Source organism: Cornus florida, unplaced genomic scaffold, assembly GCF_030987335.1.
Source record: "Cornus florida cultivar Cherokee Brave unplaced genomic scaffold, ASM3098733v1 CherokeeBrave_3.0.0_Hap2_Chr01, whole genome shotgun sequence".
NCBI classification, from domain to species: Eukaryota; Viridiplantae; Streptophyta; class Magnoliopsida; order Cornales; family Cornaceae; genus Cornus; species Cornus florida.
Window position 1 is genome coordinate 2,881,617 of NW_026775571.1, and position 72,089 is coordinate 2,953,705.

The following is a 72,089-nucleotide window of genomic DNA, read 5'->3' on the forward strand; positions in this document are numbered from 1 at the left end:
TTTTATCATCTTAATGTAAATAGGTGTAGACTCAACATCTCATTTATGTAGTTTCACATTTATAAGGAATTCGCTAGTATCTCAGCATGTAATGTTATTTTATTTGTTGGTAGAGCCCACCAAATTATTTTGCTTGCACTCTATATATCCCTTCTCTAAGCACATGAAAATAATATGGAAATCTTTGTTGTTTGCTACGGTATTTTCTCATAAATTATATTATTAAGTATATGACTTTCGTACGTTTAAATTATTCAAATTAGTTATCAGATATTAATATTTTTATTGAGATAAGATTATTGTTTCGGATATCTATTTAATAACACATATATATAAATTCGATTATAAATAATTTGTCAACTTATCGAATTAAATTGAATAAAAAATATATTTGTATCAAATTTGAAACCAGCATGATAAATTATACAGTAATTAATAGTGAATCACTCTATTCTAATTCGATCAAAGGTTGCCATCATCCAAAAGTTATGCATTTATATATTTATCATAAGGCATTTGTTGGGGGGAGAAAATGAAAATAATTAAAAAAAGTGATGCAAAGATATGATGAAACCGACTTTTCTCAATTAAATAACCAGCATTGGTTAAAATAATAATAATAATAATTCATAACCAGCACATGCTTGCAAGTAAAACTAGTCATTACATAAACTAATTGGATAAAATGAAAACCAAACTTGACTAGCAAATAAAACTAGTCATGTGATAAAGTCGGTGGCTTAACGTTTTATTTTTCATTTTGTCGGTCCAATATTGGTTTTCTTTTACGGTATAAGACAATCCAGTATATATTTTTTTTTTTTAATTTTTTTTTTTCCGTTGTAGAAGGTGGTCCAATATTTTGGTGCCAACTACATACTAATAAATTTTTTAAAACAATGATAAAATATTATTTGAGAAAGCCAATGGTGCACTGCACTTGTTGGTGGAGAAGAGCAGGGGTGCACACAAATCCAATCAAATCAAAAATTCAAATCGAATCAGATTGAATCGGACAATTTGGTTCGGTTTGTTAACGGTTTAATTTGATCACGGTTTCAAGTTTGTAAAATTGTAAATATACGATTTAGTCACGATTTGACATTATTTAGGATGGATCTAGACCGAACCGTTTAGTTATATATATATAATATAATATAATATAATCATACAATCTAAATCAAATAAAAGTTTGTAACAAATATCAATCTTATAGTTCACTTTTAATTTTCTTAGATCTTATCAATATATTAGATAATTCTTATTTTTTATTGATTTACAATGCCTAAATTTTGTTGATTTTCTTAATTGTGGCTGAACGATTTTGTTGAATTAGTAATTCTAAATGTTTTACTACCTATGTCCCATTTTAATTATCCTGTTTTGGGAACCGTGACTTACAAAGTCAGTGGGACAGAGGGAGTATGTTGTTAGCAACTCTGAATTTATTCGCTTTAGTTCTAGAAGTAACAGAGAAGACTGAATTAAAAGTTCAGAATATATTAGCAGTTCTAAATGTGTTGGTTACCTTGGTTTATTGTTATGCATTTGGATTTTGAAATATAAATACTTTTGTAGTAGGGAAAAAAGAAGGAAAAAACAGAAGAAAAAAAAAAAAAAAAAAAGAAAAGGAAAAAACAGGGAAAAAAAAAACCGTGGAACAGAACCGAACTAAACCAATTTCTCACGGTTTGGTTTAGTTCCTTTGGTCAAATGGTTCAATTTGATTATAAATTTTTCTGGAACTGTTAGGATCGATTTGGTTCCAAAACACTCTCAAACTGGTCCAAATCAAACTGTGTGCACCCTTAGAGAAGAGATATTTATGGAATTTATTTTATTTATGTGTTAATATGGTGAGTAATTGGTGATAGTTTTCTTAAATCGTTGTCCTTAATTAGTATCACTGATTTTCCTTAATTGAGAAATTTTCTTAATTGGAACAATATTGTAACTATTTATGGTGCTGTTGTGATCTATATTGAAACAAACTGAACAAGAAGAATTCTCCTCTCTTTTCTTGTGGACCTAAGCCTTTAGTGACTAAACCTGTTTGTTCTTTTATTTTCTATTTTGTCTTGTATTATTCTTCATCGTATCAGCAGGTTTTGTCTGTAACTAGGAATCGCGCAAGGTCGGCGCGGTTGGAACCGTATTGTTTGTGGCTAGCTAACTATCTTACGAGCTATATTCGAGACTGTTTGAGGAGTCAAAATCGACTTTGAAGTCAGTGGTTTGGTTTTTTTTGTCTAGTTAATATCGGAGTAAGTTTTTATGTTATTTTCTGATTGATTTCTTTTGTGTTCTGATTGTTTATTCACCCTTAATCAATGGGAGAATTAGACGCTAATCGTGGTTGGAGGCTTTCATTAGTCCTCTTAAATGGTATTAATTATGTATCTTAATCGAGGGCTGTAACCTTGAAGAAAAAATTAGGTTTCATCAGTGGAATGAAAATTTGTCCTAAAAGTACTAATGAAGGATATGAAGATTGGATCTCCAATCAACTTGTTAGATCTTGAATACTTAATTCGATTGAACCCATATTGTTGGAATATTTACTTTTTCAGACTCAACAAAGGACTTATGGAGTTCGATGGCATATTTATACTACAATCAATATTTTGCCGCTCGCAATTTTGAACTAAAACTTGAGATTAGACAAGCTCCACAAGGTGAAAGTATATTCAGTGAACATTCGGGAGTCCGAAAAGAATGTGGGATGAATTAAAAATGTATCGCCCACATACTGCATAGGAGAAAACTGTCTTATTTTAGATGTTAATGTTTGAAAGTCAAATTTTGTAAGAGATTGATTTTTTATATTTTTTTATTAAATTGTTGTAAGGAATGAATTTTAAAATTTATCTTTTGTTTTGAATTGATGAGGTCCATAATGATGTTTATTTTTTTTCAAGATAATTATGAGTAAATTAGAAATATAACAAAATATAAGTACCTTATGATTTGAAATGGGACAACTAAAAATAAAATAAAAATTAACAACTAGGAGGAAATACATAAGTAACATAAATAACCCTAAAATAAAATTATTTGTTTTATATATAATTATATTAATATTCATAACAGTGCAGCCCAACAAGCATCCTGGTGACGTGGAGAAGCCATCCATGTTGACGAAGAAAAATATGAAAAATGGTTTCGTCACTAATGAAGGCGTGGAGGTTAAATGCTTTTTAGGTCAAAACATTGACGTATCAACACGTCTTCATGGAAATTTCCAATAAGAAGTGATTATTTTTTATAGGAGGATATGTTATTCAATATCTTGAAATATTTAATAATAATTTTTTTTCAAAGTAATATTTAATAATCTTTTTATAAAAAAAAAAAAATTAAAAATGCATAAAACTCTTTTTCAATTTTATTAAACAATTTATTGGATGCCCTAAAAATATATTTAAAAAACAAAAACAAATTTATTGAAAGTTTTTGAGTTGGATATAGTGATTGTTCTTTATACTCAAAAAGAAGGAGGACTTGTTTTGAAGGTTTTAGAAATATAAAGGGAAATTACATTGACTTTTCCTTGAATTTGGACAAATTACATACGAGTTGATCGTTGAAACTTGTTTATAGGCCGAAAAGTGATTTGTAATGTGAAAAATTAATAATAATCTTATATTATAGTAATATTGTATATTCCAATTTATTGGATGCCCTAAAAATATATTAAAAAATAAAAAAAATAAAAAAAAAAAATTTATTGAAAGTTTTTGAGTTGGATAAAATGATTGTTCTTTGTACTAAAAAAGGAGGACTTGTTTTGAAGGTTTTAGAAATATAAAGGTAAATTATATTAATTTTTTTTAAAATTTAAATAAGTTACGCACAAATTAATCGTTGAAGCATTCTAGACTAAGATAAATGAATAGGTGGATTGATAAATTGGTGTAAAGATAAGTAAGATGGATTGAAATCACGTTGGTCGTAACCCTTGTCGTGTGCCGTGTGGGCAACCATCTGGCAGAGTACCCCATAAGCGAATTACTAAAATAATTTTCTTCAAATTGAGTTTGAGTGGGTCATACATATACAAAAGGTTATATATATATATATATGTAAGTATATTATGTCTGGCCTCTGCTTCCTCTTCTTCTTCTTCTTCTGTTATATTAGGCGATAGTTTTAATAACTATCGTGTCGACAGTTTGAAGGATAATACGCTAGAGAGAGAAATTGAAACGAACTAGAGTGAGGGAGGGAGGGAGTTTTAGAGAGAGAAAGTGGTGGTTTCTGGTTTGTTTGGTTTTTTGATTGAGAGTAGCAGGAGGTTGTTTGCTTGCTCGGAAGAGGAAGAGGAAGAGGAAGGAAAGAAGGGAATGCAACTGGGAAAGTACGAGATAGGAAGGACTCTGGGCGAAGGAAATTTCGGCAAGGTCAAGTACGCTAAGAACCTCGATTCTGGACAATCATTCGCTGTTAAAATCTTGGAAAAGAACAGAATTCTCAACATCGCCGATCAGGTCACCAGTCTCACCACCTCTCTCTCTCTCTCTCTCTCTCTCTATATATATATATCTATGTAGGTAGGTTTATATATTGATCGGCATTAATCTTCATCTGCATCGAAATTTCCTTCTCAGATCTTCTAATTCTTACCATTAAATTTACCCATAGTAAGTATATGTTTACGTAATTATCGATTTAATTATGGGTTTTCTCTAGGGTTTTTTTTGAGACTTGTTGAAGGTGAATTTGGTAATATATTATTTACCTTTGTTTTTTTTTATTATATTGATTATTTTTGTAGTGCTCCCACCATTTCCTTCTTTTCAGATTAATATGTGTGTGTGTATATATATATATGTAATTTGTATGTTATAGTCCTACCTTGAACTCAGTGAATGTGCAGATTAAGAGAGAGATTGGCACATTGAAGCTCCTCAAACATCCAAACGTCGTCAGATTACATGAGGTACGCAATCCCATTCCCAATTTCAATTTTGAATCCTCTCTCTCTCTCTCTCTCTTCATTTCTACCTCGAATTTCCGTGTATATGGGTCTCCGCTTATCTGGTTTAATTAATTTTTGTTTTGTTTTTCCTCGCAATTTGTGGGGTTATCATTTTTCAATCAGGAAGTCATAATTTTAAAATGAATAATTTATATATATATATATATAACATAAGATGATAAAAAGTGATAGCAACGGATTATATATACACTTTTTATCATCTTATGTGATTCATATCATCATTATATGTATCGTATAAGTTTAAAAATATTTTCCTTCCATATTACTCATCCGGATTTCTTGCCTATAACTTTTAACAATCATTGCCAGTATGTGTTGGCATTAATTTTTTTTCTTTATAAAAAAATGTTAATATTATACATATTTAAATACATATACGAGGTAGAAAACATTAGAATAAGATTAACCCAAAAATTATTCATGAGTTTTTAGAACATAATTTTTTGATATATATTAGGACATGCATCTGATATTCTTTTATCAACTTGAGCAAATCAAATCATGGGTGTGAATTGACCAACAATTTTTTTTTTCTTTCTGTTTTTTTTTTTTTTTTTGGGTTAAAATGCTTTTATAAGTTAATTAATTTTATACTCAGAAACAAGACAAATAGGAGGACCTTACGATAAAACTTTAAAACAATGCCCTATTTTATCACCTAACGTAGACTTGCTAATGACAGCATTCTTAGCTTTGAATTACACCGACTAGAATATATATATTCAAGAGGTGACTGGCCAGTCATGGTGAAATTACATATTAACCCCACTCTATGGGATTGGCCTAGAACCAATAAGAAATTAAAAAGGCCTAGGCCTGACCCAACTACTACAGCTCTGGGCTTGAGCTATATGCTACTAGTATAATTTATGAACCAAAATGCAAAAATGTTTGCATTATGGAAATCCCTCGGATAGGCTCCCCGGTTAGATTATCAGGTCGTGAGTTTGTTGCTTTCCGTTAGGATTACAAAAATAATATTAAATATTTATCCACTCAAATTACTCGAGAATATGCTTTCTTGATGTTTTTCTAGTATAAACACATTAACAACCTTTATGGCTTATGTGAATAGGGGTGAGGGAACCAATAGGATCTGCAATATTAATTATATTGACCCATGGTGTTAAAATGAAGTTGTAATGAAATTCTTCTACAAGGCCCCATCTGCTCATGCAAAATACACTCCATTTCCTAAACACGAAAGCCACTATAGTTTTTTTCTTCGTTGCATTGGTGCGGTAGTTTTATGCAAAAATGAAAATATGTATAAGTTGAATATTGTTAGTATGTGTTGACACTGTTCTGATTATGCTTTCCTTTGTTAATGTTGAATAAGCAGGTATTGGCAAGCAAAACCAAGATTTACATGGTCCTAGAATATGTAACTGGCGGTGAACTGTTTGACCGAATTGTAAGGAGTTCTTCCAATTGTATAAAAATACTTCCAATGATAAATCTTGGATATGACATTTTTATTCTGCTCATGTTTTATAGGCATCCAAAGGAAAACTCTCTGAGGCTCGATGCAGGAAGCTCTTCCAACAGTTAATTGATGGACTTAGTTACTGCCACAACAAAGGCGTTTATCACCGGGATCTTAAGGTTTGCTTCTGGCCTGACCTTAAGAGCATAATATGATAATCCAAGAGTTAAAAACAACCAATTTATTTTGTTTTTTTTTTTTTAATTCTAATTCTTCTGTGTATTTCTAATGCAGCTGGAGAACATACTTGTTGATGCAAAAGGAAACATAAAGATTTCTGATTTTGGCCTCAGTGCATTACCCCAGCATTTTAGGGTATGATTCCAATAAATCAACCACTTCATGATGGCAACTTATTCTTCTGATTTTGGCCTCAGTGCATTACCTTGATTTCTTAAAATTAGGATGATGGGTTACTGCATACCACCTGTGGAAGTCCAAATTATGTTGCTCCTGAGATTCTTAATAATAGGGGATATGATGGTGCCACCTCAGATACCTGGTCGTGTGGTGTCATCTTATATGTAACTCTCACAGGATATCTACCATTTGATGATAGAAATCTTGCAGTTCTCTATCAAAAGGTACATTAATAAAGCTCTTATATATATATATATATATATATATATATATATATATGTGCGTCTGTGTGTTTTTTCTACTTATATATACGACGCATTTTTATGACTTGGAATTTCATGAACTTTCAGTCTCTAACCCTCTCGAGGCATTTCAGATTTTCAAGGGGGATGTTCTGATACCAAAATGGCTAACCCCAGGAGCACAAAACTTAATAAGGAGAATTCTTGATCCCAACCCTGTTACAAGGATAACAATGGCAGAGATCAAAGTAGATGAATGGTTCAAGCAAGACTATACTTATGCGGACCCTGATGACGAAGAAGATATATTCATAGATGATGAAGTTTTATCAATACATGATATGGTATGAACTTGGATAGCTTAGTTGTTTTTGTCCCTTGCTGGTTAATGATTTCGTGCCAAAGCTGATGCAATTTAATTCTCTGTTGTAGACATCAGAAGCAGAAAAAAATTCAAAATCACCTACGCTCATCAATGCCTTCCAGCTGATTGGAATGTCTTCATTCCTAGATCTGTCTGGTTTCTTTGAGAAAGAGGTAAAAACCAAAGTAAAAAAATAAATATATTTCTAATATTTTATTTTTTCTGCATAATTTTTGTTGTTCAATAGTGAAGTTTACAAATTCTATAAGCAGTTTGATTGTGAAGTTTGCGCATTTGTGTGTTATTTTAGGATATTTCGGAGAGGAAGATCAGATTTACATCCAACCATTCTCCAAAAGAATTGCTTAAGAGGATTGAGGATACTGTTACTCAGATGGGATTTCAAGTTCAGAGGAAAAATGGAAGGGTTAGTTCAATGAAAGCTTTGAGCTTGCACAGATCAAGGCATTTATTTATTTATTTTATATACAGAAGAACACTGGTTAAGAAATTGGTCATTCCCTCCACAAGCCAGTGTTTTGATCACAAAATCTGCTCTTCACAAACCCATTTTATAAAAAATAAAATAAATTGAAATGAAATGATTTACGGGTTTTATCAATGAGCTTTTTCCATCAAGAAAATGATGCCAATAATTAAGGCCATGGTACTAAAAATATGACATTTGTGTCGATCTTTTCAGCTTAAGGTGATGAAAGAGCACAAAGGTCAGAAAAGCCAGGGGACTCTTTCTGTTGCAGCAGAAGTAAGCAATTTCTAAAATTGGGACAATTTTTTTTTTGAAAGTTAAAATTGGGACAAGGTGTTATAGAAGAACTATATATACGCACACGACACACACGCATAATATATACTTCATTGCATACCGATCGCCAATCATCTAAACCTTCTAAATTGTATTTCTAATTGTTATATGGTTAATTGTGGTAGGTGTTTGAGATAAGCAAATCCTTGTATGTAGTTGAATTAAGAAAATCCTATGGAGATTCTACGGTGTATAGACAGGTTCTCTCTTTCTTCCATTCTCTCTCTTCCTCTCTCTCGGCGCAGAGCCCCAACATATATTACTAACATATATATACAACTATATTGTATCTGCAGTTGTGTACAAAGCTAGCAAATGACCTGGGTGTCTCAACAAGTCAAGAACAGCTGCTGACCATGAAAGCTTGAGTATCCAAAGACAGTTAGATTAGAAACAGCAACATCAATATGCCTAGTATAGAATCTATATAAAGATCCATAGGAAGAAATTTATTTGCTTTTGTTCGCGCGTTTTTTGGCTTCACACCAGTCAATGGAGTTTGTGGGCGTGCCATAGTATGTATATACTCAAAAATATGATTGAACACCAACTATCCCTTTTGGTTAGTGGTCGACTTCAGGCGAATGTGTGGGAAAGAGAATATCACAGCGAGATTCTTTTTCTGCCTTGTTTGCAAGGACTTTTATAATAGTGTTAAAAGAATAAAAATGCAATTTAAAATAAAGTAATTTAAATGAACTGACTGAATTTAAATTGATTTTAAAGGAAGACGGTTGGATGGAAATAGACTTTAAAAGAATTGGCCGAATTGAAATTGCATGGAAAGTAAAGATGTAGTGAAGTAAATTGGCTGAATTTAAATGACAAAAATCTAATCAAAGATTGTCATTGAATTCAATTGAATAAAACAATTATTGATAATGTAAATAGCATAATTAAAGCATTGCAAAAAGAAGAATATGTTAAGAAATTTGTCATTTGGACGAATGAATTTTGATTCATGTTTTGTGGGTGGTGTTGTACGAATTGGAATGAAATTACAATACTTCTATTTATAGAAATCCTATCTAACTAATTTATCTTTATTCCTTACTAAAAAATCTCTACTGCCTTGATTCTTTCTCTTCCTAATTTAAATAGGTCAAAACCCATGAATATTCTGCTGCCTTTTATCTCTTGCTTCAGTAGGAAACCTTTGATGAAGAAACCTTTCTTGATTTAGTCAGCTCTAGTTGCTAATTTTTAGCAACTTCTTTCCTTTAAGCATGACAGCTGTATCTTTCTTTAAATGGCCGAACAACCACTTATCAATGTTGAATTTATCCATGTCATTACGGCTCCCTTTTGAATATTTCCTTCTAAACTAAATCCCTATTTCATAAGGATTTAGTTGCCTTACCTTAGCCGAATCTCATAGTCTTTCTCTCCCAGTATACAACCCATTTGAATTAAGTCAAACATCAGTTGCTATATTTCAACAACAAACTTATTGATGAGGTGGCTGAGTATCTCCTCCTAAATTATCTCCTAGTGTTTCTCAATTGGCTGATTTTTGTTGAACAACATATATATAACACTTGTCTGCTCTTCACTGGTCCAGGTCATTACTGAGGTGGCTGCCAAGTTTTGGTGCCAACAAATGCCCTATAAATTTCAAAAGCCTTTATCACTTATGACAAGAGGGTTTTTGGAATTCAAATCGACCAAAACTTGAATTTCAAATCTTCGGTAATAACTTTTTTCACCTAACCACCTGCCTTAATGGTTATCATTACCCATTTAAAGCAGCTATTAAACTTATCCAGAAAGAGTATTAAATTTGAAGCTAATATCTAGCTTCGTCTTATCTCTCAAACCTTTAAACCTCTCTTTCTTTCTTCTTTAGTCATTACAAATAGAGATTTTCTTTCCTTCTTATGTTCTTATCAGGCTCATAAGAAAACCAAATCAACCGATTCAACTCATTCCTCAATCATCTGACCCTTCGTCCCATGGCAGTATCATTGAAAAATCCCTAAAAACTTTCTCAGCCTACAAATATTGCCTCAATACTCTCATCGATCTTCCCACTGATTTCAAAGGTTTGGGTCCTACTTTCCTTGATGAAGCTCCAACATTTATCTTACCCTTCTACCCTCAGCCATGTTCTCCCATATCTACAAAACTTCCCTTCTAATGAAATTGGCAGGGGTTGCTCTAGATTGGTTGTGGCTAATTGGGAATGAAAATTTTTAAAGAGCTTAGTTCTTGATCTTGGTTAAAGAAAGTCAATTCACCACAGAAATATGGAGGTCATTAAATAATAAAGGTTAATTTGTAGGTTGACAACTCACCATGTTAAAGAAGCGAATGGGGGAACATATGGACATGAAAAAGAATGATCATGAAACAACTTTAAATAAAAACATGGAGGGTATGAGAGAGAAACTGGAAAAGATAGGGGAAATCAATAAATAGATGATGATCCTGGTGAAGATGGAATCTTTGAAAGATAATGAGAGTTTTGAGATTAACTTATTCAAGTTTCTTTTATGTCCCGAAACATAATTATAATTGTTTAAGACTCAAAAGGGTAAAACGGTCATTTACCAAGGTCATCCAATAATCATGATGAAGTCTGGGGGTAATAGGGTCATTCCCGTGGTTTAAAAAGAATATTTTGATATTTTGGAATAAGAGCTTAAAGGGCATTTTGTACCTTAACAATAGTTTTTGATGCATTCGTATCTTAGTTTTCCTTAACATATTTCTTGCAAAAATTCTCATAACCGCCTCATCAATTGCTTGATGATGATGTCTAGATCAGTAATACAAGAAATGGTAGTCTGAACGAGAAATTGATGGTCGATGAGGATCTTGAGGATGTTTTTTAGTGCCACAAAAAACATGTGTCCTTTTTCCTTCACAATATCATCAAATTAAACCACCAAAAATCAACTTTCTTCTAACTCCTACCAAAAGCACATCTCAAAACACTAGTCCAACTTTTGTTGTATGCAATAGTCACCTGACAAATGAGAAAATCAAGTTAAATAAGCATATGTCCATTGTTGACCCCTCATATATTAATCAGTTAGCCAAATTTTCATTTTAGGACATGGCATATTCTCAATGATGCTTTGATCAATTTGGTAGATCGAGTTGGAGCTGTGAAAGGACAAACGTGAAAAACTTATGGTATTTATGATGCCATCCACTGAGCAAAACAAATATTGCTTACGACAAAGCCCTAATTATAGTGGCCGTATTCAATTGGTTGACCATAACCAACTCCTTGCATTTGAAATGTGGCATGATGGCTCCCACCATTCAAGACATATGTTTTTTAATCGGCCTCAAGCCTTTTGAGACTGATGTGAGCAGCTTGTTAGTGAATGAGGATTCTCCTTTCATCTTTCCTTCTAAATAGACTAGAACTAAGTCTTTCGAATCTTCTTATGGTAAGTTTTTAACTTCTACCAAGGACCCTCTTCTTCTTGTTAGTGATGTCGAACACATTGCCTTTTTATTGGCCCGGCTAAATAAATTTCTTTTGTGTGTACTACCCTTTCAAGTTATCAAGGACTTTATTCATGCCGTTGTTGCTCTCTCTAGGGGTAAATTGGTTGCTTTAGCCCTTTGGTCCCTTTTCATTTATATAGGGGTATTTATGACCTGCTCAATTCTAATTTTGGACGCTATGGTGGCCCCATGGTTATTCCAAATATAGCTGCAAGTATATTTTCACGAGCTAGGACCTATGGTGAGACGTTTGGCCAATGACCTTACTTATTTATGTGAGTTATGCATCAGCCCTACCCAAGTCTCACTCATTTGGAGACTATTTTAAGCTTTTCCACACACGTGAATTGAGTTTTTATAGAGTTGGTGTGAGATAATAAGATTGGATTGTAATTGTCCTGGAGTGTTTGAATGGTATGTGGATATTGCCTCGTTGGTCGTACTCTGCCGTGTGGGTAACCATCCGGCAGAGTACTCCATAAGCGAATACTAATAATTTTCATCCTTTTTTGGGTTTGAGTGGGTCATACATAAGTGTGTCACTTCTATACATATACATATATGTACATATATTATATATATACAGATTTATATAACTCGCCTGTGCTTCTTCTTCTTCTTCTGTTATCTCAGGCGATAGTTTCAATACATATATACAGATTTATATGTCTGGCCTCTGCTTCTTCTTCTTCTTCTGTTATCTTAGGCGATAGTTTTAATAACTATCGTGTCAGCAGTTTGAGTTTAAAAGGATAATACACTAATCGTTTTGTTAATTAACTTCCAGCAACACAGACCAAAAGGAGGTGAGAATTTTACACAGAGAAAGTGGCGAATTTTGGTTTGTTTGGTTGTTTGATTGGAGAGGAAGAGGAAGAGAAAGGAAAGAAGAAGAAGACGAAGGAGAAGGGAATGCAACTGGGGAAGTACGTGATCGGAAGGACACTGGGAGAAGGAAATTTCGGAAAGGTCAAGTACGCTAAGAACCTCGATTCTGGACAATCATTCGCTGTTAAAATCTTGGAAAAGAACAGAATTCTTGAACTCAACATCACCGATCAGGTCACCAGTCTCACCATCTCTCTATATATCTATCTATGTATGTGTACGTTTATATATCTTGATCGACATTAATCTTCATCTTCATCTTCATCTTCATCGAAATTTCCTTCTTAGATCTTCTAATTCTTACAAGGGTCATGTGCTGTATAACCCCTCATGTTTGTTAACCACCTCTCTGTAAAAAATAGGTGTGAATTAGCCCCTTGGTTCCTTTACTGGAACCGGAGATGCAAATTACTTTAATACCCCTCTCTCTCTCTCTCTCTCTCCAAAATAGACCCATTTCATATACCCAACTCCGGCGACCCATAATTCCTTTTATCGGAAAAAAAAAAAAAAATGGCACAAACATGTGAGTATTATATCTGTGTATATACACATGAAATGAAATCAATTAATATGTGCGGCGGTAAGTTCATTGCTCGCCGGGAAAGCCAGACCCATTTCACTGCCGGTTAGAAAAATCCCGTACCGTCGTTTCAGTCCACTTCATCTCTGGTTCATAACGCCGTCTTCGCCAAGCACATCCTCTTCTCGCCGGCAGTACAATCCTTGTTCTATCCTTAGCTCGCCGGCAGTACAATACTTGCTTGCTGCTGATCAGAGTCCATTGATATCAATTCAGATGATAAATCAAGACCACTGACCAACGAATAAAAAATTAATAATTTATCAATGTTTTGTTGATGAAAATTTGCAAACCTGCCGGAATTCATGGACCATATATATATAATATGGTGAGGGGCATTTAAGGAAAAAAAAAAGGATAATCTTAGATTTTAAGGTTTTAACGACCATTCTTTAACGGAATTTTGACCGAAGGTGGTTAGGCACAAGTACACCAATATAATATTTATTGAGAATTTATATGCACAAAATCATAAGTTTTGTAGACTTTAACCTTCTTACAATTAAATTTACTTTTTCCTTTTCCACATGTAGTTATTTTTTGGGACTTCTTTGAAGGCGAATTTGCTAATGATTTCCAACTTTAAATAAAGCTGATTGGTAGTAATTTTTTTTGTGCGTATATGTATATGTATATAAGTGTATCTCTTAGTCTTACCTTGAACTCAGTGCATATATTTTGAATGGAGATTGCAGATTACGAGGGAGATTGGCACATTGAGACTCCTCAAACATCCAAACGTCGTCAGATTACATGAGGTACACAATTCCATTCCCAATTTCAACTTTGACCCCCCGGAGTACATTTTATCAATAAAATCAGGAATTCCAATTTCCGTGTATATAGACAGGCCTCCGCTTATCTAGATTAAATTTGTAAGTTTTTGTTTTTGTTTTTGTTGTGGGGTTTTCTATTTTCAATCAGGAAGTCATAATTTTAAAATGAGTAATTGATATATAATTTTAAAATGAGTAATTGATAAATATAATTCCACTTGTATCACTTTTAATCATCCTATCTTGTCTAATTCATACATAATCATTGTATGTATGAAAGTTTTGTAGTATAATTTTTGCTTATTCCGATTTCTTTCCTTCCATTATAACTTTTTGATAAGATGTGCATGTGACAGCATTCTTAGCTTGAATTACACCAACTAGAGTATATTCCAGACGTGATTGGCCAGTCCAGCGACCTAATAGGTGGTGAAATTACATGTTACCCCCACTCCACGTCACACACTCACATGCACGTGTAGGTGGGACCTAGTGGTTGGCCTATAACCAGCAATAAAAAATGGTTCTATCAAATACCCATTCTGTATCTCTCTTTTAATATCTTAGATGTTAGTATATACTTACAGGAAAATTCTTGCGTCCAACGCAGGTTGAATGAAATTTAGTTAATTTAATCATGTGGCCCAATTAAATTATGACACGTGTTTAAAATTAATATAAAATTAAATTGGATGTTGCCCATTAATTTTTTGGTATAACCCGCTCTTAGTTCATTCTCTTGCCTCGCATCTCTCCTCCCCAATTCCGGTGATGGCTTGATGCCATTCTTGTCATCGCTGCTCGTGGCCGGCCGCTGTTTTCATTTACAGCCGTCGTTGAGAACAATCGTCGCTGTCCCGTAGGTTCAGCCTTACTTGCCGATGGCGACCACCCAACATACATGCTAAGGTTTCACGAGCAACTGATTGTTCCTGGGTAGCGAGACGAACTCGAACGTCTTTGAGCTCCGCCGCCAAAGACACTATGTTCCGACGAAAGCTTTGTTTTTTCTCACTCAGATCCTTCGACAACGGATCAATCTCTCTCGCTAAAGATGACGATGACGGCCTCTCTGAACTCGACATCACATCTAATCAAAGTAACCTAAACGCCAATCATTGTGACTCTGTCTTCAATCTTAGTCCGGCGATCTGATTCCGCGTGGATACAGTGTATACAATTTGTTCTGAGTCCTTGCACTCAAAAGGCTATCCACATATCTGCAAGTGAGAAAACGGTAGTAATTTTTTCGTTTTACAGTTGAATTCAAACTTACATAAGCCGATTTGATGTAAATCTCTGTACTTAATAAGCTTAGTTTCTATATTGTCCATGAGAGAGATTTTTTTTTTTTATTTCTTCTGGCACATTGGAGACCATATCTCAACCTCAACATAGAGAGAAACAGAGTTTTAGAGAGAGAAAGGAGTTGAGAGATAACTGAGAAATTCAGTACACAATCAAAGAATGAGATTTAGCACATAACCACAGGAATTCAGTACACAACCACAACCACAGGAATGAGATTCAGTACACAGATAGAGGGGAAATTGGGGATGGTGAGATGCGAGGCAGACAGAGAGAATGAACCAGGGGTGGGTTATACGGGCAATGCTCAATTTAATTTTATATTAATTTTAAACACGTGTCACAATTTAATTGGGTCACGTAGCCAAGTTGAAGTTAATGGGCTTCTAAGAATGCCAAAGAGCACTTGTAGGTGCAAAATTTTAATCAACTAAAATAGTTATAGGAAATAATACAACTCACGCAAAGAAAATAATAAACAGCAATAATTATTCAGAGAAAAGTGTATAATAATAGATGATCTCTATTGGAGGATTAAGTCTCTATTTATATATAAAAAGGTGATGGAATTATAGTAGGACTCGCCTTACTTATCCTTTAATACATTCCATATACAATGCTCTTTCCTATAATATTGTTTCCTTCTATATTTCTTTCCATGCTAGATTTCTCCTTTTGTAGAACTTCCTTATATGAAGGGTCCTTTGTTTAGTAGGACTGGTCCTGTCTTAAAATGAATTTGGGCTGAACGCAACTTGGTCTGGCTGACTTTGTCAATAGGCTGGAAGTTCAATATAGGCGATCTTGGGCTGTTGGTGACTTTATTTGGGCTTGAACCGGGCTGGGCCTTTTATAACCCATAAAGAGGAAATTAAATGCCTACATGGATGACTTTCATTGGAGGGAGAATTTTCCCTCCACACTTTGCCCCCAATCCCTCTTTAATTGGACTACGGCTCCTAATTAAAAGGAAATTGAAGTTGCACGGTTGCCAATTTTACAAAAAAGCAGTTCAAGGAGTGTCTATTGCGATTTTGACCAAAGAGCTTCCTCAAACTTTGATTTCACCTTCACTGTGTTTATTGCTTCGTCGTGCTATGAGTTCCTCATCCACTCAAGATCACATAGAAATTGTAAACTCTGAGTCCACTCCTTCGTCTTCCCCTATCCTCATTAAGGTTCCTCCCCTTAGGGTTTCTGACCCCCCTGAATCGAACGATTCAGTCAGTCAAATGGACGATTCCATACTTCAAGCTGAAGTATCCACTTCCGAGTTAGATAACATTTTCACCAAAGAAGAGAAAAGAATGATTTTGTCTGTACGGCGTCTCAAATTCATCGTTAAGTCTGTAATGGAGGAATTTGAAATCCCTGAAGGGCTAGAAGTTGTTGAATACCCAAGAAAAGGTTGACTTCAATTCAGGCGAGGGCGTCGGGGAGAATGAATTCTTTTATCGGTTGGGCACCTTAATGCTCTTCGATTTCCTCTTCACCCCTTCTATCACTTGGTCTTCAATAAGTTAGGTCTTGCCCCTCTTCAAGTAAACCCTAACTTTCTTCGAATAGTCTCTTCTCTTCTTGTTCACCGAAGGCTAGAGAGTCTTGATTTGACTCTCGCCGACCTATTAATTACCTACACCATTTCTAGGCATAGGATCGAGCCTGGTCGTTTTTATTTCACTTCCTCTCTTCAACAGAGGATATGTACGGACCTCTCTACCTCCGAGAAAAGATGGAAAGAGAGGATGATAATTGTTAAAAGGGAATTGGGTTGTGTCTCAATTGAGCAAACTCCCAATCCCACGCAAATTTGGGAAGTTAGGTATAGAATGCTTTCCCTTCTTTCATGACAAATGCTCTGGTTGTTTCCCATGTCAAGTTTTACTCTTTCGTCACACTTATGGATTTTTTGGTGTTTTTTCAGCAACATTCCCCTCCTCTACAACTAAGAAGAGACTCACTTTCCTCGAAGGACAAGTTTGGAGTAATCCTCTATCTGTTGAGGATTTGCTCTCCTCATCCAACCTTAAGGAAATCGCCACCAGTGCTGCAGCTGCTGATCTCATGGATTTGACACTTCCTTTCTTCGACAGCTTCCCTCTTACTAACGAGGAGAAGAAAAGAGCTGAAGCTCTTAAGAAGAAGGCAGCAGAGGATCAACCCCTTGCTGTTATTCGCTCTACCAAACATGAGAAGGAGGTCAAAGAACCTCCTTTAAAAAAGACAAGACAGAACCCTCCTTCAACTAGTAAGGGCAAGAACGCTTCCATAAGCAAAGGGAAATAAACTGGAGAAGCTAACCCTGAAGAGGAGGCCAGGGCTTATGTCCTAGCAGAGGCTGGAGAGCCTTGGAGACCCATCTTCTCAAGAGCTGATAAATCAGTTCTTCATTCTGGGGACTCGGTAGTTACTGATCCCTCTGTTGCTTTAGCGGTAGCCCGAGGGATGTGGTTGCTCAAAGATGAGGACATCATTAGAAACATGGGGTTGGACCAGCTGCTTCCTTCTGCCCCCGTTCGTGCTATGGAGGTTTGTACTTTCCTTCTGCTTTGATATTTACTTAACTTTCTTTTCATATCATTTACACCATTGTTGTTTGTGCAAAACATGTACCATACTATGGCCTTGTGCGTCACTGCTGAAGCTTAATCGATATATATCCAGAAAATGGAGAAGGAGCTGGAGGTTGCTGGGAAGAAACTCTCTCACGCGCTCTTGGATGTCAAGAGGGCTTATGATGTTAGAGACGTATATAAAGGCCAACTTGTATCTGCTGAGGTTAAGGTGAAAGAGCTAGAAAACCTGTGGTGGAGGGATACAGTTAATACTTGAACAACTGCTAGAAAGCAAATGTAGGATTGCTACTCCTCCCTGGTATGCCTGTCAAGTGCAAAGGCCTTCCGGTTTGGCTTCAATGAGGGCTTAGGCGATAAACAGAAGGACCCTGAGGCTTTTGATGCTGATATGGGGGTGTCCTTCCCTTATGATGAGGGTCCAAAGGCCCAAGAGGCTGAAGTGTTGATCGCTGAGATGGTGAAGTCTCATCAAGGGGATCCTCTAGCGTCAAGCTCTTCAATTCCACCAGCTCCAAGCCCAAACGTATTGGATGCTTTTGACTCTGCTTCTTTTGACCCCAAAAAGAAGTGAACCTATGTATTTGCTTCAGATTTTGTTTGTGCGAATAATGTATGTAATAACTTTGATATTTAATTTCTTAGAATCTGCATATTTTTTAATACTTCAGAATTGCATATCTGTGCTGAGCAGCTTTCATGTCTTTGAGAAAAAATTATTTTCTCTTGGAGCTTCTAACTCCTCATGGTCCGAAGCACTTGAAACTTCTGACCCTTCAGTGTCCGAGGCAAAATAGGGACGGTAGTAAGAAGGGAACTCCTATGACAGTTAAGCTATTAGATAGAGATGGTTGTATCATTTAGCGATTTAAACATCAAGGGAACCTTTCTTGCCGTTGACCTTATGTAGAACAAGTATGTCAATACTTGTTTTTCCTTGTATTATTTCGATATGGGTAAATTACTTACTTGACTTAGTAAGTGTCTTGATTAAATCCATGGGTTTTGAGAATAAAATGTCACAGGATACACCAACCTCTTCTTAGGTTTTGGCTAGCTCATACGGGTTTTGACCCGTATACTTGTTTTTAGACTCTTGGTATCTGAAGTGTAAAGTTCCTTACCTTAGAGGAATGTTTTGATGCCTTCGGACTCTTGAGATCCGAGGCATGTGTTTGACTTATATCTTTGCACTCCTGAGGTCCGGTGAGTGAGTCTCTTCGGCTTCTCTATATATGCTTTGGAAGGATCTTACTGTTGTCCTCAGACACTTGAGATCTGAGACTTGCGATTTCTTGGCTATGAGCCTAAGGAATTTTGCTAATGTCTTTGGACACTTGAGATCCGAAACTTATAGTTCCTCGGCTTTAAGCTTGGGAGGAATTGTATTGTGCCGAACATTTAAGGTCCGAGGCATTTGGTTCCTCGGCTTTGAGCTTGAGAGGAATTGTATTGTGTCGGACACTTAAGGTCTGAGGCATGTGGTTCCTCGGCTTTGACCTTGAGAGGAATTGTATTGTGTCGGACACTTAAGGTCCGAGGCATGTGATTCCTCGGCTCTGAGCCTGAGAGGAATTGTATTATGCCAGACACTTAGGGTCCGAGGCATGTGGTTCCTCGGTTTTGAGCCTCAGAGGAATTGTGTTCATGTCTTCGGACTTGTGGGTCCGAGGATTCAAAGATAGGAAAAGGCCAAGGAAAAGAGTGACAGTGACCTGGCCAGATTCCCAAACGCATGGTTGAGGTCCTTCCTTTCACGGACACCCGTTCCTTGGCATTTGCCTGTGGTAAAGATTGGTTATATTAACCATGCCCACTTTTTATTTCTATTCGATATAGGAGAAAGATGAGTATAAACTTAGGACCAAGTATTGGGTTTTTTTTTTTGTAAAAAGCAAAGTGCATAATTGCAAAGAGTGCTCTCTGGACATGGGGCTTTGTAAGAGCTCGTGGGCTACCCCAACACCCAATGCGCCCCTTTTGTAATTACTTAAATAATTAAATATCTCCTTTATTTAAAGAGGGTTAATAAGCATCTTTTTACTGATATGGGATAAAAATAAGTAACTTACACTAAAGCAAGTAACTTGTGTAAACTCCTATTGGAAGTTAGTATTCGAAAATAGTTAAAAAAGTTCAAAAAATAAGTCGTAGGTTGGTTGTGATTTTGTCTTTCATTTCGTAATATTACACTTATTAGGGTACTAGTCTTGCCTCCTCTTACGAAAAGAAAGAAAAACACAAAGAACATGTAATTGACACAGTATCCTTTAGCAAATAATGAGTACCCATGAGTGTTAATGTTTGTGTACAAAAAGCGACCGCAAATTTCAATGTGCTCATGAGGATTCGCTAATTTAGAAATGTAATGAAGACCGTGGATGTTGAGAAGATGTAGTCAATAAGACATTTCATGATGTGAAGATAAGAAATTGCATGTTCTCTATCACTTGGGTCATCACATATTTTTAACAAAAAATGGAAATAAGTAATTTTATTAAATGGGCCATAGGCAGCCTTATTTGCATAATGAAATATATAAAGGAGAACCAAATATCTTAATGATAATACCTTTTAAGGTGTATGGCATTCCATGGGCGCGCGATTATTCGCCTATTTGCTTCAGCTAGCCGGTAAGCCCCTTTTCCTACCACCTTAGTGACTCTGTAGGGTCTGGTCCAATAAAGTTGTAATTTCTTCACATGTACTGTTTCTTGCTTTAGCACCCAATCGCCTACTACAAAGCTTCTGAACCTGACGCGCTTATTGTAACTGTTACGCAACTGTTGTTGGTATGAAACGAGCTTGATTGTTGCAGCATCCTTCTTCTCCTCCAAGAGATCTAAGCTATGCTTGAGTTGTTAATCATTGTTTCCTTCGAGCAGTAAATGTGTTCGAAGAGTAGGAATTGCTGACTCCATGGGGATGACAGCTTCGGACCCATAGGCCATTGCAAAGGGGCTTTCCTCCGTTGGCAGTCGCGGGGTGGTTCGATATGCCTAAAGTACCTTAGGCAGTTTCTCGTACCACTTTGACTTGTATTGCTCCAACTTCTTCTTCAGACAGCTGACGATGGTTCGATTAGTTATTTCAGCCTGCCCATTCCCTTGTGGATGACTAACCGCGGCTAACTTCTGCCTAATTTCATGTTCGGCGAAAAACTTTCTTGTGCTTCTGTTGTCCAAGTTCTTACCATTGTCCATCATGATAACTTTCGGCACTCCGAATCGACAGATTATATTGTTCCATAAAAAACTCTTTACTTGCTCATGGGCCACGCTTGAGTAAGCCTCTGCCTCTACCCATTTTGTGAAGTAATCTGTGGCTAATAACACGTATTCCTTCTGCTCTATAGTTTTGGATAAAGGTCTGACCATATCCATCCCCCACTATGCGAATGGCCATGGATTTGCCATCACGTGTAAATCTTTCGCAGGCTGATGCTTTATTGGGCCGTGTCGCTGGCACTTGTCACACCTCCTGGTATATTCCTCGGCGTTCTGAGCCAGGTATAGCCAGAAGTAGCCTTAAGTTAAGACTTTATGCACGAGGGATCTTCCGCCGGAGTGGTTGTCATAATCTCCATCATGAATTTGCTTTAGTATCGTAAGAGCCTCAGTGGGGCTTAAGCACTTCAGGTAAGAACCTGAGAATGATTTTCTGTACAATTAGTTATTATTAAAAGAGTATGTAGCCGCAGCGAACCTTACTTTCCTTGCCTCAACTTTTTGGTTTGGAAGGGTTCCGTGTTTGAGGTAAGCTTCCAATGGGTCCATCCAACATGGTTCTCATGGAATGTTTAGGATCACCATTATGTGCTATTGAGGATTCATGCTGGGTTTGTCCAGGATGTCAATTGGCACTATTCGGACCAAATCTTCATCCAAGGAAGATGCCACTGTGGCCAGTTGATTTGCTTCGGAGTTCTCCTTTCGAGGTATTTGGTGAAATTCGATTTTGATCGAACCCACACGTAACAGTCTCTACAGCCTCCTTGTATGCTTTCATTCTTTCTTCTTTGGGTTGGTATTTTCCTGTCACTTGATTAACAATAAGTTATGAGTCATTGAAAACCTTTAGACACTTTACCTGGAGCTGGTTTGCCAACCGAAGTCTGGCGAGCAAGGCGTCATACTCGGCTTCATTGTTAGTGGCAGGAAAATTCAGACGGATTGACTGCTACAGCCTGGTGCCGTCAGGAGTTATAATAACAATTCCGGCCCCGGCACTAGTTAGGTTTGAGGAACCATCTACCTGAAGCTCCCATTGTGGTTCAGGAAGCTCTGACTTTTCGGGCTTATCTTCATACTCAAGGAGGAAGTCGGCTAATGCCTGCCCCTTGTGTGACACCTTTGGCTCATAGGCTATATCAAAGGAGCTAAGCTCGATTGCCCATTTGGTAATTCTTCCAGATAGATCTGGTTTGGAGAGAATAGCTTGTATAGGGTAATTTGTGAGTACCACAATGCGATGAGACTCGAAATAATGCCGAAGCTTTCGTTTTGCATATACTAAGGCTAGTATGATCTTTTTTGCTTTGCTGTACCATGTTTCAGCATTTGTCATCGTCTTACTGGTGTAAATGACTGGGTGTTGATGCTTTCCTTCTTCTCGGATTAGTACGGCACTTGTGGCTATAACGGAGATTGCCAAGTACATGATGAAGGTTTCACCCGGCTTTGGAGCAGACAGAATTGGAGGTTCAGCCATGTAGCTCTTTAATTGATTAATAGTTTCTTGTTGCTGAGGCCCCCATATATCTTTGTTCTTTGACCTTATATCATTAAAGAATAGTTTACACTTATCGGATAACCTAGATATGAAGCGGCTAAGAGCCACAACTCGGCCGGTTAGAACCTGTACTTCCCTGCGAGTTTTCGGCTCCGGATTCTGTATGAGGGCCTGTGCTTGAGCCGGGCTTACTTTTATTCCTCTCTTGTTGACAATGTGGCTGAGGAATTGGCCCGAAGAGACTGCAAAGGAACACTTGGAAGGATTTAACCTTATATTGTATTTTCTCAGAGTGTCAAAGACTTCTTAGAGGTGTCTGGGATGATCTTCCTTTTGCACACTCTTAACCACCATGTCATCGATATAGGCCTCGACTGTCTTGCCCAGCATCTCATCAAAGATCTTGTTAACGAGCCGTTGGTAAGTTGCCCCAGTGTTCTTAAGGCCAAAGGGCATGACTTTGTAACAGTAAGTTCCCTTTTCTATAATGAAGGATGTTTTTTCTTCATCCTCTGGATTCATAGGGATCTGATTGTACCCAGAATATGCATCGAGGAACGTAAGTCTTCCATAACATGTGGTGGCATCAACCATCTGATCTATCTTTGGTAATGGAAAACTATCATCGGGACAAGCCTTATTGAGATTTGTAAAATCTATACAAACTCTCCATTTTCCATTATTCTTTTGGACCACCACGATGGTGTCGCCTTAAACCAAAGCATGCAAAAGTGTAGTGTGGCCAAGTTTAAATTATGAAATGCCACTACCACTTTTAACTAAAAATATAGTTAAGGTGAGTGGGGATCGTCCCAAGGGATTGGAAGCGTACTTTTGCTTGAAAACAAGGTCGGATTAGTAGGTCGAGTGATCAAAATGTGGTTTGATTGGTTAATTAAACTACAATTTTAACTAAGTGAAAGCAGTGTAAAACAACTAAATTAAGTGAAGTGTAGAGAGTAAGAGAGAGGTCTTGGGACCTAGAGTTCACCACTAAGCACCACCTTCCTAGACATTCAATGTATATTGGATAAATGGGAAACATGTGTTGTAAATGAAATAGTGTGCAATTGATTGAAATAATAGCATGGATGACTAAGTAAGAATACATTATCTAACCAATCTAGTGGATAGCATAACATATTAAGTTAAACCATTATTCCTTCCTTTAAGCCCTCAATCAATACACACCCACAATTTAGAGAAATATACTACTTGCATTCATAAGTATGGAACATTAAACAACAAGCATAGATTGTCCTCCTATCTAAGAAAGTAACGCAACTACACTATAACTAAGCTAGGGGCATGAAAATTAAACCAAATAAACTAAGGAAGAGGCACAATCCATCAAGAAATGAGCATGAACCATCAAACAAATCACAAGAGTATTCCATTAAAGCACCATGCCTTGACTATCACTAGATTTATAGCATCAACACACATAGACATGCATCAATATCATAAAACCTAGAGATCAACACATAAACATCTATTCTAGCATATATAGACATATGAATATAATGAAATGATCAATTGGAAGAATTAAACTACACAAATCATGGTAGAAACAAGATTTATATATATCAAAGATCAAAACAAGAATTACAACACTAATTCCCGGTAATTACAAAATATCAAAGTCTAGGAGGCATGCTTAGGGCTAGCTCTAGCCCTAAGAAGATGTTTAGCCACTTATTGATGTTGTCATCCAACACTCAAGGGCTATCTCCATGGTTGAATTGATCTTCTTCTCCTTGATGGAAACCCTAGATGAGTGTAAGGACTCCCAAATGGTGTGTATCTCTCCAATTTCTAGACTCCTCCAACCTGTCTTGTATATTGTTCCTTTTCTCTAAGATTGTATATGTGTAAAATGGCTCAAAATCCTTATATAGGTAGCTCAAGTGTTATACCCACTTCATAGTCCCATCCTACAGGTGGGGAGGTGGACAATGAAGAATTGTTTAAAGGTAGGCCCCTCTAAATGATTGCACCACGAGCACACCTTTTAATTGGCTGGAACTCTGTTTTTCTCACACTTAAGAAGGTTCGATCAATCACAAGGATGGTTCGCTCGATCGAACTATGGCGGCGCCTTTTTGAAAAAAGACAAATCTGAGATATTTTTGGGATATTTTGGGAAAAAGGCAAAAGTGGTAGGTGGAGATAAGATCAAAAAAGTCTGATCGAGCGAAGATGGGAATTTCCTGAGGATAAGAATAAAAGGCTCAATCCATCTTGAAATGGTTGGAACGATCACTGTAAGATCGATCGAAGCTTGGTATAATCGATCGAAGAATGTTGTTTTCCACATCTTTGCTTCCACTTTACTCCTTTCTTCCATTGAGCTGGAGATTGCATCTTTTATGCTCGAATTCAGCTGGATTAACTTATTTTGGGGATAAGTGCCTGAAAAGGGCAATAACATGAAATTAGTCTAAAACAGGAAAATAAGATAGATAAAGGTCCTAGAATACTCGAGCTTAAGGGGTTTAAATGTGCATTTTTTAGTACTCATCACACCCCCAAATTTAAATATTGCTAGTCCCTAGCAATGAACTACAAGGTAAAGGAATGAAATGAACAACTAAACAATTATAATTTAGAAAGTAATAAACGGATAACGCCACTTTCGCAGGGAACACAATTGTATTTAGCACATGTAACAAGCCTTTTAAACCCCTAGGTTACCCTTAGTGGACTAGTGAATTCTCGTGAGGGTTTCCAGAAATGATACCCATAAACATTAAGCTCATTCTCATAAAAGATGTACCAACATTGCAAACAAGTATTGTGAGAAAACTACCTCAAGTATGCAATTTTTCAACCACTTCTAAGCAATCTCCTAAAATTTCAACATCAAGCAAGCAAGAATGGTCCTCAACACATCAAGAAAATGATCATGCAAATCAAAATAACTCTAGAATCCTTTTTGAGTGAACCGGCATCAAATATGTTGCTATCTAAGCCAACTAAAGAAATGATCACATTCTTACCCTCAAACTAGTATACAAATCTAGTACCGATCATCAAGACAAAGAGTGGACCTTTTATTAAAGCTTCATTCATCTAGGTGCACTTATTCTTTTCACTCGATTTTATTTTTTTATCCTAACCCTAAGGATCAAAGATGGAAGCATAGTGGAATGTGTTGATCTATTAAGCTTTCTAGCGATTCATGAGGTCGAGCGTTACGTCAATGACTCCTAAACCAGACGGCTTTAGGGCACTAGGTGTTTAGACACCCTTAAGGACTTACAAGCTCAAATCAATTAGGCTAGAAATCAAAACTACCTCCATCTAATCATTTCCTACTTCTCACCTTTTGGGAGAAGTCCTCACTTTTTTTATTTGCTTTTGCAACCTTTGTTTATTTTTTTAATATTTTTTTTTATTATTATTTTAATCAACATTCAATTATTAACCCAGAGTTTGGGCCCTCCACATTTCGGTGCGAGAAGTTCAGTGCTTGATAAGGTTAGAATCCCGGCTACTTAGTGAAAAGGGTTTATTATCCACTTTTATTAAGAATGAAAGCTTTCAATGCACTACTAGCTCAATTGGGATATAACTAATTCAATAATTAACAAAGCATGTACCCCACAAATGAATACTAGTGTGAGCCTGTGCTAGTGTAGAATCCTAGAGTGAATCTCAAGACAATCACAAAATTAGGATAATGTGGACCACAAATGTAAGCAAGATATCAATTTTTCAAAAAATTTACTCATAAATGGCATCCACAAGGCATATAAGGAATATTGGATTCTCAAGTCAAGCAATTTTTAAATTCTAAGCAATATAGTCCTTAAAAGATTAAAATCATAGCTAATCATGGACCAATCATAAAAAATCCCTCAAATACACAAGTCATGCTCAAAATGTTGAATTAAAAACAAACACTGCAAAGAACACACATTACCCCCAAACTTAAATGGCACAGTGTCCTCAATGTGCAAAAGGAAAGAGTATACTAGTATGGCTTTAGCAAAGAATGGCCGGGACATAAGTATCTGAAGTGGGTGGTACAATCCCCCCAAACTTGGGATTAACTGTAGTCCTGAAAAGATGGCACTAGGATAAACCTCATTAGATAACAAAAGGGATAATAATGGTACACAGTAGGCATGCTAGTACAAGTGGGATAGTAAATGAAGTAAAGAGAGAGAGGTAAGGTTAGTCTTGAAAAAGTATGGGCTGCATTCTCTCACTAAAGTCATTGGATGCACCTGATAATGGAGTCAATCACAAATAAATAAATCAATATAATAGTCTGACATCCAAAATATCATGCATATAATATAGAAAATAAAAATAGTATATGGTACATCACATAATCGGGGCCAACATACTGGCCGCAAAAATATAACAACAGTATCAAAATGTCAAAGTAGCAAGCAAAAATCATAGATATATAAATGATAAAGAGAAAGAGATGTCATGCAGAAGAGGTCGGTCTGGCAGGGCATGAACTGCGGATGTCTCTGGAAATGCTCTGCAGCACAGTCAAGACATCAACACAAAGAATACTTATGTCAGTGCTGAGAGAGGCCACATTTACTCGGAGGGAGACTACTGCATCGTCCAAGGTTTGGATACGCTCCCTTAAGCTGGGTGTCTAGGCTGGAACGACAAGAATGACTGGATCAGGAGACTGATGAACATCCTGGACTCTACTCTTGTGAATGTAATAGTGACTGTACTGGAGAATGATGTGGTGACTCTTCTGGAGGCTGCTACTCTAAATCTGTCTCCATGTGGGCATCTGCAGTCGCTGGTGAATCTGCTGGATCATCTGCTACTGCTGCTGCCTCTGCTAGCTTTGGTGCCTCTTCCATCTCTGCCAACTCTGCCACCTCAGCTGCCAAGGTGGCCTCGTCCTCTAGACTCTTGATAAGAGCATTGTAACTCTTATTCCAGTCCTTTTTGCCATAATGGCAAGCCCCTGTCTCAGGACGCTCGTCCGAGTGAAAAGGATAGTGCTGGTCCCGGAGAATCTATGTGATCAAGTGAGCGAAGGGGAAGAACTTGCCCCTATTGGGCTTGGTCTTGCTGATATAAGTTGTGTAGAGCTTTATCATGACACTCCAATAGAGTGTAAGAACAGAGAACTAATGCCCGGTGTAGAAGGCATAAAGGGCTGTTAGATAATCGGAGCGCCTCTGAAATACATTTCAGAATAATACAGAATCGAAGAACCATAGGTCATCCGGCAAGTGAGTCCTGGTGGCAAATGTCTCACTGGCACTAGCAGGGCCAGTCAAAGTTACGGCCATGTCTACGTCAGATGGCATCCAGAGAATAGGGTAATCAACACCGGGAGGGCAGACATGTGAAAATTAAGAAGTTGTGGCCAGTGTCTCAACTATAATGCGGATAGAATGGCCATCAATGGTGGTCCGCAACTTGGCCAGGTTACTTGGGGCCGGCCGGAGGTTTTGGTAGAACAACTGGACGAGCCGCGGGTAAATTGGATTGGACACCGAGGCCAGGATAGGTGAAATATGGCGCCGGTCAATCTCATCATAGGCCGCCTTGGTCAGAATCGACCTGGAGAAGAATATATCATCGAAAACAGACTCATGTGCCACTGAAAGGCGCGAATATCTCCTGGTGGGTCTATCTCGGACCATGCCGGCCTGTGCTGGTGGTGGTGAAGGAGATGGCATATGCTCAGCCTCCTCAGTGGATGAAGAAGATAAGGAAGTGGATGTAGAAGAGGAGGAGCGCTCAAACTAAGCTGCAACTGGCTTCTCTACACGCTGCCTTACTCTGCACTTATATTGCTGTCGGGTAGTAGTCTTGACTCGGGCTTTGGTTTGCAAAAGAAAGAAACACTTGCAATTGTAGTCAGTAATAGGAACAGTAAATGAGATACAGAATTGAAAGCACATAGATAGAAACATGTTTATCAAGTTATGATAGACAACTCAGAATAAATCACATGAATCTATTCAAGTGATAACGCAGCCAACTATAGGCATTGAATGTTCAAATAAGTGAAACATGCTAAACATTATAAGTATGGAATGCATCTAAGGTGGAAAACATAGGCATTGGGCAAAAATGAACTAGCATGAACACGAATGAGGGTGCAGGGGCATCAATATGCAAAGTAGTGAAGGTCGATCGATTATAAAAAAAGATGAGATCGATCCATATTGGATCGATCAAGATATAATTGAGATCAATCTTACTTTGATCGATCAGAGAATTAGTGTGATCGATCGAACTTGTGGAAAAAACATGAACAGTCACAGATCTGTGACGTGAACTTCACAGGGGCATTCGAATATGTTCGTGGGCCCCTCTACACCTCAACAAGTCAAGATTGGTCACTTAAATTGGCACGTGACCCCCGAAATCAAATTCAGAAACAAAAATTATACATATATATATATATATATGTATATATATATATATATAGTTACATACTTCAAAGTTTCAAAAATAACAAGAAATCAAATATGGAAGCTCTAAATCTAAGCATGGCAACATGGGAAACATGTGGATTAAGCCGAAAATGGAAAAGAGAAAAGAAGCTTACCAAAACGAGAGGAGAGAAGTGGGCTGAGAGAGAAAGGATGAGATCGGGAGCGAGAGAGAGTTTTGAAGCTTGAAGGTGATCGCCGGAGGTTCGCCGGAGATGGGGAAGAAGATAGAACAGCGCCGGGAGAAAAAACGAGCTGTAGATCGATGTAAATATTGATCTAAGTGACCCTTGGGTCATTTAAAAAAAAAAGGCTTCCGACATTCCAGATCTATCACACAGTTGGGAAGATCGATCAAACACAGATCGATCATGAAGGAACAAAGATCGATTGAGCTCATAAAATGACAAAATATTTTTGAAACTTTTTGAATTTTTTTGGAAATTGAAAATATTTTAAGATTTTTTTTTTAATTTTTATTTTTTATATTTGAAATTTAAAATTGGGAAAGTCAAAGTCAAACAAGAGTGTAAAGATCGATCAAAGATTGATCGATAGAAATTCGATAAATCAAACAGGTAATAGCCTGCATGGATCTTCAAACGATACACAGAGAGGCATTTTTCAAAAAATTTTCTAAGTATGGAACACAGATCGATCATAAAGAAAGCTAGATCGATCTAGGAATACTTAGATCGATCATCAAGAGAGTTCGCACGATACACAAAGTGATGAAATATGCAGAGGTTTTCGTATAATGGGACAGAGAGATGGGAGTATGCAGGGATGAGTGTTCGATGGATCTTACTTTTCTCAGATTGATCGAACATGCATTGAATGCCTAATTTGGAAATGAAATTGCAAGCATTCCTTATCAAAGTCTCAAATAATGTGTATGATCCCAAAAGATACTTAGACGACGCAAGAAAAGAAAGGTAAAATAGAAATAGGGGAGGAATAAGGTTGTCAAATCCTATGAAATGCACTAGTCTTTAACGTCTCTAGCAAGATGTTGGACTCTTTAGCCCGGATCAAAAATCTTGTTATGCATCGCCTCCTTGACGGGGTGAATGACATTTTGAGTTCCACCCAACAAATTGTTCCCTAGGGAACTTGTTGGATTTAATTCAAAAGAGATTGCTGGTCCTTTGTCAATACAACTCTTGTGCTTCCATGCCCTTTCAACTTTTGTTTTTAAAACTTTCTTTCTTGAAATCATTTTGGAAGACAAACCTTTGAGATTTTCAACCTCAAGCAAAGACTCAAATTTTTCAATTTCATTGTCAAAACACTTTTCTACAACACACACTTCTTCATACTTGTCTATTGAATTCGGGTTTGGATTGAATATATTCAACTTCACCTTCATATGGCCAAATAAAATTTTCATTATCCCCGTCCTATAGTTTATGTTGGCATTAGCGGTTGCCAAGAAGGGACGGCCAAGGATAACTAGGATTTGGCTCTTGGGATTTGTGACCGATTCCGTATCAATGACAACAAAATCAACTAGGAAAAAGAACTTATTAATTTTGATCAAGACATCCTCAATAATACCCCGGGGCTTTTTGATAGATCGATCGGCAAGTTGTAAAACTACCGACGTAGGTTTTAAATCTCCTAAGCCCAATTGAACATACACCAAATATGGAATAAGGTTAACACTTGCTCCTAAATCTAGAAGAGCCTGGTTAATGACATAGTCACCAATGATGCAAGAAGTAGTAGCTGAGCCGGGGTCCTTAAATTTTGAGAGAGTGTTGTGTTGCAAAATGGAGCTTTCTTGCTCAGTCAAGACAACTTTCTTTGGTGCTTGGCTCTTGCTCTTCCTCTTTTGGGTGCAAAGATCTTTTAAGAATTTGGCATATGCCGAAATTTGTCTAATTGCATCTAAGAGGGGGAGATTTTTCGTCACTTGCCTAAACATTTCAATTATTTCATTAGCCTTGGTCTTTTGTTTTTCAAGAGAATTGGATCCTTTTAAGGCATCCGGAAATAGAGCCTTTGGCTTAAAAGCCTTTTCAAAGTCTTCTTTCAAAACATTTTCAACATAAGGTTTTTTCAAATCATTTTTCACTACTTTCTCAACAGAATGATCATGCACATGCAATGAAGGAGGAATAAAATGTGAAACGGGACGGGTGTCAACTTTTGGTTGCACCGGTTCACTCTCTTCATGTTAAATACGAACTTGATTATCCATAATTTTTCCATTTCTCAAGGTTGTCACCACATTAACATGTTCAATTGTGTCACCTTCCAATGAGGGGTTAGTCTCCACAACAAATTGTTGCTTTGGTGGGGTATTTAAAGGCATCTTCCCCTTTTCTCTAGCATTCAAAGTACTTGCTATTTGCCCAAATTGGGTTTCTAGCTTAGCAATAGATTGAGAATGGGAATGAAGCAATTGAGTGTTTGCCTCTAAAGTGCCCAAAGCGGTCAACACTTTTTCCTCAAAAGCGGGACTCCTAGAATTTCCTTGAGAGTAAGATGATTTATTAGGAAAATGAGAATTTGAAAATTGGTTTCCATGTGACGATTGAAAAGATGATCTATAACCTTGGAAACTTGGCCTTGTATTGGAGGTGGAACATACTTGCCTTGAAAACCACGTTGGGGAGGGTTCGAGCCTTCCCATTGGCTTTTCCAAGAGAAGTTCAGATGGTTCCTCCATCTGGCATTATAATGTGTGCCATAGGGATTATTCCCTTGGTTAACAAATGCAGCATTTACTTGTTCATGGTTCTTACTTTGCACATGTCCATGTGGACAATTAGAAGTAGAATGTAAAACACTAGAGCAAGTCATGTAGGATTCATTTGATGGATGATGAACATGATTAGGGGAGGAACACACTTGATTCATCGAATTTTGGTTAATAAAAAATTGATCAAACCTTTGAGATAAAGACTTGACTTCGGCGGCTATGTCATTGGAATTATCAACTTGATACAAGCAGACATTCTTCCTTCCACCTAGAATTCTACTATTTTTTGATGACAAAAATCGATGCATGGAATTTTCACTCATACTTTCATATAATTGCCAAACATCATCTTCATGCTTATCAAGATAAGAACCTCCCATGGATGCATCTACCATTCCTTTATGGTGGTTATCCAACAAACTTTCAAAAACATATTAGACTAATTGCCACTTAGGAATGTCATAATGTGGACATTTCTTAAGCAAATCATTAAATCTTTCCCATGCCTTATGAAACAATTCCCCATCCCCTTGAGAAAATTCACGAGTGGAAGTTCTCATAACATTGGTCTTTGATACTGTATAGTACTTTTTCAAGAACTCTTGTTGCATTTCTGCCCAAGAGGTTATTGAAAAAGGCCTTAAATTGTTGAACCAATATTTTGCTTTATCTTTAGGGGTAAAAAGAAAGAGTTTGAGTCTCAAAACCTCTTCTGGCATGTCCGTGTATTTCACGGTGGAACACACTTCAAAAAACTCATCAAGATGCTTATATGGTTCTTCACTTGGAAGTCCATGATAATTAGGAAACATTTGAATAGTTTATGATTTAATTTCATAATGGTGAGCTCTAATGGGGGTAATTGAATGCACGTCGTTGCATTATATTCATTTGGAACATAATGATCACGCAAAGCAATGGGGGGGTTCACAATCGGTGGTGCTAAATGAGCACCATGATTAACTTGAACTACGGGAGGTGGAGCAAAAATTGGTTGAGGCATTCCCAATAGAACTTGGCCTTGTTGTTGTGGTGGAATGAATGGTTCTGGCATGCCTAATGGGACTTGAATGTTGTCATGATGCACATTAGGGTGGAGGATGCCTTGTTAGTCTATATGACCAAGGTCCTCCACACGGTCCTCATTCATGTCTTCCATTGGTGAAATGGAATGACTAGAATTACCCATTCGTTTAGAATTATGAACAATGGATTCAAGATTCAAATTAAGTGGGACAAGAGTATGATTTAACTACCTACGACTATGCATGCACTAACAAACACAAACAAGTAACAAGCAAGTAACGATCACTTCTCCTCCGTAACAAATCAATAATCAACAATCCTCCACATACGATGATCCCATACTCCTATGCTTTCAACAAGATGCAAGTAAAATGAAAATTGCCTCCACGTGGGCTCACGATGTAACTAGAGATTGAGTTAGGAAAGGCTTACAAAGGGTCCTTAAACAACTTCAAATTATTTTTCAATTTTTGCTTTGCAATTTTTTTTAATTTTTTTAATTTTTATTTTTGAGCTTTTTATGCTCTTGCTTAGCTTCACTTGGCTTTCTCCTTTGCTTTGACTCCTTTTGCTTCACTTCTTTTGGCTCAATGCACCTAGCCAATCAAGAACAAACACAATAAGTAACCAAAATAAAAATAAAGTAAAGACATGATCAAAAGAGTACTAATTCCTAATTGTTTCCAAAGTACGGCGTTGCCTAATCCCCGGCAATGGTGCCAAAACTTTGTGTCGCCTTAAACTAAAGCATGCAAAAATGTAGTGTGGCTAAGTTTAAATTTATGAAATGCCACTACCACTTCTAACTAAAAATATAGTTAGGGTGAGTAGGGATCGTTCCAAGGGATTGGAAGCGTATTTTTGCTTAGAAACAAGGTCGGATTAGTAGGTCGAGCGATCAAAAGGTGGTTTGATTGGTTAATTAAACTACAATTTTAACTAAGTGAAAGCAATGTAAAACAACTAAATTAAGTAAAGTGTAGAGAATAAAAGAGAGGTCTTGAGACCTAGAGTTCACCACCAAGCATCACCTTCCTAGACATTCAATGTATATTAGATAAAGGGGAAACATATGTTGTAAATGAAATAGTGTGCAATTGATTGAAATAATAGCATGGATGACTACATAAGCATGCATTGTGTAACCAATCTAGTGAATAGCACAACATATCAAGTTAAGCCATTATTCCTTCCTTTAAGCCCTCAATCAATACACACCCACAATTTAGAGAAATATACTACTTGCATTTATAAATATGGAACATCAAACAACAAGCATGGATTGTCCTCTCATCTAAGAAAGTAAGGTAACTACACTACAACTATGCTAGGGACATGAAAATTAAACTAAATAAACTAATGAAGAGGCACAATCTATCAAGAAATGAGCATGAACCATCAAACAAATCACATGAGTATTCTATTAAAACACCATGCCTTGACCATCACTAGATTCATAGCATCAACACACATAGACATGCATCAATATCACAAAACCTAGAGATAAACACATGAACATCTATTTTAGTATACATAGACATATGAATAGAATGAAATGATCAATTGGAAGAATTAAACTACACAAATTATGGTAAAAACAAGATTTTTATATATCAAAGGTCAAGACAAGGATTACAGCACTAATCTCTATTAATTACAAAACGTCAAAGTCTAGGAGGCATGCTGTGGGCTATCTTTAACCCCAAGAAGATGTTTAGCCACTCATTGATGTTGTCATCCAACCCTTAAGGGCTATCTCCATGGTTGAATTAATCTTCTTCTCCTTGATGGAAACCATAGATGAGTGGATGGACTCCCAAATTGTGTGTCTCTCCAATCTCTAGACTCCTCCAACTTCTCTTGTGTATTATTCCTTTTTCTCTAAGATTGTATGTGTAAAATGGCTCAAAATCCTTATATAGGTAGCTTAAGTGTCACACCCAATGGTCAGACCTCGTGCACTAGGCCCCTCTAAATGATTGCACCGCGAGCATACCTTTTAATTGGCTAGAACTTTATTTTTCTCGCACTTGAGGAGGTTCGATTGATCACAAGGATGGTTCAATTGATCGAACTATAGCGGTGCCTTTTTGAAAAAAGACAAATTTGAGATATTTTTGGAATATTTTGGGAAAAAGACAAAAATGGTAGGTGGGGATAAGATCAAAGAAGTCCGATCGATTGAAGAAATGTTGGATCGATCGAAGATGGGAATTTCCTGAGGATAAGAACAAGAGGCTCAATCCATCTTGAAATGGTTGGAACGATCACTGTGAGATCGATCGAAGCTTGGTATGATCGATCGAAAAATGTTGCTTTCCACCTCTTTGCTTCCACTTTCCTCCTTTCTGCCATTGAGCTAGAGATTGCATCTTTTATGCTCTAATTCAGCTGGATTAACTTATTTTGGAATAAGTGCCTGAAAAAGGGCAATAACATGAAATTAGTCTAAAACGGGAAAATAAGGTAGATAAAGGTCCTAGAATTCTTGAGCTTAAGGGGTTTAAATGTGCACTTTTCAGCACTCATCACACGACGTTCGAGAACCACTGAGGGTACTGCACTTCTCGGATGAAGCCTGCCTGAAGCAACTTGTCTACTTCTTTAGTAATGATTTGATTTCGCTCGGGAGTGAACTTTCTGTGTTTTTGCTTGACCGATTTGAACAAGGGATCCACCCTTAGACAATGGCACAAAATTTAAGGGCTGATCCCAAGCATGTCCAAATGGTCCTAAGCAAATGTATCTGAATTCCTCCGGATAACATCAATCGAAACTTTATTCTCTTCGGCTGTGGGGGAAGAACCCATGTAAGTGATTTTCTGAGGATCGCCGAGGATAACTTCGACGGCTTCGAGAGATTTTTTCGTGGGCTTTATAGCTTCAGCTTCCTCCTCTGCTTCCAAATATTTGGGCAAAGGACTCTGTAATTGCTATTTAGGAGTATCCCTGGAGATCTGATCTGGTTTGCCTCATTTAGAGTCAGTATGAAGCATTCTTTTGCAACAACTTAATCTCCTCAAAGATTAATGACTTCTTTCCCGTCTAGAGACAAGCAACTCATCACCTGATGAAGGGTAGATGGGACTCCATTTATTCTATGGATCCAACCTCTTCCCATAATGAGACTGTTAGAAGGGTGAATCTCTGTTAGAACAAAGTTTTCCTTTAATGTCCTCTTTGCTGCAGTGACAGATAAATCAATTACCCCAATGGGGTCCACCTTCGTCCCATCAAACCCCATCAAAGGACTGGTGGTGGGCCGGATTGATGATGATGGGATCTCCAACTGTTCAAAGACTATTTTGGTTATAATAATGGCACTGCTACCTGGGTCTACTAAGACCCTTTTAATCATGCAATTTGCCACAAGAAGACTGACAACAAGTAGATCTTCATAAGGAAGCTGAACTCTTGACAAGTTTCCATTACCGAACCTTATATTAATACTGCCTGAAGTAATAATATTTACTGAGGTTAACTTCTTTAGCTTGTAGGCCGCTCTCAGCCTGGAACGGTACACCTCTTCTGACTCATGGTCTTCTTCCGATCTCCCATATATCACATGAATGATTTTGACTTGATTTCCTTCTACTTTCTGAGGATTGACTTCCCTTGGCCTTGTCAGCTCTTTTGGTGCTATGTAATCCGTCAGATCTCCTCTGGTTACCATATTTATTACCTATTGCCTTAGGGATCTGCAATCGTTGGTAGTGTGCCCATAGTATCTGTGGTAGGCACAATGTTTGCTTTTATCCCTTTGTTCTAAGGGTTGCCTCATTGGCTGAGGGTCTGCAAATCGTGTTTTGTTCTATTAGAATAACTGAGCCAATGTTGTCCGAAGCGGTGTAAACTTCTCCTCGGTTTTTTGTCTCTTCTCAGGTACCTGGGCGACTGGTGCTGAGGCATACTGATTCCTCTAACTCTTTGGAGCTTTTTCCCAAGGCTTGTTTTCTACCGTGACAAGGGTTGCATGTTGTGCTCGGTTGGCTACATTATCCTCAAGCCGAATGTAAATTTGTGCCCTAACATTAAGAGTTTGCATATCTGGAGGGAAATTTTTGACCAGGGAGGTATGGAACTTGGTACCTTAGATCATACTGATCTTAATCGTCTCTATAGCAGTTTTAGGATGACAATTTGCTATCTCCGAGGCTTCCATGTTGAATCTGGACAGGAAATCCTGTAATGATTCTCCTCTCTTCTGTCTTATAGTGAAGAGACTAGTGATGGTTTTCTTTTGCTTTTTGTTTCCGCAATACTGTGCCAGGAACATGGTGCACAAAGTTTCGTAATTCGTAATTGACTTATGTGGCTTATTCCTGAACAATTCCAGCGCAGCACCTGTCAGACTGGTTAGGAAGACTTTGCACATGAATGCATCATTGTGATTGTCTAGAGCCATCTTCTATGAGTAGTGATTGAGATGACGGGAAGGATCTACTGTGCCATCGAACTGAGTGAAGGAAGGCATAGTGAATTTCTTTGGTCTGTCAGTATGGTATATATCATCGGTGAATGGAGTTTTTACCAGAGAGTTTTTATGTTCTCTGGCTATCTCGGCAGGCGTTTGAACCCTCTGGAGTTTCTTCTCATCAAAGACCTCTCGGAGTCCAGCGCCATCCGAAATGCCATTAGACCATACCGTTAGCTTATGGCGGATTCGGCTTGTTCGTCTTGCATGCGATGAGAATGAGTACCCGAAGTAACCACCTCGGTTCTTGTCCTCTGCTCTTGTTAAACCTCGTTTGGCTGAACCTCGTTAGGCCAAATCTTATTGGCTTGAGGTTCGTTAACAGGAGGAACCTTGCGGTTGGGGGGAGGTGCCGCCGTATCACCAGGTGGTGGCGGCAGTGCCAACTGAGCCATAGCTGCTTGGAGGGCAACTTTATCTGGGCTTGAACAGGGTTGGGCCTTTTGTAACCCATAAAGAGGAAATTAAATGGCTACGCGGATGACTTTAATTGGAGGGGGAATTTTCCCTCCATAGTGCTGGTATGTTATAACTTTGAACTACCCATGGCATGATGGGATGGACCATACATCTTCATACCTTTTAGAAGTTGGAACATATCTCCTAATTTTATCTATTAAATTAATGGGTAAATTACACAGATCTCTCCTATGGTGCCATAATTACAGGGATCTGTTCTGTGATTTGAAAATTTATTCGGGCTTTCTCTAAAAATAAAACTATCCTACACGGACCTCTAATTTCACTACCAAACTTATCTATTTTACTAAAATGCCCTCAACTTTCTTCCTATCCCTAACTTTTCTCTCTCTCAAGTAATGTTTCTCAACAGGGCTGTGAACCACGTAACTTTATATATAGTACATCCACATATACTCCTATATTCAATACATGTGCATGCGTAAATTATACGTCTATCTATTTATTTTCGTGCACTCATTATCGATAGCAAAATTTAATTTAGATTTATCATGTGCAAGTATATTCATACACATAGATCTTTAATTAAGATTATTCATTTTTACAAGAAAAGTATATTCTTATATGTATAAATGTTCCCAATTATCAACATCATTACACTACTTTATGCTTAAACTCCAGAAGAAGGATGGAAAAAGAAAGGTAAGAAATGTATTGATGAAGTTAAAAATCTAATGACAACATGTTTGAATTAAACATGTAAAACCAATTGGACAAGAGGAAGTTAATTTCACTTGCTCAATGTTACTACTGTGTTAATAAAAATCTTATTCCTACTTTTTGTACCTTGGTACTCTAATTTATTTTTTTTTAAAAATGTATTTTTATACTCCATTTCTTTTATGGGTAAGCGCATTAATTTGTTTAAAAAAAACTCGAGCAAAGTACTAGAGACCCTCTGCTCTGCTCACAGTCGCCGCTGGAGACACCTCTCACGCACGCATTGAAGGTCTTTGCCATCGATCGATGCTTGTGTTTCCCTCCATCTTCTCAGAGACCATGCTCGCTCTGACGATTCTCTTTGCCGTTCGACTACTGTTCATACACACACCTTACCAGCAGCAGCAAGCAAAGAAGCCGGTGATAAGTCAACGACCTTTCTCATTGTAATACGAACCGAAAATTACCGATCGGAGACAACACCTTGGAAATTACCGATCGGAGGCAACAACACCGATAACAACATCATCATTGACCCAATTTGAGTCTTGGTCACCGGCGTTTGCATAAGCTTTTTCCTTGGTTGTTGTTCGTGTATTCTACAAGTGGCATAGCTTCTTTGCCAGCAACATCCTTTGTAATGTAAAATAAAGGAAAAAAATAGGAAAAGAAAAGAAGAGAGAGGCACGACAACCTTAGGCAGTAATAAAGTAGAAAGAAAAGAAGGGAAAAAAAGGAGAGAGAGAGAGAGAGAGAGAGAGAGAGAGAGAGAGAAGGTAGCAACGGTTATATATATATAAAACATTATATGGGATAATTACATAGGTTAAGTCTAATTACAGGCACTACTCCTAATATTTTAATAATTACACCAACCTCCCTCATAGTTAGCTCTGGACTAATACTTTGTCCCTTTCGGTGACACTCAACGCCGGTCAATAATGATGTTAGCAATTTTTAGCATGAAATATCAAATTTGCCCTTACTATAATTACAAAGACATTTTCACCCTTTCCTTTAAATTGAAAATTACTCATATACCCTTAAAACAATTATATATACACATCTGACATCTCACTCTAAAACCAATTTAGAAGCATGGCTCTCTGTACATAACACTGGTTAATATATATATATATATATACATATACACATATACATATATAAACTAGTCCATCCAATATATATATATATTGGTCGATGTACATAGCTGCAAATCATCGCGCCACCGAAATCGATGGAGCATCTTGCCACGAAATCGATGAAGCTTCTCGCCACTGGAATCGATGGAGTATTTTGTCGCCAGAATTTATAGAAACCTCTCACCACCGACAGAGCAGCTCTCTTCCTCAACTCCGCTGTCCGCGGCTACACCCTAATCCAAAGCCCTAATAGATCGAGACCTATTTCTTCATCGATTTGAACTCTGCAATCAGCCCAATCAACAACAACATGGTCTTCTGCGAAAACATCATCCCTGCGACAACGACCGAGACGAACTGAACGAGTACAAGAAGAGCGATTACTTCACCGTCGTCAAATCGCCGTCGTTTCACAAGTTCGTAGCTCTCAGTTGATCAGCGACTCGAACCACTACACCGGTCGAGCTCGCTACAGTTTCTGAATTTAGATTCGCATTTCGCCGGTGAATATTACGGCGATCAGCAGAAACTGAAAGATATGGGTTTTGATTTTTTGAACAATCTGGAATGATATGTCGATATAGGTTTTGATATATGTAATAGGTTTTGAACTTTTGATTTTTGCCGACAGATGCTGCTGATGCAGAATTGGTGAAATCCGATGAGGAATTGGCTCGGATGTTGCAGGTTCTTGGAAGAATTTCATTGAATTTTGATTTTTTTTTTTTTGGATTTGATTTGGTAATGTGTTGTTTGAATTTTCTGTTTTTGTCAAACTATGAATTCATTGATTTTAGGCAGAAGAAGCCTAAAATCACACCACAACATCAAGCTAGCAGTTGCAGAGATAGAGGGGGGCAAGCCGAGAGTTGAGAGACAGCGATTGAAGCTTGCGAACAGCAAACCCTAACTAGAACAGCGGACGATGAAAACTGAAAGATATGGGTTTTGATTTTTTGAACAATCTGAAATGATATGTCGATATGGGTTTTGATATGTGTAATTGGTTTTGAACTTTTGATTCTTACCGACAGAGAGATTAACTGAAATATATGGGTTTTGAACTTCTGATTCTTGTAGATTTTGTAGTTTGCGGCAAGTTCAGAGTTGAGAACGAGAGAATAGAGATGGAGGCGATTGGGAAGGCTGAAATGATTTGCCCAAAAATTATATATATATATATGACCTTGATTAGTTGATTTAGAAAGAATAATTTAATGTGATATTAATAAAATATTAGGGACAATATGGTAATTTCAAAAAAAAAAAATTATTCTTTATGTGATATTAATAAAGTACTAGAGGGTGTTTTAGTCATTTTATATGGTTAATGGCCTGAATAAAATGCCGATTAGTTTGGAGGGAGGTCAGTGTAATTTTTGAAACGTAAGGGGTACCGCCTATAATTACACCTAATCTCAAGGGAGGTAAGTGTAATTATCCCACCATTACATATATAATGGTATAAAATGGTAAGGATAAGGGTATTATGGACATTTTACTTAATTTAGTACATGACGTCAGCACAATCCGTCATTGATTGTAACAGAAGGGAGTTTCGGGTAGGATAATTTCATTTTTAGGGGAGGTCCGAGTAAATTCCCAAACCACAGGGGAGGTCTTTGTAATTATGACAAACTACAGGGGAGATCCGTGTAATTTACCCTAAATTGATAGAGATATCAATTGTTAGATTACAAGTTTACCCCTTTACCTACCACATAGGTTTCTTGCATATTACAAATAACCATGTATTGTTACACCTGCCATATTATTATTTATAGGTTACTTGTTCATCACTCATCTATCCCAAACCTTCTCCTATATGTGGGACCTTTATGTAATGTACATTAATTCAATACAATATAATATTGTTCTCACTCTATATTTCTAACACCAATGTCACATTTGCTGAAAATGTTAACTTTACTGTAGTAGGATCCATCTATTTCAATGGAGTATTCTCTCTTGTCTTTTCTAATAGTCCAATTTGGATATTGATAAATGGAACCATTTTTCTTTTTTCAGCTCTTTTTAATATGGATAATGCTATTCAGGCCTAAAGGTTTCTATTTAGATCTCTTCTGTGGCCTAAAGGTTTCTATTCAGATCTCCTCTGTTGGATTATTAGGTGTCAAAATCATTATTCAATTTATTTTCTTATTTTGTAATATTTACAAAAAGTTGTAGCGTAATAATATATTCTTGCCTCTCAAAGTCAGAGAATAAGGGTTCAAGTGTCTATTAGAGGTAAAAGTGGGTGAGTGTGTTGCATTTCCTTAGGATTACAAAAATAATACTAAATATTTATTCACTCAAATTACTTGAGAATATGCTTTCTTGATGTTTTTTTCTAGTTAAACACATTAATTACCTTTATGGCTTATGTGAATAGGGGTGAGGGAAAACCATTTGGACCTGCAAAAATTATTTATATTAATTTGTGGTTTTAAAAAGAAGTTGTAGTGATATTTTTCTACACAGCCCCATTTACTCATGCAAAATACACTCCATTTTCTAAACAGCCAAAACCACTAGAGTTTTTTTTTGTTGCGTCAGTGCTGCAGCTTTATGCAAAAATGAAAATATGTATAAGTCGACTATTTTTAATATGTGTTGATACTGTTCTGATTATGCTTTCCTTTGTTAATGTTGAATAAGCAGGTTTTGGCAAGCAAAACCAAGATTTATATGGTCCTACAATATGTGAATGGCGGTGAATTGTTTGACAGAATTGTAAGGAGTTCTTCCAATTGTATAAACAAAATTCAAATGGAAAATCTTGTGCTTTAAGCTCAAATCTTGGGTATTACATTTTCATTCTGCTCATGGTTTATAGGCATCCAAAGGAAAGCTCTCCGAGGCTCGAGGTAGGAAGCTCTTCCAACAGTTAATTGATGGAGTTAGTTACTGCCACAACAAAGGCGTTTATCACAGGGATCTTAAGGTTTTCTTCTGGCCTGACCTTAAGAGTATATTATAATAATCCAAGAGTCAAACAACCAACTTGAATCTGATCTATAAGAGTAAATTTATTTTGTTATGTAGCTGGAGAACGTACTTGTTGATGCAACAGGAAACATAATGATATCTGATTTTGGCCTCAGTGCATTACCTCAGCATTTTAGGGTATGATTCCAATGAAACAAGCACTTCGTGATGGCGACTTATTCTTCTGATACTTATCTTTACCTTAAATTCTTAAAATTAGGATGATGGGTTATTGCATACCACGTGTGGAAGTCCAAACTATGTTGCTCCTGAGATTCTTAATAATAGGGGATATGATGGTGCCACCTCAGATACCTGGTCGTGTGGCGTCATCTTGCATGTAATTCTCACAGGATATCTGCCATTTGACGATAGAAATCTTGCAGTTCTCTATCAAAAGGTACATTAATAAAGCCTTTTTATTTATATGTTTTCTACAGTATATACAAGTATACAACACATTTTTATGACTTGGAATTTCATAAACTTTCAATCTCTAATCCTCTCAAAACATTTCAGATTTTCAAGGGGGATGTTCAGATACCAAAATGGCTAACCCCAGGAGCACAAAACTTAATAAGGAGAATTCTTGATCCCAACCCTGTTACAAGGATAACAATGGCAGAGATCAAAGCAGACGAATGGTTCAAGCAAGACTATATTCCTGCCAACCCTGATGATGACGAAGAAGATATATACGTAGATGATGAAGTTTTGTCGATACATGGGATGGTATGAACTTGGATAGCTTGGTTGTTTCTGTCCCTTGTTGGTTTTATTCATTCAATGATTTTGTGCCAAAGCTGATGCAATTTATTTCACTGTTGTAGACATCAGAAGCAGAAAAAAAATCTAAATCACCTACACTAATCAATGCCTTTCAGCTGATTGGAATGTCTTCATTCCTAGATCTGTCTGGTTTCTTTGAGAAAGAGGTAAAAACCTAAGTAAAAAAATAACTATATTTATAATATTATATCTTTAAGCATAATTTTTGTTGTTCAATAGTGAAGTTTACAAATTCTATAAGTAATTTAATTGTGAAGTTTGTGCATTTGTTTTTGTTATTTTAGGATATTTCGGAAAGGAAGATCAGATTTATATCCAACCATTCCCCAAAAGAATTGCTTGCGAGGATTGAGGATATTGTAACTGAGATGGGATTCCGAGTCCAGAGGAAAAATGGAAGGGTAAGTTCAATGAAATCTATAAGATTGCTCAGATTAAGGCATTTTTTTCCCCATACACGACACTGTTTAAGAAACTAATCCTCATCCCTCCACAAGCCAGTGTTTGATCACAAAATCTGCTATTGACAAACCCCCTTTTTGAAATAAATAAAATGAAAATGAATTGATTTACAAATTCTATTAATGAATAGATTTACAAGTTCTAAAAATATAACATTTATATACATCTTTTCAGCTTAAGGTGATGAAAGAGCGTAAAGGTCAGAAAAGCCTGGGGACTCTTTCAGTTGTAGTAGAAGTAAGCAATTTTTAAAATCAGGACAAGTTGTTATACAAGAACTAAATATATATAATATATACTCCAAATTGTATGCCAATTACCAATCATCTAAACCTTCTAATTTGTATTTCTAATTTGTTATGGATAATTGTGGCAGGTGTTTGAGATAAGCAAATCCTTGAACATAGTTGAATTAAGAAAATCATTTGGAGATTCTACAGTTTATAGACAGGTTTCTCTCTCTCTTTCTCTGGAGTCCCAAACCTATATTTCTAACATGTATACAAATATATTGTATTTGCAGTTATGTACAAAGCTAGCAAATGATCTGGGTGTCTCAACAAGTAGTCAAGAACAGCAGCTGACCATGGAAGCTTAAGTATCCAGAAACTGTTATGTTGGGTTTTAATCAAATTAATCCATGCAGAAATTAAGAATACTTTAATCAATTAAAGAGTAATTTAGACTCGTACCTGATTGATAATTAATGCACATATACCTTTCTGAGAGTTGTCATTCGATAGGGCTGCATAAGGGTTTAAAACCTTTATATATAACAACAACAGGGGGGGACGACTTCTCTACAAAATATACCCAAGTCTTCCTTCCTATCATGGAAACTTAAATATAAATGGTTAGAATTGAATCATACCAAATAAGTTGGAAAACCACAATCTAACGTTATAAACCATACTCCCAATTAGACCACCAAATTGAAAAGTACAACCCAATCCATCAAGTATCAATAATCACAGTACAATCCTATTTTAGAAAACGTAGTGCATAGGATTATAAAATAATTTTTATTATTTATATATAAAAATTTCCAACAATCTCCCACTTGATCCATGCACTCTAAGTTTTATAAAAATGACATTATGGATTGCAATACACTTTAGAAAAAGTCGAGTGGCCACTCATTTTTGTTTTATAAAAATACAATTATCGAAATAGATGGATTAATACTTTAGAACACTCTCCTCCATAGACTTTCTTAATACTGGATCATGAATGCGTAGACAAGTAATATATTAGTCTAAACAGTACCATGATCTCAAAACCGATTTCATCTAGGATTTAAGCAAATATAATGGTTTTTACTGTATTTTATGAGATGTGCAAACTGCATACCATCGTGGTATGTCACCTGAACATATTACAGCAAACTGCCAACCTTTTGTTCAGTATGAGGGTTTACCGATATTGAGCCAATCCCATATCTAGCCCAAGCTATCCTCATGGAGTGTGAAAAAAATTCCCAGGCAAACTTTAATATTTATGTTTGGATTTACCAATGTGGTGTCAATCTCACATCTAGTCCAAACAATCTTATGAGTGTATTACCACTCCCAAACAAACTTTATATTTGGATTTACCGATATGGTGTCAATTTCATATCTAGCCCAAACAACTGCATGAGTGAAATATCATTCCCAAGCAAACATAATAGCACGTGCATAAATCATATATATCAAGATAATAATAATGATGCATCATAACTTTATTTTGGATGCAAATAATTGTCACCAAAAGGCGCAAACTGGAGGAAAAATAACTGTCACCACAAGGCGTAAAGAAACTAATTGTAATGTAGCATATACAAAAGAAATACCAGACATGACTCTTGAACACCTATCCAAATCACGTGCTTTATAAATATTTTATTATCTTCGGTTGAAGACCTTTAGTGAGAGGATCTGCAAAAATCTTTCTGTAACCATATGTAGAAATCTTAATGGCACTTAAACCTTAACCTTCTCATGCTTGAAAATGTACTTTATGTCTATGGGCTTACTACGGTCGGTCACCCTTGAATTGTTTCCATATACTTAATTAATATAAGTCTTTAAGTATTCTAGTAGCGTGATCCCTATGGATCCTCATGCCAAGGACATACTTTGCATACTCATGTCCTTTATGTCAAAAACTTTACATAAAATTCATAATATCACGTATCACATGAATGTCATTGCAATCTTGCAAAATTTCATTAACATATAAGACAAGGAAAACAAAATGACTCCCACTGAATTTGAGGTATATATATTTATCCATAACATTCTCTTTGAACCTACAATTAGTAACCATTGTATCAAAATTTGGATACCATTGCTGTAAAACTTGCGTAAGGCATAAATGAGTGATAATGAAATAATGACTCTTAAAGAGTCCTTTAATGAAATTGGAGAAAAAACTCAAAGAAATCAACACTTAACTTTTGCTTAAGCAATTGACCATTAATTTTGTCTTATATCCATCAGATACCTCAAAACCACCAACTACGTCATACTTCCAAGCTCTAGAAGATCTCCTAAGCTAAACAGGCTTAGGAATTAGATTGGAAACTAAAAGAAAAGGTTGCAAAGAAGAAATAACTAATTACGTGGGAATAACTGAAAGAATGGGAACATGAGTTTTAACTGAAACCACTAAGGAAAGTGGAATAAAGCCTGAAATAAATAAAATAATTGCTGAAAATGCTTTTCTACAAAAGAAACTACAATATCTTAAACTCCCACTGGATTCACCACTCTCATTAACTTTGTATGATATATATCAATAATCTCTATAGGTAGACTGGACAGAAAAATCATCAATCCTTTAATCTTTTAAGATGCCCAATAAAATAAGCATTGATAGTGTGAGTATCAAGCTCATTGATATCTTCATTATATTACTCTGTTTCTATAAAACATTCCTATACTTTCTATTTCTACAACTTTATTCTGTTTAGGAAAACTAAGAGTGGTATACTGTGGCACAATGCACTACTTTTTAAGTATGTACTGAAAATACTACAATTTACACCCTCCTTATTCATTCTCCCAATAAAACTCACCACCTTTGTCTAATCTTAAAACCATAATCTTTATACCAACTACTTTCAACTTTAGTCTAGTAGATTTTACACACATCAAGTGCTTCGGACTTCTGGTGGATTAAGTAAGTACACAATCATACCTTGAGAACCCATCCATGAAGACAATGAAATATCTTTGCCGTAAACGAGCTATAATAAGAAATGAACAACAAAATTCGGTATAAATATAGTCTTTAACCAACTAGCCTCAAAATTGTGTTTCTCTGTATCTATCCTTTGATACAACCAACGCATAAAATTTGTAACCTAATAATCTCATCCTTGACCAAGCGTTCAAGTCTCTTTTGAGAGACATTCCCCAATATCCTATACATAACATAAATGAATCCTCTCTAACCAAAACACGATTTTATTCGAACGTAACGAGTTAATTGAAAAATAAGAAGCAGATGTGATCACATCTGGATCCATCTACCATGTCAATGCCTATACTTTTACCAAGTTTGGCTCGAATATTAACATGACAATTTTCTTTCCTGTTTTGTTTTTCTTTTTCACCACAATAGCCTTTTTCTTTTTGATATCTTTTTATTTCTATAGAACCAACATTTATCATTCCATGATCAATGTCTTTTAATGTATTGTTCTGTCTTTTATTATTTTGTTTAGCCTTACATACTTTATTGCCGCCTAGTTTAAACGATTCTTGCTGTCACGGCAAGATAAGCTGACTCGGTTTTAACACCCTTGAGTCACTCCCTTTTAATCACACAAAGTGTTTACAGCTGGTTAATACCACATTTAACTTCTTATGAATTATAATTCACCTTGAAAAGCCAAAAAAAAAAAATAAATAAATAAAAAAAAAAACCTAAGTAGAGAATAAATTACCAAGTGGACAAATAACTTATCATCAAATATGATTTCCTACTATCTCAAATCATTAACCAGTTTGCACATCTTATAGATGTACTTCCTCACTGAACCATTGCCATCATATCTGACTGACATAAACCATGTCAGATAGTAGTATTATAGTTGCTTCTTAATAGTCATTAACTCTTTCTTGATCAAATTAAGAAGCTTCTTGGTAGTATCAAAATCAAAATACCACCATAAATAATATCACCAATAGAAGCATAAATTAATCTAATAGCATGGTAATACCTTTAGTCCACTTAAAAAAAATGCAACAACTTTTCTACCTAAGAAGACTCAACACTGGGCATATAGGTTTCTTCCAAAAAAAAAAAATATATATATATAGACTCGTAGTCCAAGAAACCCAATATAATATCAAAACCTATCTTCTAGGGAATATAATTTTAACCATTCAATGGTTCAATCCCTATGAGTTATCTTTAAATTGTGGAAGCGTCTGCAACCCTAATAAATGTTATATTGAATAACACCACATAAACAACATATAAATAATATGTCATAGCTTTAGGGATTATTACTTTAATTCATGTTTAGGGTTTTAAGATGAATTTCTCAAAGTGTTTTACTATGTGCAAAAACTGTCCACCCTGCTGGAATAGATAAAATGCCATCTAAAAATTACCTTTTGGTAGAATTTTAGATTTTACTTTACCTCCCAAACCTACGATAAAGTCTCACATAGACCTATTTGATTATACTTGAATTATTGTTAAACACTTCCACTACCTTTTGGCAAGTGGGTTATTTAGATATAATCTAAACACTCTCAAATATTCTACTCACTTATCCCACACTAAGATATTAATCACCTTTTGGCATAACAAATGCCCTTATGTAAGTAAGTGTACTATAAGACCTCAATAAGACCAATGCCTTAAAATTTTAATAAAATAATAACCTCCATGAACGTGTCACCTTTTGGTAGGCATCACCCACTTTAGCTATTACCTTTGAAACGGTCATTTTACCGGTCTTCCTAAACCCCAAGGAAGAACCTATACCGCAGAATTAAGTTCCATTTATTTAAGTTCAACAATTTCTTTATAATGCACATAAACTAAACCCAAATATTATGAAACATTTGATTTCACTGTAATATAAAATGGCTTTACCATAAAAATTAAGTCTCCTCAAATATATCAAGAAATTACAGTGAACAATATAATAACATGCACATCAATCAAGATTTAAAAATCTCAATTCTTTATAAACTTTAATTAAAATAAAATAACAAAAAAAACTTGATGCATGTATATTATATATCCGATAAACAATTTAAAGTACTTAAATCTTTAAATCAGTTAGATAAAAAATACTTGCTTATGACACACAAGCTCCCATAAGTTTTTCAACTTAAAATTAAACAAATATCATGAATTACTCATTAAAAACATTGGACATAGTGCGTGACTAAACCACCACACAGTTTCACAGTCTAGTATATATATATATATATTACATGAAATAATTTATCCATAAGTAATATATACTGGGTAAACAAATCATTCCATGATGGTGCACGTAATCTAAGATCTATAATCTCTCTACAAGAATAATTTCATAAGAAACAATTCAAAAGAAATTCTTTTGAATCACTAAATGAATTAATATAATAAAAGGATAAACCTTCAATTGCCTTAATTGAGTCACGTACCAAAGATTTATGTGTTATATATATATTATATATATATATATATGTGTGTGTGTGTGTGTACAATTGCATACAAGCAACACTGAGTTCTCAAACAAAAATCAATCTTCTAGATTAATTTTGAACCAAAGACAAATACCTGAAAATTTTCTTTTTATGCACACATTAATTCATATACATATATAGTTAAAGACTTTTAATCTTCATGCATATCAATATATAATTCACATAAATCACGACATTTAGTCTCATTGTACATCCATGTTAAATTAATTGGGTATAATGATGTACTGCTCATAAATGGTTAGATAACCACACATTACTGCATCAGTTACTATACATGTGTATGAATATATGATTGAATACCAAATTAAATAAATATTTAATTCTGATTTCTTACAATATATGTTCAAATAGCTTATAAGAATATATATATACAATCACATATTCACATCTATATAAATAACTATAAATTCATTCAACATAGAAAACTGCAAATCCAAATTGGAATTATAAATCCAAACATTTATAATTTTCTTTTCAATTTGGTTTAAAAAAAAAAACAATTGGTCACAATACAGCAGAAGAAGTAAACATATATACACATGTTTCCTCACTTATATCATTGTCTTCCTCGTTCGGCGTGCTTGTGTTATAAAGAAAACAATTGTATGACAAACAGAGTTGTTTAAATTTTCTCGTTTGGCATGCATAAGCCATGATATATACATGATTTAGCATTTAAAACAAAACCTTTTATGTTTATATATAAACCAATTACATATCCATGTATGAACCAGTATAAACACACACAGTTTTTAGCTTTACAACTACTTGGTCATGTACAAAAATCGAGGATTTACGCAATCAGTGTGATTTCAAATACATCATAAATTAATTTTTACTATTTTGATTTCTACAAACCCTAACATGGCTCTGATACCAATTGTTGGGTTTCAATCAAATTAATCCATGTAGAAATCAAGAATACTTTAATCAATTAAAGAGTAATTTAGACTCGTACCTGATTAATGATTAACGCACATATACCTTTAGAATATCCATGTAACCCTCTGTGAGTTCATGCAAAACATTAGAGCGTTTTACCCCCTTCTGAAAGTTGTCATTCAATAGGGCTGAATAAGGGTTTAAAACCTTTATATATAACAACAACAGGGGGGATGACTTCTCTACAAAACATACACAAGTCTCCCTTCCTATAATGGAAACTTAGATATAAATGGTTAGAATTAAATCATAACAAAAAAGTTGGAAAACCACAATCCAACGTTATAAAACCATACTCCCAATTAGACCACCAAATTAGACTAGGAATAACAACATAAATAAGCCTAGTAGAGAATCTGTATAAAGATCCATCGTTTGTTTTTTTTATTTTTTTGTTGTTGGCAAGTAATTCCTTGTCACATCTCAGACAAAACTAGTCTGTTTGTATATCTAAATTGAGACACATTCTTTGTTCAAGATGCATAGATAACTATCAGTTGAACTGTCTCTCTCCAAACCATCAGTTGTTCACCACACAAGCTTAATAAGAAAACATTTGTGCATACAAGCCAATGAGAGAAATGGACTCGTATGAATGTGTTTGTCTAAATTTTTGTAAATGCCAGAATAATAAATTTTACTTTCAACATCATCATTTGGCGTATCTGCTTCATCTTTATCAAATAGATGTAAATACCAATGATAACTAGCACAAAGATGACCATTGGGACAACGATAATGATCTGTCCAAGTGTTGTTGCTGTCTTTTCCTGCAAAAAACATACCAGAAATTTGGTTCGATTTAATCGTGTTGAGTGCTGAATTTTAAAATGTTTTATATAATCAATAGATGTAAATAATACAAAAAAAAAAAAAAAAAAAAATGGTTCCTAGTTTCACTAATTTCAAAATGAAATACACGTTCAAAATGATTTCAAGGGAGAAAAAGGAAGGAAAAGTGCAGATGAAGTAAAGGAACACGGAATGAACACTCGTTGTACAAAAAATGTATTACTCCCGTCTGATAAAAAGTGTCATACTTAGGGAACCGTGATTTACAGAGGGAGTACTTTCTCTTTACTAATTTCCTTTCTTTTCTTTTTTTCTTCTCTTTTTAATTTATTCACTCCTCTTTCTCTACGATTGTGTAGCTCTCAATTATCTCCTCTCTCTGTCTATAAAATATATGTCATGCCTGGATTTTTCCGCACCCTCTCTAAGAGTTATATTAAACACTTATGGGTCAGCAAAGGGACTTAAAGTGATGGAGTGGTTGCGGCCAATGTTTAATTATTTTTGGAGTAGGGCCAATTTATTAATAATAAGAGTCGCCACCTAGCATAAGATTATGGTGTGCTAGTTCACCTATGGAGTTTAAGGACTTTGGAAAAATATATGGACAATGATAGGTCTAATTTGGGCCCTAACGTATTTGACATCCATTTAGTCTACAAAAACCAGATTAATGGACTCGGGGGTTCGATTGTACATATGAAGGTGTTAGGCACCCCATGACACCCATAGTTAACCGTGTCCTACACTTATTCATCTATTTCCATGATATGTATGGCTTATTGAGTTCTAGTTAGACCTATGCCATGAACTTGTTTCCTCCATCTCATCTTCTAGCTCTATTAGACTTCATGCTTAGAAATGTAGATATTCTTGCTTAGGAAATGATAGCTATCACCCTAGGATCAACATGCTTGAAATTTTCAAAATCTCCAAAGTTTTAGGTTTGTGAATTCACGTTGCATATCTTGTGCACATCATAGCTTAATTTTGTCACATTGGTTACATTCTTGTAAAGCTTTCAAAATAGTGATTTTGTGCTCCTCCTTTATTTTAAAAGTACCATCTTGCATGATAAGGCTTGTCTAAGGTACTATGATCCCTTCTTGCATAAGTGAAGAATGTGTTTACCTCTCATTTTTTATAAATGGTTGAATGTTACACCTGAAGTTTTCTCGATAAATTCTTGCACAAGCATGCTCATATATGCCTTTTTTATTTTCTCACTTGATGATGGCATGCTTATAGTTTCCTTTTTCATACTTATCTCCATTTCTGGAACTGTGCATTGACATCCATATTGTTGTCTTTCCAAATTATGACTAGAAAGACTTGAGCTTAGAAGGGGCAAAATATCATTCCCCCAGAACAACTCACTGCTTCCCTAGAGAGGGAGCAATCTTCTGAGACTATTGAAGTGGGTTCCTCGTCATCTTCTCGGGATCTTTCTAATTCAGATTCCATGGACTCTCCCAATCAGAATATCCTTATTGTTCTATGGAGAGGGGAATGGTGCTAGAATCCAAGTTTGACACAACTTACTTCGAGCACCTGGAGCAGACTAAGTGGTCTTTTGATGAGATACTCAGTCGGGGCATCACGGCTATTCTCAAGCTGGTGTACGACATATATTATCCACGGTTGGTTGCTATATTCTTTCAGAACCTTCGTGAGGATGGTAGGAATTCTGATGTGCTGCACACTATAGTTGATAGGTATGATATCATCATCACCATATAGACTATAGAAATAGCATGTCGGTGCCCATATGAGCCCCCTTAGGCCACACACAAATAGCAAACCTTATATCCTTCCCTCTTAGAGATTCCCTCAGTGCAGGACATGGTTATATCTCTCGTTCTCTCCCCATATGTCAAAGATGTACAACACATATGCTAACCAAGTTGACTTGCCCCCAAAGCTCTGGTTCATGTACACAGTCTTTTTCTGCAATGTCTTCTTCACCGGCCATAAGACACAACGGAGATTTGAGTACTTGATAGCCCTATATTGCGTCTATGCTGGATATTGGTTTTCGATCCCCTCATTTATCTGGAGTGTTTTCTACAAGTTTTGGGATCAGCTGGTAATTGGTCACAGTAACAAGGCCAAGACCTGGTCCCTCCCTTTTTACCACTTAATTTCCTAGATTCTAGAGGACCAGAAGTACCCATCTGATCTAGTAGAGGAGTCTAGGCCACTCCGGGATACTTACCATGCAAACACTTGGAAGAAGAGTTATGAGGATATCCAAAAAAGCCTAAAAACACCTGTGACGTCCAAGAGGAGGCCGAGACCATTATTTCCTTTGGGTGACACTCCTTCATCTTCTGGCACCCGAACCCGAACCCGAACCCGATAGCATACCTCTTCTTCATCTCAGTAGCAGAGTGAGCCTCATATTCCAGCATCTCTCTAGTAGCAGGGCACATCTTCCATTCCACCTCCTACTCCAGCTTCTCAGAAGCAGCCATCCCAACATGCTAGTTCAGATTCTAGCCTTAGGGGTGAGCTAACTTAGGTCTAGGAGACTATAGCACAGCTTTAGATAGATTTTACAGAGTTTAGAGTTGAGATCAGGCAGGAGGTTGGCGACATCAAGAGAGAGGTGACCGACATGAGGAGTGACATCACCGAGTTCCTTGTTGAGCTGCGACTTTCCATGGCTAGCTTCCGTGAGGAAGTTGGCGATATGATTCAGCACATTACTGCTCTGCTGACATATCAGACTCAGCGACCACCTTCTGGGACTCCTTGACTCCATCATTTCTCTCTCATTATTTATTACTCTATGATCTCTAAACATTATTTTCATACTTTGTTATTCGCAGCATATGTGGCTACTCATTCATTTTTGGGGATGTATTCATTTTATGACTTGTAATATTTGGATTTTGGATATTTTTGGTTTTGATATATGCATGCTTATTCTGTTTTATCAGTCATATTCTCCTTCATTCTCACTATCTTATTATCACTGTTTACATATGCTTTGATCTTTACTAGTGTGACCTTTCAGGTAGGTTGTGGAATTTAAGTTTTGGGGGTATTCCTTCATATGCTTGAGCATTCCATTGTCGGGTTCTGTATGCTGTGCGCATCTAGTATAATCTTTTCACTTTTCTGTGGTTCTCTCAGCACATTGAAGACAATGCACATATTAAGTTTGGGGGTATATTGGCATGTTGCACACTCTTTTTCTATGCATGCATGTGATGTCAGAGTTAGCGATGATTTTAATCTTTTGAGGCTTATGTTACATTAAATTTCAAAAATTTCAAGTCTTGAGAGTTCAATACTCCTTATATGCCTTTTGGTTGCCATTTAGGAGCAAATTTTTCAAAAATTTGATATCATGCTTGCTTTTGTGGTCCACATCATCTTGTTTGTGAGAATGCTTTGAAAATCAATTCTAGAGTAGTACATTTGCATAGGCGCACACTAACATTCGAATTGTGGGGTATTTATTTAGTTGATCATTATTTTAGTTAGATCCCATTTGAGCTAGTAGGCTTTGAAAAGCTTTCATTCTTGACAAAATGACCTTGCATGCTAAATAACAAACCCTTGTGCATCGAGTATCCGGATTCTTGCCTCATTAAGCAGTGAATTCTAGTGTCAAAAGGTGAAGGGCCAAATTGAAATAAAAACTTCTTTACCTAGTAACCGGGATTTGAGCCTCATTAAGCATCGAATTCTCACATCAAAAGGTGAGATGTTGGAAAATAAAAAGTGAGAGTTGTTTTGATTTGTAGCCTAATTGATTTGAGCTTTTAAGTTAGCAAGGGTGTCTTTTCACCTAATGCCCTAAAGTCATCCGGTTTGGGATTCATTGACCTAACCCTCGTTAGACAAATCTTCTAAAGAGCTTAAGAAATCTTTACATTGCACCATACTCTTATCTTCAATCCCATTGGGAAAAAAAAAGGAATAAAATGTTCATTTTTAGTCTTAATGATTGGTACTTGATTTGTGTACTAGTTTAAAGCCAGTTGTGCCCATTTCATTGATTTTGCTAAGATAACAACATATTTGGTGCCGGTTCACTCAAAAAGATGCTAGAGTTGATTTGATTAGCATGATTGTCTTATTTGATGTGTGGAGGACCATAATTGCATGCTTGATATTAGAATTTTGAAAACTATTTAGAAATGGATGAACTAGCATACTTGAGGTAGTTTTCTTTCTGCACTTGTGTGGAAAGTGTTTGGTGCTTCTTAAGTGAGAAAGAGCTTGATGTTTGTGGGTATCATTTCTGAAAACCTTCACGAAACTTCACTCGTCCTCTAAGGGTAACCTAGAGGTTCAAAAGGCTTGTTGCATATGCTAAATGTAACAGTGATCCCTACAAAAATGGTGTTATCCCTTTATTGCTTTATAGTTCATAGTTGTATAGTTATTTCTTTCCTTTTTACTTCGTAGTTCATTGCTAAGGGACTAGCAATATAAAAAATTTGGGGGTGTGATAAGTGCTGAAATATGCATATTTAGCCCTATTCTTAGGTATATTAGACCCTTTATCTATCCTTATTTTCCCGTTTTAGTTCTAAATTGTGTTATTGTCGATTTCAGGTCAATAAGTTTCAAAAGGACTAAATTCAGTTCATTAAAGTCTTTTTGGAGTCAAGCAAATGTAGCGAGAAAAGTTCCAGAAATTGCCTAAAAATGGGATCACGATCGATCCTACCTGAGCCACGATCGATCCTACCTAACCACGATCGATCCTAAAATGGATAAGCCCAGTCAGCAAAAAGTCAAAGTTATGATCGATCTTGCCTTACCTATGATCGATCCTACCAAACCTGCGATCGATCTTGATGAAGATAAGATCAAACCCAAGTGCCTAAGCTACAATTGATCTTAACACTATGCGATTAATCATAACTTATGCTGAGCAGTTTTTAAAGGCTTGGTTTGGGCTCGAATTCCAAGTACCAAGGGGTTACGAGATTGCATCATTTAACGGTACATTTCTGACTCATTTTGGCCTTCAAGGGACAACTATAAAAGGGGGATTGAACCAAGATTTCAAGGGTTAGCTAAAGTTAGATAGTTTTGAGCAAAGTTAGACATTTTGGAAGAGCAAGGAAGAACTTAGAGATCTATTCTCTCTCTCTCTCTAAGGTTTCAACCAAAGAAGAAGAAAAAGAAGATAGAGCCAAGCTTGGAGATTGATCTTGAGGACACCTTGATTACATCTACCTCTCCATGAGTAGCTAGTCTTCTACTTAGGGATTGGATAAGCCCTAAGCTTGTATAACTAAACTCTTGTTTTTCAATTTTTGGGGATTTATATATTGTAATTTGTGTTATAGTCTTGTGTAATGAAAGTTGGTTGTACCAAGGTCTTTATGGATTATTCTTCCTATTGATTCTCTATGTTGGTTGAATGTTGTCTTATGTGTGATTAATTGAGAATTAATCTCTATACTAAATGCCCTTTGTAATTGTGTTTAGTAATGGCTATGCATAATTTTTATTGGATACAATTGTTAATTAGTTTGATGGATTATGCTTAGACTTGATAAATTGCACTACATCATTAGGTTAATTGTAGTTAGGTAGACAATTCATGCTTGAAATTGATAATCCATGCTTATTATTGTAGTTTATATTATTCTCTTGATTAATGTGTGCTTGTAGCCACATGTTGATTACAATATCATTTTTCCCCATTAGTTGAAGGCAAGTGGTTTAATGCATGAGCTTAGTGGTGATTTTTATGCCTTAACACTCCTTTCCTATCTTAAAACCTTACTCCCTTTAGCATTCAGTTCCATTGCATGTTTCATTAATTGAACATTAGATTAATCAACAAACCAAAATTCCTTTCAATCTTGTGATTCACTGAGTCAAGTTAGATTCCAATTGTGTGTTTAATCCCTGAGGACGATCCCTTCTCACTATACTTAATGTATACGTGTTAAGTGGCTTTTATAAATATAAAAGTTGATGCCCATTTGGCATTCTAAATATAACAAATTTTTGTGTACACACTAAAGTCGCATCAATTATGTTGATTATTCTAATGTAGTCAGCCATTCCTTTCCTTTCAAATATAGTATAATGTAGCTGAGAATTCCATCTTAGAAACCTTATGTCTCAAAGACTTTACTGCAAACTGTGATACCATAAATGAAGTGAAACCTTTGACAGAAGCATGTGGTTGAATCTTCCATTTGAGTAGATGAGCAATGTCACACCAAATCTGCTAAGCAAAATCACAACCCAGAAAAATATGGTCTACTTCCACCTCATGTTTTTGACCGAAAATACATATAGAAACTAGAGAAATGCCTCGTTTCAGCAAATTACTACCTGTTAGAACAACATTATGTAGAATTAGGGAGCTATACATAGACCACCTCGGTCTTCCCGTATTCCATACCAATGAAGACCAGTTAACACCTGGATTAGGGGTTCTACAGGCCTCCCAAGCTGCCTTAAAAGTAAATGACTTCTTCTACCACGAAAGTTGATCAATGCCACCAAAAATTCTGGAATATTGCATACACCTCTGCACTACATAAGGGGTATCTCTAAAATTCCACCGGCCATTGAGGATAAACTCAATCAAGTTAAATTAACACAAAATTTAAATAATTAACCACATAAATTGAATAAATAATTACTTAAATCAAATAAAATAAACCTTTAAAATATAGGGGTGTTACTTCTTCCTTGATATTGGCATAGAAATAATGAACCGTGTCTGGATAAAATTCACCTGTCATCTTGGTAAAGAATATTCACTTGTATTTCTTTATGTAGTCCACATGTTTCTTTTCGGCACTGTCTTAGAGCTGGTCTAGAAATACATTTCTCTCGGTTTTGATCGGTCCATCCTTGTAGACATCATTGAAGGTTTTCCAAGCATCCATATTATAAAAGTGGTCTTGAGTGAACTCAATCTTCCCAGTCTCGAAACCTATAGGATTCCTAGCTGGTATCTCTTGTGGCTGAGCATTAGAAACAATGGGATAAGTAGAGCCACTTGGAGGAGCATTATGACCCATTTGTGGTTCCTAGATTTGAACTCTAGTTCTAACCCTCTTCGAAGCCCCTCTGGTATCAATTTTCCTTCCCTTTGTCTTCTTGGAACCCTTTGGAGCCATTTTGCTTCACAAACTTTTTCAAATTGATGCAAAAGTTTGGTTAAGGAATTTAGTCAAACACCCATTGTGCAACTCGAAAGAGCCCTTGCCAAGACTGAGATTTAATCCTATAATTCCATCCAAACATGGAAACAAGACATAGAAATACACAAACCACACCAAACCATTCCAAAAATCTTAAAGTTCTTCCCCAAGATGAGCTTTTACACAAATATCACACAAGACCTCAAAAATTCATCCCAATCTTCAGAGAATTTCAACCCCAACCTCCAATTCTTCTTTCAATTGATCAACCAAAACAAGAATGAAGAAATTTGAAAGGAATAACGATGATTACCTCAAATTTTTTGCACCAATGATGTAATATGAAGATGTGTGAGTATAGACGCAAAAGAGAAAAGGAAGAGAGAAGCACCAGCATATAATAATGAAAAGATCTAAGAATGTGTATGTGACTAAACTTATGTGGCCTGATGCGGGGACTTGAACTAGTTCAGGGGGTCTTGAACCGGTTTAAATCTATACAGTTATAAAAATATGAGACTTGAATCGGTTCAAGTGACCCTTGGCATGTGTCGTGGGGTGCACCAAAGCTCAAAGTATGATGAAATATGGCTAAGTTTGAATTTGTAAAATGCCACTACCATTACTAACTACTACTAATGTAGCAAGAGTGAGTAGGGATCGTCCCAAAAGAAAAACACGGTATTTCAGAATCAATGTTAGATTAGTAGGTCCAATGATCAAAAGAGGGGTTTGTTGGTTGAATTATACTATAATCTAAGCTAAAATAATGTAATGTAAGACAACTAAAAAAATGAGATTTAGAGAATGAGAGAGAATTCTTGGGACATAGAGTTCACCACCAAGCCTTACTTTCCTAGACATTTAATATTTGATAGGGGGATTATATGTTGTAAAGGAAATGTGTGCCATTAATTGAAATATTAAACATGGATGGCCAAGTAAGCATACATTGTCTAATCAATCTAGTGAATATCACAACATATCAAATTAAGCCATTAATCCTTCTATAAGCCCACAATTAATGCACACTCAAGAAATTAGAGAAATATACTACTTGTATTCATAAGCATGGATCATCAAACAACAAGAATGAATTGTCCACCTATCTAGGGAATTAAAGCAATTACACTACAACTATGCTAATGACATGAAAATTAAACTAATTAAACTAAGGTGGTGGCACAACCCATCAAGAAATAAGTATGAACCATCAAATAAATTGGTGTGTGTCAAGACCAAAGCACAATTGTGGTGCAGTGTGGCCAAGTTTAAATTTATAGAATGACACTACCACTACCAACTACTACGTAGCAAGAGTGAGTAAGGATTATCCCAAGGGAAATGAAGGGTATTTTGGAATCAATGTTAGATTAGTAGGTCAAATGATCAAAAGAAGGTTTGTTGGTTGAATTATACTACAATTTAAATTAAAGTAATGTAATGAAAAACAACTAAGTAAATGAGATGTAGAGAATGAGAGAGGAGTTTTGGGACATAGAGTTCACCACTAAGCATGGCCTTCCTAAGCATTCAATATTTGATAGATTAGGGGGATTATGTATTGTAAATGAAAGTGTGTGCCATTAATTGAAATATTAAACATGAATGGCCACATAAGCATACATTGCCTAATCAATCTAGTGAATAGCATAACATATCAAATTAAGTCATTAATTCTTTTATGAGCCCACAATTAATGCACACTCAATAAATTAGAGAAATATACTACTTGTATTCATAAGCATGGAGCATCAAACAATAAGAATGGATTGTCCACTTATTTAGGAAATTAAAGCAATTACACTATAACTAAGCTAATGATATGAAAAGTAAACTAATTAAATTAAGGAGGCGGCATAATCCATCAAGAGAGAAGTATGAATCATCAAATAAACCACAAGAGTAATCCATTTAAGCACCATGCCTTCACCATCACTAGATTCATAATATCAACACAAATAGACATGCGTCAATGTCACAAAATTTAGAGATAAACATATGAACATTCATTCTAGCATACATAGACATATGGATAGAGTTAAATGATCAATTAGAAGTATTAAACTACATAAATCATGTAGAAATAAGATTTATATATATAAGAGGTCTAAACAAGAATTATAGCACAAACCCCCATTAATTACAAAAATCAAAGTCTAGGAGGCATGCTTAGGGCTATCTCTAGCCCCAAGAGAATGGTTTAGCCACTCATTGATGTTATCATCCAACCCTCAAGGGCTATTTCCATGGTAGAATTCATCTTCCTCCTTTTGTGTTCTTGGTAGAAATCCTAGATGAGTGAAATAACTTTTCCAAAATGTATGTTTCTCTCTCTAATCTCTAGCCAATTCTCTCTCTAACTAACCTACCTCCTACTAAAAATGGCCAAATTCCTTATATAAGTAGCTTAAATGTCACACCCAATTGTTAGACCTCGCGCACTACGACCTCCAAATGATTGTACCACGAGCACACCTTCAATTTGGCTTGAAATCTATTTTTCATGTAATTGAGGCAGTTCGATCGATCACATGGTTGCTCTGATTCATTGAAGTATGGCAGCGCACTTTTGGGATATGGACATGGCTAAGATATTTTTGGGAAAAGGACAAAAGTGGTTGGAGAGGATAAGATCGAAGAGTTCGATCAATCGGATAAATGGTTGGATCGATCGAATAGGAAATTTTCCTAAGGATAAGGACAAAGTGCTCGATCCATTATGGCAGGGTTGGAATGATCACAGTGTGATCGATTATAGCTTGGTCCGATCGATCGTAGAGGATTTTTTCACCACTTTGTTTCCACTTTGCTCATTTCTTCCACTTGGCCTGAGATTGCTTCTTTTAATGCTCTAATTCAACTGAATTGACTTATTTTGGGGATAAGTGCCTAAAAAGGGAAATAACATGAAATTAATCTAAAACGGAAAAATAAAGATAGATGAATAGACTAAAATACCCTAACTTATGTGCTAAAATGCGTCACATTTGAGCACTCATCACACCCCCAAACTTAGATATTGCTAGTCCCTAGCAATGAACTACATGGAGAAGAAATAAATAAATATCTAAGTAATTATGAACTAGAAAGTAATAAATGGATAACGCCACTTTCATAGGGAACACGATTGTATTTAACATATGCAACAAGCCTTTTACACCCCTAGGTTACCCATAGTAGATTAGTGAAGTCTCGTAAGGATTTCTAGAAATGATACCCACAAACATTAAGCTCTTTCTCACTAAAGAAGCACCAATGTTCCAAACAAGCATTGGGAGAAAACTACCTCAAGTATGCAATTTTTCAACCATTTCTAAGCAATCTCCCAAAATCTCAACAACATGCAAGCAAGTATGGTCCTTCACACATTAAGAAAATGATCATGTAAATCAAAAAAACTCTAGAATCCTTTTTAAGTGAACCGACATCAAATATGTTGCGATCTAACCCAACTAAAGAAATGATCACATTCGGCCTCAAACTAGTACATAAATCTAGTACCGATCATCAAAACAAAAAATTGATCTTTTATGAAAGTTCTATTCAACTAGGTGTGATTATTCTTTTCACTCGATTTTATTTATTTTATTTATTTATTTATTTCTAACCCTAAGGCTCAAAGATGGAAGCATGGTGCAATGTGTTAATCTATTAAGCTTTCTAGCGATCCATGAGGTCGAGTGCTAGGTCAATGACTCCTAAACCGGACAGCTTTAGGGCATTAGGTGTTTAAACACCCCTGAGGACTTACAAGCTCAAATCGACTAGGCTACAAATCAAAACAACCTCTATCTAATCATTACCCACCTCTTACCTTTTGGAAGAAGTCCTCACTTTTTTTATTTGTTTTTGTAACTCTCTTTTTTTTTTAACCTAGAGTTTGGGCCCTCCACCTTTCGGCGCGAGAAATTCAGTGCTTGATGAGACTAGAATCTCGGCTACTTAGTGAAAAGGGTTTTGATGAGTGCTAAAAAGTGCGCATTTAAACCACTTAAGTTTGAGTGTTTTAGGACCTTTATCTATCTTATTTTTTCGTTTTAGATTAATTTCATGTTATTGCCCTTTTCAGGCATTTATCCCCAAAATAAGTCAATTCACCCAAATTAGAGAATAAAAGAAGCAATCTCAAGCTAAATGGAGGAATGGAGCAAAGTGGTAGAAAACAACAAGCTTTGATTGATCAGACATATTTTCGATCGATCTCACAGTGATCGATCCAGCCTCACTAAGATGGATCAAACCCTTTGTCCTTATCCTCAAAAATTTCAATCTTTGATCGATCCAACTTTCTTCAGATCGATCAAACTTCCTTGATCTTATTCCCACATCTACCACTTTTGTTTTTTTTTCCTAAAATATCCCAAAAATATCTCAGATTTGTCTCTTACAAAAAGGCGCCACCAAGGATTGATCGATCTAGCCTTACTTCGATTGATTTGGCTATAGTTTAATCGATCTCATCTGAATTCGATTGGTCGAACCTCCTCAAGTTCGAAATAAAACAGAGTCCAGCTCATTAAAAGATGGCTCGTGGTGTGATCATGAAGGGACCCTAGTACACAAGACCTGACCATTGGGTGTAACACTTGAGCTACCTATATAAGGATTTTGAGCCATTTTTACATCATATCATCATATACAATCTTGGAGAGGAGGCTAGAGATTAGAGTGACATACACTATTTGGGAGTTCTTCTATTCATCTAGGGTTTCCATCAAGGAGAAAATACTTCCTACCATAGAGATGACCCTTAAGGGTTGGATGACTACATTAATGAGTGGCTAAACATCTTCATGGGGCTAGAGTTAGCCCTAAGCATGCCTTCTAGACCGTGATATCTTGTATTTTAAGGGGATTTGTGCTGTAATCTTGTCTTGACATTTGATTTATATATGAATCTTGTTTTTACAATGATTTGTGTTGATTAATACTTCCAATTGATCATTTCATTCTATTCATATGTCTATGTATGCTGGAACAGATGTTTATGTGTTTATCTATTGGTTTTGTGATATTGATGCATGTCTATATGTGTTGATGCTATGAATCTAGAGATTGTCAAGGCGTAGTGCTTAAATAGAATACTCTTATGGTTTGTTTGATGGTTCATACTCATTTCTTGATGGATTGTGCCTCTACTTTAGTTTAGTTAGTTTAATTTTCATGCCTCTAGCTTAATTGTAGTGTAGTTGCCTTATTTTTCTAGATAGGAGGACAATCTTATCTAGTTGCCTTGTTGTTTGATGTTCCATGCTTATGAATGCAAGTAATATAATTCTCTAACTTGTTAGTGTGTTGATTGTGAGCTTAAAGGAAGGAATAATGGCTTAGTTTGATATATTGTGCTATTCACTAGGCTGTCTAGACAGTGTATACTTAATTAGTTATCCATACTTGTTGATTCAATCAATCACACCTCTTTGTATTGCAACACATATTTCCCCTCATTTATTACACATTGAGTGTCTAGAAAGGTGATGTTTAGTGGTGACCTCTAGATCCCAAGACCTCTCACTTTTGTTCTCTACTCTTCATTTACTTTAGTTGCTTTGTATTGAATTTTTACATTGTAGTTTAATTAACCAATCAAACCATCTTTTGATCACTCGACCTACTAATCCGACCTTGTTTCCATTTCGAACATGCAACTAATCCCTTGGGATGATCCTTACTCACCCTAGCTATATTAGTAGTTAGAGGTAGTAGTGGTTTTTTTTTTAAATTTAAACTTGGTCACACTTCATTGCAATTTGGTTACTTCGGCAAGCGACACACCAAGTTTTGGTGCCGTTGCCGGGGATTTGGTAGCGCTGTGTTTTGGAAACAATTAGGAATTAGTACTTTTTTGATCGTGTTTTTACATTATTTTATTTTTAGTTACTTATTGTGTTCGTTCTTGATTGGCTAGATGAATTGAGCAAGGAAGTCAAGTAAGGGAAAAATTAAAAAGTTAGGAACTAAGCTAAGCATAAAAAGATTAAAATCTAAAAAATTGCAAGTTAAGCAAAAATTGAAAAATGAATTAAAGTTGCTTAAGGACCGTTTGTAAGCTCTTCCTAACTCAATCTCTAGTTAAATCATCGGCCCGCGTGGTGGCAAGTTCTTAAATTCTTAGATAAATCGTGAGCCCGCGTGAAGGCAATCTACTTTTCTTTGCATATTATTTAAAGCATGGGAGTATGGGATCAATGTATGTGGAGGATGTTCGTTGATTGATTTGTTGTGGGGGCGAAGTGATTGCTATTAGATTGATTACTTGTTATTTGTTTTGTTAGTGCATGCATGGTCATAGGTCATTAAATTATACCCTTGTCCCACTTGATTTGTAATGACCTGGTCATTTCCTTCCTTTCATTTTTCCTTAGAATTTTACGAATGAATTTTTTTTCGTTGAAATTCCTTTTTTAAGTTCGGTTTCTCGTCGTTTAGTGTCGTCTCGAGTGCTCAGAAATGGTTTCTGAGACTCTTTCCTTTGGATTGATAACTTCCTTTGAGGACCGAGTTATTTCCACATTTTTCGTTTTTTTGACACTATTCACTTTTCGTCCTTTTCCCTGTTTTGTCCTTTTCCCTATTTTGTCTTTTCTCAGTTTGTCACTTTGTTGGCAAAACCTCGCTCCTTGTATTCGGAGTTGGTTTTTGACTTCACGTATTTTCATTCTAAGTGGTTTCCATGAAATACGTATCTTTACTTTTGCAGAAAAGTACTTTGGTTGCTCCCGGTGTCCATAGGGGCATGGATGCATAGTTTTTGAGAATCTTTTTCTTTTCTTGGGGTATTTTTCGTAAATATCTTTTGAAGATATTTTACTTCAGGGGTTTTTAAGAAAATATTTTTGGTCGATATTTTCATTCTAGGTCATAGTGCAGTTTTCACTTTTTGGAGGGGCTATTGTGCAATTAATGAAAGTTATTATAAAATATTTCGTCTGGAGCCTGGATCCTCGTATGGGATTCATTTTCATGACTCGTAAATTCTTGGAATTTCCTTCTGGTCGTTTTTCTTCAGTTTTAGGGTTTTTGGCCCTAGTTGCCACCGAACTTGTTCGGGGCATATCTCTCTGCTCAGAACTCGGTTTTTGACGTCGTTTCTTCCATTGTTTATATTTTCTCATTTTGAATCTTTTTTTGTTCATGGAGTTTTGTCATTTGAGCGCGTCTGCTCAAATTTCACTTTTTCGGACCCGGCGGGGCCCATTCGGGGCACTTTTTGAGATTTTCTATAAATAGGGGGATTTAAAATTAAAAAGTCATCTTCTCCCCTCTCCATGCATGACCAAAACCTGCTATGGCAGCCCAAGGGGGCTGCCACCCTTCTTCTTTCATTTGAACCTTCTTCCCTTTGTTAAAAAGTCGAAGTGCCTTCGCATTTTATGTTTGTCTTGACCTCGCGCATCTTTCCCCCTTATTAGAACCCATTTTTGGCCAAATTTTGAGTTCGGGTTTGAAGTCAAGTTGTGATTTTGATGGGGCTTCTTGTGGGTTCATGCAGATCATGTTGTCCCCGACAAAACTCTTCGGTATCGTCGGATTCGGAGCACTTTTTTTTCGGTGGGCTTTTGAGATTTTCATCTCAAATTGAGGTAGGGGACATTTTAGGGTTATATTAATGTTGTATTGATTGTTATACGAGCATATACAACTTGTGAGCATGCCTTGTTCAAGTTGTAGAATTTAATTTAATTATTTTCTTTGTTTAAGATTTAATTCTCATGATGCTAGGTAACTTAGAATTAAATTATGGCATGCTAGAAATTTAAGCCTTGGTATGGTGGTTGATATATATTAAATTAGGGTTATTTGAATAAGAATTGCAAATTTTATTTAATATTTATCTTTTGTGAAAGTTTAATTCACCTAGTTGTATCAAATATGGAATCAACTTGTAATGTGATATTAAAGTAGGCCTTGGTGAGTTCTTTAACATATATTAAATTGAGGACATTTAGATATGTTTGAAAATCTAGAGAAAATTAATTAATTAGCTTAATTAATTTTATTTTTAAGTGTTGTAGTCACTTAAATTGATTTTGGGTATAATATATGTGTAGTCCCTTAACATATATTAATTTGAGTTTATTTGGAATTAATATGAAATCTAGAGACTTTTCATGTTGGTTTAAAATTCCTTTTAATGTAGTGAAATTAATTACCTTGTGAGTATATTACTAACTGGATGTAGAATTAGTACTTGGGGCCTCTTAAAATGGTAATTGGACTTAGCATGATATAGAATATCATTGATTTGTAAAGCTTGTTTAAATATATCTTGTGTAGGTATATAGCTTGTTAGAATATTATAATTGTTTACCTTGAAAGCTTGTTACTAAATTGAAGCTTATTTAATACTTGTGGCTTAGGATAGTAATGTGACTTAATTGTTATAAAATATTCTTGCTTTATATATAATTGCATATTGGAGACTTGACATGTCATATACTATTTAGACTTGAGTCTTTAGACATGGTTTATGTGGATTCAACCTTATTTGTGCATGGAAGATGGTTTTATGCATTATTGATTTTGATATAAGTTTAGTCTAACTTATTGATTTTAGTATAAGTTTTGAACTTATTGATTTTGGGAAGCTTGTAAGGACATATTTCACGTGATGGCTAGGGTTTGGCTCTAGTACGGAGACAAGAGTTTTCTAAGTCATAAGTGCGCATTAGGTAGTACCTTGTGGGTCGTAATTGCCCGAAATAACTTATGCATGTGCGCACTAGGTAGTGCCTTGTGGGTCGTAATTGCTTAGAAACACTTGCTTGGTCTAGTGACTACATGTCCTAGTCTTTCCACAATTTGATTTCGCATTCAATTTCAAGTTGTTAATCATGGATTACTTGTAGCTTGAGAATTGATGCTTGCTTTGGATATTTGAATCCTATTTAGTATACTTGAACTTGTTTACTTGCTCCGTGAGTTTAAATTTCATTTAGTATGTTTATACCATGTATACTTGTTTTAGGCGTATCTCTTTTAGCTTAGTATACTTGTGTTTGTATACTTGATTTACTAGATTTCCATATAAAATGTATACTTGTGTACATATGCTTAAACATTGCATGACTTGTCTTAATATGGTTTAGTATACTTGGAAATGTATGCTTGTATGTTGTGTAGCAACGTTTTAACAATGCTTAGTATACTTGAGCATGTATCCTTGTGTGCCGTTGTTCACTTTAAATTGCATAAGTAGCTTAGGATGATCCCTGAGTCTCATTTTGAAATAGACGTTAGGTGGCATGAGCCCTTTGACATGTTTCACCTTAAGGTGATATAATTGTAAAACGCTAGGTCGATGCATGCTCATCTCCTACGAGTAGCATTATGTTACTTACCCACGTAGTGGGGACATTTTTCAGGTACCGGAATCAAGATTCGGGATTTACATCATGCTTGGATGATTTGTAGACTTGAAATTCTCATTTCTTGTAAATGTTGGCTTGAAATGCCATTTATAGCTTTATATGTCAAAATGTGTAAATTTGATTCTATTTTTGTAATGTGTACATAAGTACACTCTTTACAATGTATTTGACATGTATAAGATGAGGCCATAGGCCAATGACATCTAATTTGTATCCTATGTAACTTTTAACTTCATGAAATATTATGAAAATATTGAAAAATGCCGAGTCATTGCTTCACTATGCTTGTATCGGGTGTGGGAATTTCATTTTTATTCTTTTATAGGGTCTTATAAATCGTGTTTGAAGTGTGGCCAAGGGCCAAACGGTAATTTGAAATCATTTGTTAATTTTGGTTTTCAAATTTCCCTTTTCTTGTTCATTTTTGCCTTTTTTGCCCGTTGGGGGGTCGGATTTTGCATCGGTGGTATTTTTAAGCCATGGACCTTGTAGCACATCCTAATAGGTAAGTTACGTTTGCGTGCATAGTCGTTTCCAGGAAAACCTTCTTCCTTGGTGAAATGAGCCTCCTATGGACTCATTTTGAAACTTTGTTGCATAGTCTGATCTAGGGGCTTTCTAGACCTTTCACATCAGTTTTAATTTCTTCTTTTAATATGCTCAAATAGAAAATGTGATTTTAGGGGGGGTTTCTTCTTCGTGTTTTTCCAGAAAATGTCGTCTTGGAACCGGAAATCCCTCGTGAAGTTTCAGCTTCCAGTTTGCATTTTAGCAGCTTTTTGCCTCTCTTGACCAGTTCTGATCTAGGGGCATTTTGAGCATTTTATGGTGAGTTTTTTTTTTTTAATTCTCCCACGAGTCACGTAGAAAATTCGATTTCCGGAGGGGTTTCTTTTCTGTTTTTTTTCAGAAAATGTCATCTTCATGCCCGTTTCTGCTCTCAGTTATGGAGAGCAGAACTTCCTTTTAGCTTCAGTAGCTTTTTTGGACCCTCTTGACATACACTGTTCAAGGGGCATTTTAGGGACTTTACAACATTTTTTTTTGTTTCCTTCCACATAGTTGGGTAGAAAACGTGATTTTAAGGGGGGTTTCTTCTTTGTATTTTTTCAGAAAAACTCGTTTAGGGATCCGTTTTTAGCCTTAGTTTCGAGAAAAAAATTCAAATGGTGCTTGTTGTCAAAACACTATTCCTGCCCAGATTTTTGAACCTAGAAAGTTGATATTTTTTTGAAACTTTGAGGCTTCATATCTTTATCATCCGGACTCCAAATCAAGTGATTTTTGAGTCTAAGTTTATTAGTTTTTATTGGTTTATATAAAGGTATGCACGGTTGCATCAAATTATATATGAAAAGACCATTTTACCCCTTGTAAAGTACCCTTGCCGCACTGATTTTAAACCCAAAAGTTGGTTTTTATGAAACTTTAATGTTTCATATTTTCTTCATCCGGACTCCGAATCAAGTAATTCTTGAGTCTAGATTCATTAATTTTTCCTGGTTTATCTAATGGTATGCTCAGTTGCATCCAGCTATGTCTAAAAAGACCATTTTACCCCTTACAAAGTACCCTTACTACATTAATTTCAAACCCAAAAATGTGATTTTTATGGAACTTTGGAGTTTCATATCTTCTTCATCCGGACTCCGAATCAAGTGATTCTTGGGTCTAATTTGATTAATTTTTTGCTATCTTTCTAGTGGTGTGCTCGGTAGCACCTGATTTTATATTTTCAGAAATGACCATTTTGCCCTTGGGGGTCTGTTCGGTCTTTTTTTGATCATTCGTTTCCGTACCAGTTCTCATTGAGTTCCACGACCTCATGGAAGGTCACTTTGACTTCTTAGAGTCTTATTTTCTGTTTTCGCTTCCGCATTCGGATCCGTTATCGGGTCAATCTTCGGTTCATTATTGGACGCACTGGCTTGAAAAACTAGGGCCGTTACTTGATTTCCATCTTGAATCAGTTGTTCGTAATCCTAGGGGAAGAGGTAGTTCTCATCACTCCATTTCATCAATGGACGAGCAAAATGACGACCATATGGAGGACCTTGGTCACATAGACCAATAAGGCATCCTCCACCCTAATGTGCATCATGACAACATTCAAGTACTATTTAGCATGCCTAGACCATTCATTCCACCACAACAATAAGGCCAAATTCCATTGGGAATGCCTCGGCCAATTTTTGCTCCACAACCTCCCATGGTTCAAGTTAATCACGGTGTTTGTTTAGCACCACCGGTTGTGAATCCTCCCATTGCTTTGCGTGGTCATTATATGCCGAATGAATATAATGCACCTACATGCATTCAATTGCCCCCATTTAGAGCACATCACTATGAGATTAAACCACAAACTATTCAAATGCTTCCTAACTATCATGGACTTCCAAGTGAAGAACCTTACAAGCATTTGGATGAGTTTCTTGAAGTGTGTTCTACCGTGAAATACATGGACATGCCGGAAGAGGTTTTAAGACTCAAAATTTTTCCTTTTACCCTTAAGGACAAAGTAAAATATTGTTTCAACAATCTTAGGCCTTTTTCGATAACTTCTTGGGCAGAAATGCAACAAGAGTTCTTGAAAAAGTACTATCCAGTACCAAAGACTAATGCTATGAGAACTTCTATTCGTGAATTTTCTCAAGGGGATGGGGAATTATTTCATGAGGCATGGGAAAGATTTAATGATTTGCTTAGGAAGTGTCCACATCATGACATTCCTAAGTAGCAATTAGTCCAATACTTCTTTGAAAGTTTGCTGGATAATAAAAAAGGAATGGTAGACGCATCTATGGGTGGTTCTTATCTTAATAAACACAAAAATGATGTTTGGCAATTGTATGAAAGTATAAGTGAAAATTCCATACATTGATCTTTGTCCTCTAAAATGGTAGAATTTTAGGTGGAAGGAAGAATGTCGGCTTATATCAAGTTGACAATTCCAACGACATAGCCGCCGAGGTGAAATCTTTATCTCAAAGGTTTGATCAATTTTTGTTCAATCAAAATTCGGCAAATCAAGTGTCTTCCTCCCCTAATCATGTTCATCATGCATCTAATGAATCTTGCATGACTTATTCTGGTGTTTTATGTTCTACTTCCAATTGTCCCCATGGACATGTGCAAAATGATTATCATGAACAAGTTAATGCTACATTTGTCAACCAAGGGAATAATCCCTATGGTTCACATTACAATCCCAGGTGGAGGAACCATCCAAACTTCTCTTAGAAAAGCCAAGGGGAAGGCTCAAACCTTCCCCAAGGTGGTTTTCAAGGAAAGTATGTTCCACCTCCAATGCAAAGCCAAGGTTCCCAAGGTTATAGATCTTCGTTTCAATCATCACATGGAAACCAATTTTCTAACTCTCATTTTCCTAATCAATCATCTTATTCTCAAGGAAATTCTAGGAGTCTCGCTTTTGAGGAGAAAGTGTTGACCGCTTTGGGTACTCTAGAGGCAAACACTTAATTGCTTCATTCCCATTCTCAATCCATTGCTAAGCTAGAAACCCAAGTCGGACAAATAGCTAGTACTTTAAATGCTAGAGAGAAAGGGAAGACGTCTCTAAATGCCCCACCAAAGCAACAATTTGTTATAGAAACCAATGAAGGTCACACAATTGAACATGTTAATGCGGTGACGACCTTGAAAAGTGGGAAAATTATTGATAACCAAGTTGGTGTTTCCAATGAAGAGAGTGAACCAGCGCAACCAAAAGTTGACACCCGTCTCATTTCACATTCTATTCCTCCTTCACTTCATGTGCATGATCATCTTGTTGAGAAAGTGGTGAAAAATGATTTGAAAACTTCTTGTATTGAAAGTGATTTAAAGAAAGATTTTGAAAAGGTTTTTGAGCCAAAGGCTCCATTTCTGGATGCCTTAAAAGGGTCTATTTCTCTTGAAAAATAAAAGACCAACGTGAATGAAATAATTGAAGTGTTTAGGCAAGTGAAGATCAATCTTCCGCTTTTGGATGCAATTAAACAAATTCTGGCTTATGCTAAGTTCTTGAAAGATCTTTGCACTTAAAAGAGGAAGAAAAAAAGCCAAGAACCAAAGAAAGTAGTCTTGACTGAGCAAGTGAGCTCTATTTTGCAACACAACACTTTCCCAAAATTTATGAACCTCAGTTCACCTACTACTTCTTGCATCATTGGTGACCATGTCATTAATCGGGCTCTTTTAGATTTAGGAGCAAGTGTTAACCTTCTTCCATACTTGGTATATGTTAAATTGGGCTTAGGAGACTTAAAACCGATGTTGGTAGTTTTGCAACTTACCGACCGATCCATCAAAAAGCCTCGGGGTATTATTGAGGATGTATTGATCAAGATTGATAAGTTCCTCTTCTCGGTTGATTTCGTA

General features: G+C 36.1%; 2 protein-coding genes across 3 annotated transcripts; both read left to right on the forward strand.

The window, feature by feature from the left end:
- The first annotated feature begins 4,084 nt into the window (after window positions 1-4,084).
- Window positions 4,085-8,900, forward strand: LOC132279862 (CBL-interacting serine/threonine-protein kinase 1-like). 2 transcript variants are annotated; one of them, XM_059781945.1, is made up of 12 exons: window positions 4,085-4,487; window positions 4,877-4,939; window positions 6,342-6,413; window positions 6,497-6,604; window positions 6,720-6,800; window positions 6,890-7,069; window positions 7,222-7,431; window positions 7,520-7,624; window positions 7,762-7,878; window positions 8,155-8,217; window positions 8,403-8,477; window positions 8,574-8,900. In XM_059781945.1, exons 1-12 carry the CDS (start codon window positions 4,344-4,346, stop codon window positions 8,643-8,645), a joined length of 1,290 nt encoding a protein of 429 aa, XP_059637928.1. In that variant the 5' UTR covers window positions 4,085-4,343; the 3' UTR covers window positions 8,646-8,900. The 2 variants fall into 2 exon arrangements, with proteins under 2 accessions (XP_059637928.1, XP_059638001.1); XM_059782018.1 differs by lacking the exon at window positions 4,085-4,487 and adding an exon at window positions 4,494-4,722.
- Window positions 8,901-12,450: 3,550 nt separating this feature from the next.
- LOC132276236 (CBL-interacting serine/threonine-protein kinase 1-like) lies at window positions 12,451-44,361 on the forward strand. The gene is made up of 12 exons (XM_059777614.1): window positions 12,451-12,801; window positions 13,906-13,968; window positions 42,186-42,257; window positions 42,361-42,468; window positions 42,570-42,650; window positions 42,733-42,912; window positions 43,032-43,244; window positions 43,343-43,447; window positions 43,586-43,702; window positions 43,938-44,000; window positions 44,140-44,214; window positions 44,287-44,361. The coding sequence occupies exons 1-12, from the start codon at window positions 12,652-12,654 to the stop codon at window positions 44,359-44,361; spliced, it is 1,302 nt and encodes a 433-aa protein (XP_059633597.1). The 5' UTR covers window positions 12,451-12,651.
- The last annotated feature ends 27,728 nt before the right edge of the window (window positions 44,362-72,089 follow it).

What these genes read in the sequence shown, in the direction of transcription:
- LOC132276236 (XM_059777614.1), top strand. Translation starts at nt 12,652, where the DNA reads ATGCAACTGGGGAAGTACGTGATCGGAAGGACACTGGGAGAAGGAAAT. An exon ending in TTGCAGTTCTCTATCAAAAG is followed by an intron (nt 42,913 to 43,031) that starts GTACATTAATAA and finishes AAAACATTTCAG; the next exon opens with ATTTTCAAGGGGGATGTTCA. An exon ending in TTTTGTCGATACATGGGATG is followed by an intron (nt 43,245 to 43,342) that starts GTATGAACTTGG and finishes TCACTGTTGTAG; the next exon opens with ACATCAGAAGCAGAAAAAAA.
- LOC132279862 (XM_059781945.1), top strand. Translation starts at nt 4,344, where the DNA reads ATGCAACTGGGAAAGTACGAGATAGGAAGGACTCTGGGCGAAGGAAAT. An exon ending in GTGAACTGTTTGACCGAATT is followed by an intron (nt 6,414 to 6,496) that starts GTAAGGAGTTCT and finishes CATGTTTTATAG; the next exon opens with GCATCCAAAGGAAAACTCTC. An exon ending in TTTATCACCGGGATCTTAAG is followed by an intron (nt 6,605 to 6,719) that starts GTTTGCTTCTGG and finishes TTTCTAATGCAG; the next exon opens with CTGGAGAACATACTTGTTGA.